This window comes from Prionailurus bengalensis, chromosome B1, assembly GCF_016509475.1.
Source record: "Prionailurus bengalensis isolate Pbe53 chromosome B1, Fcat_Pben_1.1_paternal_pri, whole genome shotgun sequence".
In the NCBI taxonomy this organism is placed as follows: Eukaryota; Metazoa; Chordata; class Mammalia; order Carnivora; family Felidae; genus Prionailurus; species Prionailurus bengalensis.
Genome location: NC_057344.1, coordinates 159,220,851 through 159,292,939, shown reverse-complemented (window position 1 = coordinate 159,292,939; position 72,089 = coordinate 159,220,851).

Sequence of the window (72,089 nt, the reverse complement as noted above, 5' to 3'; positions counted from 1 at the left end):
GTCTCATAGCCAAGGAGACAAGTACAAGTTGAACTATTTATTCCCAAAGCCAGTCATTACAGTAAAACTTTATGAATGAGATTCTCCTCTGAGTATCTTTTCTAGTTGGAAAGCACTATGAGAAGACACAGTTCATGCCAATGTATTCCCAATATACTCTGAACATTCCAAGCGATTTATGGATGATGGACTCCTTCACCTATCTTCCTAATGGTTAAGATTATCTGTGGTCTAGAGAAACACTGGAAATAATGGACTATATTATACTATCCCATGAATAAACTTAAAACTCAAGTCTCAGCCAATTTCAAAGGGTTACTATGTGATTGCATCAATATTTTAAGATAACTTACATTTGAATTTTGTTCCTGATAAGAAGTCAAGCAGCAATAAAGAATTAATTTCTGTTTCTCCTATATGTTAGTATTGTTACAAATTTGCGAGCTATTTTTTGGAAGAAGAATGAAACTACATGTAATTTTTATTAAATAATTGATTTTCTTAAATTATATGGCTAAATAAGATATACGCTTATTTTTTTCCATGCCTACACATTACTTAGATGTCCTTGGGAGAAAAGCAGCTAAATTAGGAACAGAAATAAAATCTAAGACAAATTTTCAGTCATCCAGAAAAGAGTAGAATAAAATCCTGAATTATTTTAACTCTTACTGCAAGAACTAATCAACTAGGTTCCAGCGCTTTTTTAAAAATGGATTTTAAAATACAATGTCCTTGTTTTTCCTTTTATTACCATTCCTCATATTTGAGTTAATGCATCATTGGTAGTGTTTTAAACCATAGCATCTACAATTGGTCTTTACTGCATTCTTTATTGCATACTTGAATGGCATTTTTCAAAGCCTAGAGGTTTTTCATATTTCCCAGTGAGATTTATACAATAGAATTTGTAGAGTAAAAAAAAAGGGGGGAATCAAGAAAAAAGAGTTGATGATTCTATTTAATGTAACCTTTGATTGCCACAGACTAACTCAGACCTAAAAAAAAAAAATATCAAGTACTCAACTTAAGTCAATGAAACTTAAAGTCTTTTTTTTTTTTTTTTTTTTTTAATTCTCCATTGAAGTTCCAATTCCACCAGCCTTCACAAGTAGTTGCTTGGGAAGCCAGAATGCCTTCTAATCTCTTTTTCTGTCTCAATATCAAGGGCAACTTATTTAAGGAAATGTGCCTATCATAGATATTAAATGCCCAAAACTGTACTTATTGAATGAAAGGGCAATGTTAAAAAAAAAAAATCTAAGTAGACCTCAGTCTGTAAGATCCCTTTCAGCAATGGGCAAGTGCCCGCTAGTATCCAAGGCAATCAATACACTAGGATTGCTTTTACTAAGTGATACATATTTTACAGGCATCAAGGTATAATGTAAAGCACAAAGGCATTAAAACCAGACAGGCAAAGATTTCTAATCCCATCTCTGTGTGGCTATGAGCAAGTTGCTTGACCTACTGGGTTTTAGTTTCTTCTTATGAAAAAAAGGAGATGTAACCTTGGAAGGTGGCTGGTAGATTAGAAATAATGGATACAGAGCACCGGGTACATAATAGGCCTTCTATAATAGCTATTAGTAAAAATTCTTCAGCCCCAAATAGAAAGAACACTATTCCTTTTTAGGTACTGTTGGAAAGCCTATCTGATTCATGTTCTTTTAGTCTCACAGGGTAACCTTGCTCTTTCAGGCTTACTTTTTTTTTTTTTCTGTGAGAAGTTTCCATCATGTTCTCCTAGGAACTGAAACAGGAGCTGTTTTTCTGTCAAGGCTTGATGCTAAGCTCAGACATCTCTTCCACTGACCTTCTCCATTTTTTCTGAACCAAAGTTTTGTATTTCAGACTGCTCCCAGTCAAGGTGGAAGAGGCTAGAAATACAATGCAGAATAAGATATGATCCCTGAACTTCAGATCTTCTAGTGTGTCGTGCCACTAATTCTCAGGTCTATTTTGGAGTGCCTCCAGCAGAGAGCCCAGAAACCCTAAATGCCCATATATCCTTAATAGACTGATTTACACAATTTGTGATGACCTTAGTTTCATTGCTTATAAGACTATTAAAATAACATTTTAGAATAAAATCTGACTACCATACAATTGACAGTTGAGACTAGAAACAAAATATAGTGCCCTTTTTCTCTCCCAACACTTGCATCCTTAAACTGCTTTTGCAAATGAATAACAAACCATTTATTATAGAAATGTTTACTGGGAGGCTGCTGGAATGCTAGGCATACAGAGTTGACTAAAACAAACACTCCTCATAGAACACATATTTGAATCTTAGCCTTTCATGGAACATGTGTGGTATTTGCTGCTATATGTAGGTCATATAAATCATTTTTTTGGAAGCATTACTTTCTCTGTTCTGCAATTGTTTTCTTTGGAAATCATCAATAATCTGCTAACTGGGCATCATTGCAGGTATTATAACCATTCATCAGAAATTTCAGATCCCTTTCTCAGGGCACAGGTAAGACCCAAAGTCCTATTTAGGCTAGAATAACCACCTTAGGTTAGAATTGTATCCAAGACATTTATTATTCTTTTATTTTTGAGCTAGAAAGCTGGACTGAAACACGTTTCAACAAAAGGAGAGTGTGGACTTTTATTTTGATCCTGGGAACAAGATATCAAAGATATCAGTTTCTTTTCTTTTCTGCCTGAAGCAATTTACTTGTTTCATTTAATAGTTAACCCCTCCAGAAAAAAAAAAAAATGAAACATAACATAACAAACTTTTCAAGGTAAATCTGTAAGTTGTTTTCTCAGAGAGTTAATGATTTGGTCAGCTGAAGCTTGATCCACAATAGAGTTAGAGCTACAAAGGTTGTTTCAGGTTTTACATAATGGAAAGAGAGAGCTCAGGAGTAACCCAATGAGTTAAAATCTTGACTTTGCCACCTGGCTGCTATGCAGCATTGGGTAAGTTTCCTATCTGCAGTAAGCTGAAATTTTCACATCTTTAAGATAAAAATTATATTACCTATTATATAGAGAGTTGGGAACAAATGAATGCCATAAGCAAAACACCAAATACTGTGACTAGAACATAGTAAATATTCATTGAGTACTAATGTTCCCATGTTATTATCGCTCATAAATATTTCAATAAAAAGAGAATCAATATTTGAAAAAAAAGTAGTTGAATTATGAATAGTGCATTGGAAATTCAGAAGAGGTAGCATTTTTGCTGAACCTAAAAAATGGGATCTGGAAAGGACTTTCAAGATTTTTCTATTTATGTGAATCTTCCTCCTTCCTAACCTAACAGAGAATGTTGAAGAGATTTTTGTTGAAAACTTGCATTATAAATTTCTCCACTTTTAGATAAAAATAGCTTACAGATTAAAAATGACATCCAAACTCAGAAAACCATCATTTGACTTGCAGTTGCTTGTATGGCCAAAATTGTTTGAGACAAGAAAAATTTAGATACATAAAATTAAGGAACACAGGATTTCCAGAGTTTTGCTTTCTCATGGATAAATACTGTCTCTCATTTGCAATATGTCATAATTTTTTGAAAGCTATATAAGTCTATTTAAATAAAATTAATTTCCCCCTACTGTGTAAGAATAAAGAATAACATGGAGTAAAATAATACTCTAAAGAGAAAATAATATAGAGTTTTACCCTTAAAAAACAGAATGCCTTGAGACTTACTTGTTCTCATTTTACACTCTGTAAAATCATCTTCAAAATATCCAGCTCAGCCTCTGTAATGAGAACAAATGATAAAATGTAATAGATTATGTCTGGATAAAAGCACACACACGCATTTAGTGTTCTTTAACACTAATTCCTCTCTGTTGAAGAAGAGGACTTTAATGAGAGTTGCTATGAACAGTGACCAGGAGGCCAAACAGAAGGACTGTACTTACCACCTTCCTCTTTATTCCTACTTTATTAAGCCTTGATATTGGTCAAGTAAGACAAGTTTTGCTTGTTCCCTAATATTGTACTTCCTTCATCTTCACTGAGTGTTTCAAATCATTTATAAACTCAGAAGATGAGATGAAATATAATGCCTGGAGGGAGTAGAGAAAAAAACTGTTTTGCTAATATAATCTTGTTATCTTTTCTCATCTGGTAGGAAACTAAGTGTTGCCTTTACCTTTGGGCAACAGGGAGCTGTACTAAGCCTCTGGAGTTTAAAATATTGTGTTGGGTTTCTATCTGAGAAAATACTAACAACTGTAAACGCTAAAGCCGGGGGGCTGAAAGTGTTTCATTGAAAATCTTATGGAAGAATAGGCCTGTGGTCAGAAGAATTTCACTTCTCTTGATTGAAATTCAGCCTAAAAACCCAAGGAATTCAGGAGTGTGAAAGCCATATGTTTATCCACACCAGCATGCTAACAGAAGTACCAAAGAAACTTTACCTTATAAAAACTTCATGATTGATATTACCCTAGTTTTGTTGCTGTGAAATTTGAGGATTACAATTTTTGGTAAATTAACAAGACTACACAGCTGATAAGTCATGAAAAAGATTCTTTTTTTGTTTGTTGGTCTCAAGTTTTAATTTACTATTCAAGTTCGTTAACATAAAGTGTAATATTGGTTTCAGGAATAGAATTTAGTGATTCATTACTTTCATATAACACCCAGTGCTCATAGCAAGTGCCCTCCTTAATACTCATCACCCATTTACCCTGTCCCTCACCCACCTCCCCTGCAGCAACCCTCCATTGGTTCTCTATAGTTAAGAGTCTCTTATGGTTTGCCTACCTCTTTTTTTTCTCTTTTTCACTTACCTTATGCTCATTTGTTTCTTGAAGTCCACATTTGAGTGAAATCATACAGTATTTGTCTTTCTTTGACTTATTTTGCTTAGCATACTACACTCTAGCTTCATCCAAATCATTACAAATGGCAAGATTCAATTCTTTTTGATGGTTGAGTGCGTGTGTGTGTGTATGTGTGTGTGTGTATAACATATATATATGTATACACACACACATAACATATTCATAATATTTATTCTTCATCCATTCATCCGTCAATGGACATTTGGGCTCTTTCTATAATTCAGCTATTGATGATAATGCTGCTATAAACATCAGGGTGCATGTGTCCCTTCAGACCAGTGTTTTTGTATCCTTTGGATAAATACCTAGTAATGCAATTGCTGAATTGCAGGGTAGGTCTATTTTTACCTTTTGAAGAACATCTATATTGCTTTCCACAGTGGCTGCACCAGTTTGCATTCTCACCAACAGTGTAAGAAGTTTTCTCTTTCTCCACATTCTCGGCAACATCTGTTGTTTCCTGTGTTGTTAATTTTAGCCATTCTGAAATGTGTGAGATGGTATCTCATTGTGGTTTTGATTTGTATTTCCCTGATGCTGAGTGGTGTTGAGCATCTTTTCATGTCTGTTAGCCATCTGGGTGTCTTCTTTGAAAAATGTGTATTCATGTCTTCTGCCCATTTCTTAAGTGGATTATTTTTTTTTTTTTGGATGTTGAGTTTCATAAGTTCTTTATAGATTTTGGTTATTAACCCTTTATCAGATATGTCATTTGCAAATATCTTCTCCCATTCTGTAGGCTGTCTTCTAGTTTTCTTGTTTCTTTCCTTGTTCAGAAGCTTTTTTATCTTGAAGTTCTGGTCATTCATTTTTGCTTTGATTCCTTTGCTTCTGGAGACATATCTAGTAAGAAGTTGCTACTGCCAATGTCAAAGAAGTTGCTGCCTGTGTTATTCTCTAGGATTTTGAGGGTTTCAGGTCTCCCATTTAGGTCTTTCATTAATTTTGAATTTATTTTTGTGTGTGGTTAAAGAAAGTGGTCCAGTTTCATTTTTCTGCATACTGCTGTCCAGTTTTTCCAATACCATTTGTGGAAGACACTGTTTTTTTTTCCACTGGATAATCTCTCCTGCTTTGTTGAAGATTAGTTGACCATACAGATGTGGGTTCTACTCTGTTCCATTGATCTATGTGTCTGTTTTTGTGTTATTGCTATACTGTCTCAATGACTACAGCTTTGTGTATACCTTGAAGTCCAGAATTGTGATGTCTCCAGTTTGCTTTTCTTCTTCAAGATTGCTTGGGATATTCAAGGTCTTTTGTGGTTCCATACAGAGTTTAGAATTGTTTGTTCTAGCTCTATGAAAAATTCTGGTGGTATTTTGATAGGGATTTCATAAAAACTGTAGATTGATGGGGCACCTGGGTGGTCAGTTGGGTGACTGACTCTTGATTTCAGCTCAGGTCATTATCTCAGTTTGTGAGATGGAGCTCCACATTGAGCTCTGCATTGACAGTACAAAGCCTGCTTGGCATTGTTTCTCTACCTCTCTCTCTCTCTGCCCCTCCTCTGTTCATTCTCTCTCTCAAAACAAATAAATAAACATTAAAATATATATATAGATTTCTTTGGGTAGTATGGACATTTTAACAATGTTTTTTCTTCTAATCCATAAGCATGGAATATCTTTCTATTTCTTTGTGTTATCTTCAAATTCCTTCATAAGTGTTCTATTGTTTTCAGAATATATATCTTTTACTTCTTTGGTTAGGTTTATTCCTAGTTATCTTATACAACTGTATCATGGTACAACTGTAAATGGGATCCATTCTGGAATTTCTGTTTCTGCTTCATCACTATTAGTGAATAGAAATGCAGCAGATTTCTGTACATTGATTTTATATCCTGTGACTTTGCTGAATTTGTGTATCAGTTCTTGAATTTTTTTTTGGTGGAGTTTTTCAGGTTTTCTACATTCAGTATCATGTTGTCTGTGAAGAGTTTGACTTCTTCCTTGACAATTTTTATGCCTTTTATTTCTTTTTGTTGTCTGATTGCTGAGGCTAGAACTTCTAGAACTATGTTAAATGACAATGGTGAGAGTGGACATCCCTGTTTTATTCCTGACTGTAGAAGAAAAACTCTCAGTTTTTCTCAATTTAGGATGATATTTGCTGTAGGTGTTTCATATATGGCCTTTATGATGTCGAGGTATGTTCCCTCCATCCCTACTCTGTTGAGAGTTTTTATCAAAATACTTTATTTTGTCAAATGCTTTTTCTGCATCTATTGAGAGCATCATATGGATTTATCCTTTCATTTATTAATGTGGTGTATCACGATTGATTTGCAAATATTGAACCACCCTTGCTTACAACCCAGGAATAAATTCCACTTGATCCTGGTGAATCATTCTTTTAATGTGCTGTTGGATTAAATTTTCTATTATCTTGTTGAGAATTTTTGCATCCATGTTCATCAGTGGTATTGGCCTGCAGTTCTCCTTTTTAGTGAGGTCTTTGATTTTGGAATCAAGGTAATGCTGATCTCACAGAATGAATTTGGAAGTTTCCTTCCATTTCTATTTTTTGGAATGGTTTGAGAAGAATAGGTATTAACTTGTCTTTAAATGTTTGGTAAAATTCCCCTGGGAACCATCTGGCCCTGGACTTTTGTTTGTTGGGAGATTTTTGATTACTGATTCAATCTCTTTGCTGGTTATGGATCTGTTCAAATTTTCTATTTCTTCCTGTTTCAGTTTTGGTACTTTGTATGTTTCTAGGCACTTATCCATGTCTTCCAGATTGCTCAGTTTATTGGTGTATAATTTTTCATAATATTCTCTTATAAATGTTTGTATTTCTGTGGTGTTGGTTGTGATATCTACTCTTTCATTCATGATTTTATTTATTTGCATACTTTTTCTTTTCTTTTTGATAAGTCTGGCTAGGAGTTTATCAATTTTATTAATTATTTCAAAGAACCATCTCTTAGTTTTGTTGACCTATCTTACTGTGTTTTTTTTTGTTTGTTTCTCTATCATTTATATTTGTTCTAATCTTTATGATTTCCCTTCTGTTGGCCTTAGGTTTTATTTGCTGTTCCTTTTCTAGCTCCTCTAGGTTAGGTTGTGTAATTGAGGCTTTTCTTCTTCCTGTGGTAGACCTTTATTGCTATATACTTTCCACTTAGGACTGCTTTTCCTGCATCCCAAAGATTTTGAACTGTTGTGTTTTCATTCTCATTTGCTTCTATGTATTTTTTAAATTTCTTCCTTGATTTTCTGGTTAACCCATTCATTCTTTAGTAAGATATTGTTTAACTTCCATGTATTTGTGGTCTTTCCAAATTTTTTCTTGTGGTTGACTTCAAGTTTCACGGCATTATGATCTGAAAATATACATGATATGTACTCAATCTTTTAGTACTTGTTAAAGCTCATTTGTTACCCAGTATGTAATCTATTCTGGAAAATGTTCCGTGCACACTCAAGAAGAATGTGTATTCTGCTGCGTTAGGGTGAAATGTTCTGAATATATCTCTTTAGTTCATCCAGTTCAGTGTGTCATTCAAAGCCATTGTTTTTTGTTGATTTTCTGCTTAGATGATCTGTCCATTGCTGGAAGTGGAGTGTTACTGTCCCCTACTATTATTACATTATTACTAATGAGTTTCCTTATGTTTATTATTTATTGTTTTGTATATTTAGGTGTTTCCAGTTGGGGGAATCAATATTTTCAATTGTTAGATTTTCTTGTTGGATAGATCTCTTCACTATGATATAGTGCTCATTTCATTTCTTGTTACAGTCTTTGGTTTAAAATCTAGTTCGTCTGATTTAAGTATGGCTAGTCCAGCTTTCTTTTGATGACCACTAGCATGATAAATCGTTCTCCATCCTTTTACTTTCAATCTGAATGTGTCTTTACATCTAAAATTAGTCTCTTATAGACAGTAAATAGATGGGTCTTGTTTTGTTTTGTTAATCCATTCTGATACCCTATGCCTTTTGATTGGATCATTTAGCCCATATGCTTTCAGAATGATTATTGATAGGAATTTAGTGCATTTTATTACCTATAAAATCGATTTTTTCTGGAGATTTTCTCTACTCCTTTCTATATTGCTTATGGTCTTTCTTTTCCACTGAAAGAGTCCCCTTTAGTATTTCTTGCAGGTCTACAGGAATCTGGGTGGGTCAGTCAGTTAGTCATCCGACTTTGGCTCAGGTCATGATCTCATGGCATGAGTTTGAGCCCCACATCAGGCTCTGTGCTGACAGTCAAGAGCCTGGAGACTGCTTTGGATTCTGTGTCTTCCTCTCTCTCTGCCCCTCCTCAGTTTTCACTCTGTCTCTCTTTCTGTCTCTCAAAAATAAATAAACATTAAAAAAAGTTTTTAAAAATTCTTGCAGGTCTTTAGTGGTCACAAACTCTTTTATTTTTGTTTGTCCCTGAAACTCATTATCTATTCTATTCTGAATGACAGTATTGCTGGATAAAGTATTCTTGGCTGCATATTTTTCCCATTCAGCACTTTGAATGTATCATGCCACCCCCTTCTGGCCTGCCAGTCAAATTTCTGTGGAGAGATCTGCTGTAGGTTAGGATTTTTGTTTCCCTTGCTGCTTTTAAGATTCTTTTCTTATGTCTGTGTTTTACAAATTTTACTATCCTATATCTTGGTGTTGGCCTGCTTTTATTAATTTTAATGAGAGTTCTCTATGCCTCCTGGATATCAATGTCTGTTTCCTTCCCCAGATCAGTGAAGTTTTCAGCTATAATTTGCTCACATAAACCTTCTGCCCCTTTCCCTCTCTTCTTCTTCTGGGACTCCTATGTTACAAATGTTATTTTGCTATATGGAGTTGCTGAGTTCCCCAAGCGTACATTTGTGATCCAATATTTTTCTTTCCCTCTGCTTTTTAGATTAATTATTTTCCATATCTTTATCTTCTATATCACTTAATCATTCCTCTAATTCTTTTATCCTTTTGTTCATTACATACAGTTGGTTTTGAATCTTGGTTATAGAATTATTTATTTCATCCTCACTGGTTTTAAAGTCTTTTATCTTTGTGGTAAGGGACTGCCTGGTGTCTAGTATACTTTTCTCAAGCTCAGCTAGTATCCTTATGATTGTTGTTTTAAATTCTAGATTAGGCATATTACTTATATATGTTTTGATCAGATCCTTGGCCATGGCCTCCTCCTGTTCTTTCTTTTGGGATGAATTTCTCTGTCTTGGCATTTTTATCTAAGTATCTATCTTCTTCTCTGTGTTAGGAAAGCCTGTTATGCTTCTTGCTCCTGAGAGTAATGGCTATATTAAGAAAAGATAGTATACTGTTCAGGGCCTCGTGCTTCAGGAAGTGTTTCTGGTGTATGCTGTGTGTACTCTGTTGTTGTATTTTGGCTGCTCTTTACATCACGTCAGTCTCTGCAGAGTTTGAGGCTTGATCCTGTTTCCCCTAGAGCTGAAGCTGCAACACTCTACAGTCAGTAGACTTGGTGGGTGTGGGGGTTTGTGCTGGTCTTACAGGGAGGGCGCACTGCTGCTCTGACTCTCAGGCACATTTGCCCTAATTAAAAAACCACCTTCAGAGTGTAGGAGGGTGGGGTTTGGTGTAGGGAGCTCAAGCCTCTACTGTGTGCATTGTGCTGCTCACTGAAGTCTGTCTGTGCTGATGGGGGTGGGGTGGATGGCATCTGCCTGCTCTCGTCCCCAGTGAGGGGAGTTCACACCTGCCACTGTTCAGGAAGCCTGAACAAAAAAAGTGAACTATCTTCCCTTGTGTATCCCAGGCATCCCTCAGATCCCTGGCTTCACCTTTTGTGTGTCCAAGCCATCTGCCCGCCTGATAGCACAGTGCTCCTCTGTTTTATTTTGGATGCACTGACTGGGTATCAAAACTCCAAATTTTAGGGACCCAACATGGCACAGACTCATGCTGATCCTCGAGGGGAGGGGGTCTTGCCCCACTGTGGTTTGTGCTGTTTTGTCCTGGAAGGGCAGTTGTGTGAACGTGCAGGGGCTTGGAGTTCATGGTAAAGCACAGCAAACAGCCTGTGTCCAGGTTAGCTGCAGTAGCAGGTGCTTCTGCTCCTGTGCTAATAAACAGGGTAGCTCAATGGTGCCTTCTGGATCTTTATTCCCTTGTGAGACAGTGCCACCTCTCCCAAATGCCCTCCAAGAGGGAGAACTGTGTCTCCCAGTGTGACCAAGGGGATCCTCAGACCATGTAGTCTGCTCCTAGGCCTCTGCCTTCCTTCTCCATTGGAGCACCACTACGCCCCTGGGCTCCACCCTAGTGATGGCACAGACCTCTAAAACTTCAGACTTTGAGTTTCACTGCTGCTTGTAAAACCTTACAGTTATCAACCCCTCTTGTTTTCCAAGTCAATGGTTTTGGGGAAGTGTTGCTCGTGTGCAATGCCCTGTGTGCTGCTTTCTGTCTCTCTCTCCCTCCCTGACATCTCTCTGTGATCGTGGTCCCTTTCCCTCCACAGCACCCCCAATTCTTTTCTCCTCCAAATCACATCTCTGCACCTCCTATCTTCCATCACGTGGCCTCTTTTCTCCCTCTACTTGTGCAGTTTTTTTCTCAGTCTTCAGATCGATTCACTAGTGTTCTGAATGATGTGATATTTAAATTTTTTTATTACATTTCTTTATTTTTGAGAGGCAGAGAGAGACAGAGTGTGAATGGGGAGGGGCAGAGAGAGAGGGAGACACAGAATCCGAAGCAGGTTCCAGGCTCCCAGCTGTCAGCACAGAGCCTGACACGGGGCTCGAACTCATGAACCACCATGAGATCATGACCTGAGCCAAAGTCGGATGCTTAACCGACTGAGCCACCCAGGCACCCTGTGAATGATGTGATATTTAGCTAGCTGTGTTTGAGGAATGAGGCAAGCATAGGGTCTCCTTACTACTCTACCATCTTAACTCCTTCTCTCCCCCAAGATTCTCTTTGATCAAACTTTACTCAGGCCCCTATGAGCGCTCTTCTGTAGGCCTGGACCATGGCCCCTGTCCTGCTGGGCCTGAATAGCCCAGTGTTTTAGCAAGAAACCTGCTAAGCCTGAATAGCCCAGTGTTTTAGCAAGAATCCTGCTAAGCCAATTAAAGACACTCCCTCACCCTTGATAACTGGTTAAATTCTTCATCCTTTGGCTTTGATGTAATTATTGTTGGTCTGACTTCAGACAAATCCTAAATCATTTTAGTGAGAATTCCCCGTATGCTTGATTTCTCCCCTTGTTAATTTTCCATCCACAAACCACCCCCTCCAACCTGCTCCTTGGCTATGTTTCCTTTTCTTTGTTATAGCTGGAGTTGAGCTTCATTTCTTATCCCTATTGCCATAGTACTGAAACCTATCACAGTGGTCTAGAATAGTCTTTGTTACCATTTTAACAAGTGTCAGAATAACTTTTTCTTTAATAGTAGTAAAACCAAGAATGGAATCAAATCTGCTAAACTCAGAATCTTTGTTCTTTTTTTTTTAAATTATTATATCTCAACACTTGATACTTATATTCACTAATATCAAATTTGTTTTGTTATGCATACATATTTAAAATATTCTTTTTAAAAGCAGCAGATAGTTGGGTTGCCTGGGTGGCTCAGTCGGTTGAGCGTCTGACTTAGGCTCAGGTCATGATCTCGTGGCTCGTGATTTCAAGCCCTGTATCGGGCTCTGTGCTGACAGCTTGGAGCCTGGAGCCTGCTTCGGATTCTGTGTCTCCCTCTCTCTCTGCCCCTCCCCACTTGTGCTCTGTCTCTCTCTGTCTCAAAGGTAAATAAACATTAAAAAAAACTTTTAAAAAATAACAAAAAAAAATAAAAGCAACAGATAGATAATTCTATATTTTTGGTTAGCAAAGACCAAGAGACCTAAATTTTTTTCAAAATTACTTTTTCATGTTGCAAAAGTATAATATAGTCTATTTCCTTTTATAAACATCTCTTCAGGCCTTTTGGTCTGTGGGCTCAGTATCTTCTCTAAAGCATGCAATGAATTTACCTTTATTCAAATATTCTTAGTATTAACACAAGGAGAATTAGCAAATTATTTGTTAATTGACTTAATTTTTATAACTTTTTCTACTTTCTCTATAATTATATTAGCTAATATGTTGCATAGAGTTGTATGCAATATATTTGTTTAAAGGAATTATTATATGAAAGTAGGCTTCCAAAGAATAAGGGTTTTTATTTAATTAATGCCTACATTCATTCATATGTAGTAATATTTGTAATTATTATTACTGATGTGAAAAAATTCAACAAAATTCTTACTAGAAAAAATTTTTTGAGGTAGCTTTGATGTCACCATTTCATCACAAGTATAAACAGTCAAATAGAGATGATGACCAAAATCTGTGGTCCTTTATTTTGGTTATTTTTATTTAAAAAAATTTTTAATGTTTATTTATTTTTGAGGGAGGGGAGGGGCAGAGAGAAAGGGAGCCAGAAGATCTGAAGAAGGTTCTGAACTGACTGTAGAGAACCTGATGTGGGCCCCAACTCACCAACCATGAGATCATGACCCAAGCCAAAGTTTGACTCTTAACTGACTGAGCCACCCAGGCACCCTTATTTTGGTTATTGTTAAAATAGGGTTTGTCACTTTGATCACTTTTGTTCTTTTCATTAGACAAGAGTATGTTTCTTTTCCTGAATGGTTGACACTTTTCTTATATTTCATTAATAACTTTCATTTTCCTGATGTTATTGCTACAAAATAGCTTTCTGCTTTCCTTAAAGTGATCATATGCTTTCTGTGGCTATAAAAGATCATGCCTAAATTCTGTTCTTTGCTATGTCACACAAACAATAGGTTTTTAAAGTTTTCCTTAATAATAATATTTTATTTTTTATCTAATTTAAGAAAAAAATTCAGATAAGCAAATCTTTGTTCAATCACAAATATTTTATTTATACTAATTTTATAAGGTAAAATATAAGGAAAAATTATTTCATAATTTTTGAATGAAATAATTACTAGTGACGTAAGCAATAATTGGTGATGCTATCATTTCACAACCACTATATGTGATAACTATTATATACGCCCAAATTTGAATTAAGAGTTAGTTTACTTCTCTGAATTCCGTAATCAGTAAGTAATAAACCTTGGGCTTGAAACCGGGTCTTTTAACCATAAATTCAAAGCATTTTATACATTATCTTCTCAAATGTATGCTATGAGAATAAATATTTATTGTTGATGTTTAATAAGAGTTGTTTGTATCTATGAATCTGTTTCTCTGCACTTTAGGATTGTTCTCATTATTCCTTGAAGAATATTGAAAAGAAAGCTTGGGTGTTTGAGTAATAAATGCTAAAGATATCTAGTTTTTATTTAAGGAGACCTACTTTGTTATAGAAAAATAACATTATTTTAAGGTACATTTATGCAGCATCAACCAAAGCATGTCCAAGATCAGAAATCTTCGGCTTGTGTGTATACTTTAACAAGTATGCCATTTGCTTTAATTATTTTTTAATATTTACTCTCTTTTGTTTAATAATGTCATATATGTATAGTACAGATTTAAAATCATCTTCAAAAACACTACATCTATAATATATGTCTTTGGCCTGCTCAAAACTCATTCAGCCCACCCTTGTTTATCAATAGCTCCTAATCCATACCTCCTGCTGCTCCTTGTTCCAATAAGCCCAAACAACACTAGCATCTGTCTGTAGCAAATATGCTCAGAATTCTCTAGCACATGCTGATGAAAACCAAACAAGAAGTGAATAGAATGTGGATTTAAAAGTGCTTTGAAATTCTTTTGGGCTTGCTACTTTATTCTTATTAGGCCCCTGCCTGACTCCCATCAAGCTCAACTCAATTTCATTTAAGCCTTTGGCATACAGACTGCATTTGTCATCACAGCTGATAAAGGCAGAATTTATATGATTATACTGATTTTTGCAAGTTTTCTACTGAATTCAATTTGAAGTCACTTCTAATATACAATATGCAAAGGAATATGGCCTCCAAATACAAATTTACAGCACTTGGTAGTATCCATCTTGAGTGAGAATGAGCTATACTCCATCAGATAAGATTCGATATTAGTATTACAAAAATTCATAAGGTATTTACCACAGACTGGGTCAGAATTCTGTTTAGCATTGAATTTGGGGCTGAAATCTCCATTTCAGCCTAGCGGCAGTCTTACCTGTGTTTAATGATTTTATTACATTTCAGTACAAACAGCCTCAATTTTTAAAGGTTAATCTTCCTGAAAATATTCAAAGCAGATTTCATCAGAAAATATCTCTTCCTATTCACAGTTGTATGGAGAGCAAATATCCACACAGTGCTTTTCAAATAAATGAAGAAGAAGCCTTCTTCCAAGAGTGTACCATTCAGATAAGAGTGACGTGTAATGAGATCTAATGAGTGATCAGTCAGGTGGTTTCTCTCTTAGTTTCTCCTTTTATTATTAGTTCAGAGTAGCATGACAAACAGGGTGGTAGAAAAATATGTGAGATGCTGCATTATGAGTGAAAGGTATATGTAAGTGACGGATCACTAAATTCTACTGAAACGAATACTAAATTATGTGCTCACTAACATAAATTTAAATAAAATATTGGAAGAGGAAAAAAAAGAAACAGTATAGAAAATAGAAGGAAATATTCAATGTTTAATATAGAAAAGGAAAACCATCTTGAAAGAAACAAGAAAATATTTACACTTTCATGAATGGGCACTCCTGGTTTACATCTAATGAGACTTTTTACATCTTTAATTTTTGTACCTTTCTGTTTTCTTTTTATTTATTTTTGGGACAGAGAGAGACAGAGCATGAACGGGGGAGGGGCAGAGAGAGAGGGAGACACAGAATCGGAAACAGGCTCCAGGCTCCGAGCCATCAGCCCAGAGCCTGACGCGGGGCTCGAACCCACGGACCGCGAGATCGTGACCTGGCTGAAGTCGGACGCTTAACCGACTGCGCCACCCAGGCGCCCTACCTTTCTGTTTTGGAGATGGCAGAAATATTACCTCTCCAACAACAATTTGAACTAATTCTATAATATTCAAGGGCATTAAAATCTAATTGTCTGGCAAATGAAAAAAAATGCAAAAGTGATAAAACTAATCGTTGATTGTTATAATGAATGAGGCTTGGATTTGAAGCAATCATATTGCTTAAGACTACCAAACACTGAGAAATACTGTTGAGAATCCTTTGTCATTCTTCTTTCAGTTTCACTTTGATTTGTATCCCTAAAAACATCTAAAAAATTATTGGAGCATGATGTTAAATAGTGAATGCTAGAGATAATGGTATCAGAATTTCATGCATAAGCATAGGATTTGCTTTTTTCTCCCCCTTCTCTTCTTCCCTCCCTCCCTTCTTCCCTCCCTCCATTTGTCCTTCCTTCCTTCTTTCCTATTCAGTTCTTAAGAAATACAAATAAAATGAATATAGACTCTCAGTTTAGAATGATTTCATGAAAATAAGTTGCATTCTGAAATAACATATAATTTATCAAATTTTTATTATCCATTTTACATAACAATATAAATATTATTTATATACGTATTTTTTCAAAAATACCATATTTTAGAGGAAATCTCTATGGTTATATCTATGTAGACATTTGCAGATAAGTCATGGGAAAACTACGAACCAAATAAGGTTTTCTTTATAGAAGCCATATTTTTCATTTTGTCCCCTGGTCCATTTTCTGTTCTCCTATTGTTACCATTTCAGGCCTAACCTCTCTTGTCTCATAGAGATGGTTATTGCTCTGATCTGTTCTTCACCTTAGGCTGAACTTTGGCTGCAATATATCACATTCCTTTAGATCTCTGCTTCTAGGTGACACGTAAGCAACTTGTGCATAGCTAATATGTCCTTATTAAGACAGAAAAAGAGATCACTAAAACATTCACCAAAAATCATCTGGAAATTTCCCCATCCATTTGGCAAGAGACTGTCTTTAGCATCCAGCAGAGATGGCCATGTAGTCTCTTCCTAAAGGTATCCGAATGAAAAGTCTCTATTACTTGCATCCCCTGATTTTCCATTATTTAGTAGACTGACAATCAAGATTTTCTTCTTGGGCTCACCTGAATCCTTTACTGCCTTTATTTAATTCCACTGCATCAATCCATTCGTCTGAAGAGAATCCATTAAATAGCACTTCCATAAAGACTGAAAAAGAAAGTCTTTATTTTTAAAATACACAAAATTATATCAATTCCCATAGAAGAAAGAATTTGGGTCATAGGCACAGAAATGAATACCGTCAATTGGAAGAGTCCCATATATTAGAAAAAAAAAAGCTAAAATAGACTTTAGTATACATATGTCTTTTCTTACACAAAGCCAGACAATTGCAAGTTTGAGCAGCTTATTATATAGTCATTGCTGCCTCTTCAATAACTCATTTTGATATTTTGTAATTTGCCAAAATGTGCCTTTGTGATCCCACAGGCTCTTAACTACTTTGTAATGAGTGTGTATGAACAGATGGAAAATGTTTTCAATTTCAGAGAAAACCACTAATGGATGTCACCAGCTATTAGGAAAGCTCAGGTGGCTCCATTTTCCAAGGAAAGGTATTGTCATAAAACTCTTCATTTTTTAATGAAATGTTTGCTCATTTATACCTAGATGGTAATTTAAGACTTCACAAGTCTAAACAGATTAGAACTATAGTTGGAAATTATTCAGTGCTAAATAGCCTGGAAATCTAATCTCAAGAATCTCACCTGAAAACAGTAGTAATGTAACTACTCTAACAGGTCATTTTATTAGAACAACATGAATTACTATAAAAACAATTTCCTCAAAAGAAGTGGTGGAAAGAATTTAACTAAAAAACCAAATGCATGCTTGAGCCTTGGTAACAATCTCTCTTTTAAAGTGAAGAGGAGTACGCCTTCTATTTTCAGTTTGCATCCCAAGCAAATACATCTTCTCAAAGAAATATACATAAAAGGAATGATTATAACAGAGGTTGTTTCTAAAGTATAGTCCATTTCACGTTCAAATTATATTTACTAGTTCAAAATGCAGAGCCATTAGCTGTTAACTATCCCCTCAAAATTCAGAACAGCTTCTTCTTTCACGAGGCTTTTAGTCTAATATCCTGTGGAAGAAATAGGCTGAGTTCTGGCATAATTAGTTTATTTTGGTCCATTGTTACCCTCTTTTTAACTTGGTAAAACTTTGGTCAAAAAATAAATGCAATACCATCTGTGCAATGATTGATCTAGCATGTGTTTATTTATTTAGAGCTCCACCAACAAGAATTATTTATATGCAGGTTAGGAAGGAATGGAGCTAGCAATTACTTTCTAGCAAAGCAAATTCCTATAATTTTAAGGAGACTTTTATGGTTCTATTTCTCCCTTACTTAGATATGAAATTTTCAACATATATTTTAGATTATCTGTTTCCTCTTTCATGGAAAAAAAAGGTGGTAAGTCACCATCCAGAGTGCTGACACTATACTTTTAGCGTCATAAACATCATATAAATGTAATTACATCAAAACAAAAATTACTGACAATAATATATATTTTTAAATAAAAGTGCTTCCATACAGAAAAAAGTAAGTTTAAAAATCTCTGGGTCTAAGGGATATGTCAAACGTACATTGGAATTTCTTATATATTTTATTTCACCATGGAGACAAATCACCTGACAGTCAACTTCTGAGGCCACAGTGCAGAGTAGTAGCAAGGTAGAAATGTTGTGGTAGCCATGTGCATGAGAATATTTGCTGTCTTTGAAAATGTAACTACTCTAAGGATATCATCTGTTTGGTTTGCAATGACCTTTATGCATAGATTCATATATTTAGTGGAATTTTCTAAAGACAAACAGCATGTACCAATAGCATGTACCTCATTAGTTTCTTCTTTGTTATAGATGATAGGAAGTTCCCATCTGTGGTTGCATTCTTTTTTCTTTTTTTAAGTTTATTTATTTATCTTGAGAGAGAGAGAAAGAGAGAGAGAGAGAGGCAGAGAGAGGAAAGAGAAGGAATCTCAAACAGGCTCCACATTGCCAGCATGCAGTCCAATGTGGGGCTTGAACACATGAACCGTATGTCCAATGGTTAACCAACTGAGTCACCCAAACACTCCTGTAGTTTCATTCTTTAGCCAGGGATTATTGATACAATTTTCTTATCTTCATTACCAACTTTTATAACTGGCTTTGATTTTAATTATTCCACTCAAATAGATTTTGGTCACAATAATTTTTTAAATTTCAAATCAAATCACCTTTCAATCATTTGCTTATATAGGTGTGTCTATAAGTATGAATGAATTGTTTATAATAAGATGGCCTTATTATTCTCATAGTATTTTTAAACCCACTTTAAAATAGAATGTAGAATCCCATTGTAGTATGGCTCAACAATGAAGGTATATAATTAATTCATGAGTTAAATCATTGTTCCTTAAAGTAGCCATCTACATTATAGTCAGCCATAGAATTTTTGGCCTATATGCAGGGATGTATAAATTTCTGACTTTAAATATTAACATTATTAAGGCATGTAGTTTTTATGGTTCTGTTCTTTTTACTTAAATGCATGCGTGCACACACACACATATTTGTATAACTATCTTTATCACAGGTGAGATGAATGGAAGATTAAATATTGTAGAAGAAAAGATTAGTAAACTTGCAAAGATAATTATAGAACCTATCCAAAATGAAATAGAGAGAAAATCGAGAGAGAAAATCTGTGGAATAACTTCAAGTTGCTGTACGTATGTGTAACTGGGGTCCCTGAAAGAGGGAGGAGGGCAGAAAATATTTGAAGCAATAATGCCTGTTTTTCCCAATTTTATGAAGATTAAAAAATCCATACTTAAGAATCAAAATAAATCCAAAACAAAGAAATATGAAGAAAACTATCTTAAGTCTTAGCATAGTCGTATTGTTCTGAAGCATTATAAGAAGGGGAGGAAAGATTATAGGGATTATTAGCAGATTTTTCATAAAAACAATGCAAGAGAAGACAATAGAGCAGTATTCCTCAACTCTGGTTTCATTATTATTCTCACCCAGAAGTCTTTTTAAATACTTTTTTTTTCCTAATCACTCCTGACTGATCAAATCTCAACACCACAGATATACTGTATGTCTGTTTAATATATACAGATATACATACAGGTATCTGTTCAGCACTGTATATAGTGTGGCTCTTTTGAAGAGCACAAGCCACTGTCATGATTTTTCCCTCTCCTCCACCATCAACTGTCATTTTCTTGAGAGTGACGTTGCCCGTGCTGAGGATACATACAGAAAGTAACATCTTGAAATTAATGAGAGAAACTCAACAAAATTACCTTTCAAAAAAACAAAGGATGATATACTTTTTTCAGATACAAAAGTGTGGAAAGACTTACTTGCCAATAAAGCTGTGCTTGCAGAAATATTAAAGGGATGGTGGGGGAAAAGTAATTCCAAATCAAAATCTGGATCTACATAAAAGAATGAACCACAGAAGAAATGACAACTGCATCTGAAAATGGAAAGACTATTTACCTTATTACTTAATAACTCTTTAAAAGATAATTGAGTAAAGAAAACAAATACTGTTTTGTGGGGTTTATAGTAGTGGAAATCAATAGCAAATAAGCATTAAAATTCTCAAAATAATGGCCATTAGTAACTGGTTTGAAGAAAATAAACTGATGTGATGGTTTAATAATTGACCACAATGAGTGGTATCATTCCAACAAAAGGAATCCAACTTTTGTTGGAATGATAAAGTTTTCTCTGGGGATCCGAGAGAGTCAACCATAGGGAAATTCTAAGGTCGGAATGATCAAGGCAAAAGAAATATCTAGTACAAAGACTCTAAAAAAGAAACTACAGAAAGAGATAATAGTGTAGTGAGTTGTGGTATAATGATAAAAGACAAGGTTCAAATTGTAAGCAGAAACCTCTGAGTCCTTGCAGCTCAGAAATGGCATTTTGGATTTCATTCTTAAGAGTAGCAGACAGCCAAAAAGAGGATTCTAACCAGATAAGTTACATGGTCTGATTTACATTATTAAAAGGTGACTAAAAACTTAATGGATTAGATTCTTAAAACATGAGATATATTGAAATATGTCAAAGTTTCTCTTGCATATTGTCATAGCTTCTTAAGGATTTTAGTCTAGAAAGAGGGAAAAACATGAGTAAATATTATATTTCACTCTTAGGAGAACAGTGCTAACGAGTTCTGAACTCTCCCTTGGCAGAACATGAAGATTTTCTAGAAGTAATAATTGGGCTAAAATCAGAATAATGTTTAGGTGTCAACTCTGTAGAAAAAAAATACAGATTGTGAGAAGAATTCAAAACAGAGTAACCGTATTCAGTAAGTCTCTAGGGTTGAAAGGACTTTATCTTGGAAAGACTGGAAAAAGAGAAATGAGGAAAAACATGGGGGTTAGACTGTAAGGGAATAATATTTTGACACATGTCTTGACTGAGTTTGATATACTCAATGATATCATAATAACATAGTTTACATCTAAGTTCATGCATTTGGCCATCTAAAAAGCGTATTATCTTATTTCCCATTAATTAGCACACATGTTAATCACTTAAGAATGTGACCATTAATATTTCATTACTATAACTCCAGTACTAGTATATAGCTTTCATACCAGACTTTATACCAGAGCCTTATCAAAGCTAATACTTCTTATTCTCCCTAAACAGCCTGATGTTTATATATAGCTTATTACATAACGCAAAGACACAATGTTATCAGTTATCTATTAGATATAGCACAGATAACCTAATATACTTACTTGTGTTTTTTCCCTGGTCTTAATTTTTTAATTAAAATTAGCATAATATTATACCATATAATTTCTTGTTTTCTATCAGTCTATACTCCCCTACTCTTATAACCCTCCCCCCAAAAGCAGAACCTGCAGTTTATTTTTATAGATTTCTAACAATTCTTCACAGAATTTTGGTGAAAAATTAAGATCACTTAAAGCTCGTTTGAAAAGATTTTATTAATTCTGTATTATTACTACAGAGCAAGGCGCAATTTCAAAATATTAATCCGTAATATCTCCCTGTGTTTTCTTGACTGATTTGACCCTTTCCCCCCTCAGAGAAAGGTTAATGTAGCTAAGAGAATTCCATGGTCAAATATTGCCTTAGTTTTTCCAAGGTTTGGTACTTAGAGGGAAATACAAAGAACTCACATCTTGGAAAATAAAAATAAGGAGAAAATCTACAGTATAAAAACCAGGGTGTGCTATCCTCAGACTAGATCAGAATGGAAGACAAAAATTGTCAAAACAGAAATGGAGAGTTTAGATGAGGTAGAGCAGTTTTGAAAAAGGGTTTGAGGGGCGTCTGGGTGGATCAGTTGGTTAAGCATCTGGCTTTTGCTCAGGTCATGATCTCATGATTTGTGAGTTCAAGCCCCACGTCAGGCTCTCTGCTGTCAGCACAGAACCTGGAGCCTGCCTCAGATTCTGTGTCTCCCTCTCTATCTGTGCTCAAGTCTCCCCAACTTGTGCTCTGTCTCTCAAAAATAAATAAAAATTAAAAAAAGACAAAAAGAAAAAGTGTTTGAGCCTCAACTGGAATGAGCCACAAATGGAATGGAACAGTAGGAAACCAGTGAGGACTGTGTAATCTAATTGGAAAAAAAAAAGTTGAACACTTCTGTTTCTTAATAGACCTTAGAAAAGTAGCGAAGCCCCAATCTAGGAATATAGGTATGATAGGTCTAGAACTGAGTTTACTCGGTTCTCACTTGCATCCATATAGCATGAATGAAGCCAAATAAACTAAAGAGTGGCATTGACTTAGATGTCATGTGACATCCACAGAGGTACTCTCATGTTCTGTTGTGGTGTGGAAGCAGGTGAAGTGAATGCCAGCAAGGAATGCTGCTAAAAATAAAGGAACTATTCACATTTTAACATGATATGGAGTGGAGACCCTGGAATGGACAAAGGAAGGATGATCAGATGGGATGACAAGTCTTTAGTGGTTGTCAACTGAGATTGAAGGCATAGAAAGACCAGATATTAACTACGAAATTCTTGCCATTATGCAATATATTAGAAATTATGCACAATCCCAGGGATAGGGGAGGGAATTGAAATTAGCTTTGGTTAAATATTTTCCTCTCCACTCTCTCAGTAGGGGACTTAAAAGGAAAATTATACAGAATTATAAAAAAATAAAATACATTTCTTGAATATTTATGTTTGTGGTGTGAGACTTGCACCTGCTATGAATATACTCTCTTTTCCCTCAGAGAAACATTCCACATGTTTTTGGAACAATGAAGTATAAGGCATGTCTAGGTTTGCTTTTTCTTGTATACCTAAAAAAGTCAACAAAACTCAGACATTTTTCTTAACACATTTTTTCCAGATGATACTTTTTGGTTACTAAATGTATTACTTAAATTTCAAAATCAAACCCCTAAGTATCTCCTTCTTTGTGGAAAAAAATAAACTATCCTAAAATTATGGTTATAGTGAGATCTTTTTCACTTATATTCAGTTCATGGAATATAACTATATTAAGGGCTCCTAACTTAGGTCCTCATGCCATTAGGTTATATGATATGAATCCACTTCCTATCTCTTTAGTTAAATTAGCAGTTCTAACCAGATATTCTATTGGAATTTATAGAGTAGTCATGAAAATAGCACTTAATCAGAAACTTAATATAACTAAATGTTAGGTGGTAATATACTTTTAGAATTCATTTCTAGGTTTTTATCAATCAGTTTATATCAAATTACATACATTTGCTTGGGCTATTGCACTTGATCTATCTCTGAAATCGCAGTCTAAAAAATGTCTTTTTTGATTATATCTTATTTTCCAATTTACTTATTGAAGTACCTCTACTGCAATAATTCTTTGATTTCATCAAGATTTCTAATCCATGGATTATGCCACTTTATCACTATTAATCAGGCCTCTCTGGGGTTCATTTTTCCTTGTCTAACCTACAATTCATACTCCATCATTATCATTATTTCTTTGAAAAGCCTACCAAATCTCTTTTATTTCGCATTAATAGAACTCACCTGAAGATATGAAAGTGATTTAAATACCAATATCCATTTATTTTCTCCAGATTTGTACTTTAGCAAATAACTGCTCAGCTGACCTGAATTAATTCATGTTACACATTTTAAACAGGTCCTCAAAACTACTGAACTCTAATAATGCTTTCTTGTTGGGCTCATATTATGCTGCACGATATACTTTCTTCTGTCTCTTAATCCTAACCTTCTTCACCTTTAATCTGAACTAAAGATTTATCTTTTAACTCACTGACAAGTTAGAAGTCATCAGAAGCCGGTTTCCTCCACATTCTGCCACCAAATCTACAAATTTATCCCACACCCCGTTTCTCTTCTAGACTACAATTTTGAGTGCTACTCTTCTTTTCAAAAACAGTCTTCCCTGCATTTCTGTGGATCTAATCCATTTTCAAGAGGTTCAGTCTTTTAGTCATACCTTTTATTTCTTCCCTGCAGAATTTTTCCTCTCCATTTGATAAGCCCTGCAATCATAGAGCATATTCTGATAACTTCTATTTGTTCTGTGAACTGTGCTTTCATTTCAGTTATAGCCACATTTATCTGACCCCATTTATTTGCTTATTCTTGTTTTTAAATTTTTAATTCCAGTATAGTTAACATACAGTGTTATGTTAGTTTCAGGTATGCAATACAGTGATTCAACAGTTCCATACAGCACTCAGTGCTCATCACAAGTGCACTCTTTTCTGTTTATTTTGGATGATCCCCTACCTTCCCGTTTATTAACAGACTTTATAAATGGTTTATTTTCACAAAGTTCCCATGTCTTCATTTCCTGATTTTATCTCTTTTCCTTGAAGGTTAACTCTACCCCCAACATTCCATCAAATCTTCTCTTGTTAAGGTTATCAATGACATTTTTACTGCAGGACTCAGTGAATGCCTTTTTCCTTCTTGAAGTACTCTCCTTTCTTGGCTTCCACAAAACCCTTCTCTTTTGCATTTTCTTCTATTGCTTATCCAATTTTCTTTTTCTGGCTCATCCTCCTAAACCGAATCTTTAGTTGTTGAAATCCTTAAGATTTGGTGTTGGGTCTTTTAAATATTTCTTTCTCATTACTTCTCAGTAATCTCATGAATTTCAAAGAATTCCAGTGTCCTGTCCATGCTGATGGCTCAAAAGTTTTATTTTCTTTGTACTGTTTCTTTCTAATTGCATATCTCATAGACAACTACCCTTTAGACAACATCTCTAGTTCTTGATATCTTTTTTTTAACCTCCCTCTACTTTTTTCTTGTTCATTTCAGTAAATTACCACTACCACCCTCCTGAAGCTAGGAATTCAGGGGGAATCCCTTCTTATTAAGCAGTAATTTAAATAACTATATAATTTATATATAACCATATTTGTAATAATCTGTTTATGTTAACAATGTCTCCCTGCCTCTGTCCTTTCAACAACAAGTCGTATTGATTTTACCTCTGAAATGTATTGATTACATCTTTGCATTGTATACTGGTGATATTTTAGAAATCTGCCAATTTTTAGATTCCTTTACTACATGATTTATCTTGCGTTGCTGTTAACCATTATCTGAATCACTGCAGTTACCTCCTGTCAATTTGCTTCAATTTCTTCTCTATGTGGCAATAAAAGTGATTATATATATATATATATATATATATATATATATATATATTATTTTTTGGGAGAGCTCAAGTGAGGGAGGGCCAGAGAGAGGGGGACAGAGGATCCAAAGCAGACTCTGTGCTGACATCGGTGGGCCCAATGTGGGGCTTGGATTCATGAACCACGAGATCATGACCTGAGCTGAAGTCAGACGCTCATTTGACTGAGTCACCCAGGTGCTCCAAAAATGATCTTTTTAAAATGTAAGTTGGATCATCTTGTTTCATTGCTTACTAGTTTGAATTGTTTTCCAAAGTTCTTAGAATAAAATTGAGCGTTCTTACTATAGTCTGCTGAATCGCTGAAATCTCTTCCAAGTTAGATCTCTATCTCCTTTCCTGATCCCATTGATCTTTTCTCGTTGCTGGAATACGTAAAATTATTTTCATATTGATGGAAATGTACTTGTTGGATCCCTGTCTTTAGTATAAATGCACCCAGAGCTTCCTCTTCATTTGATTGTCTGAATTTCATTTTTGTCTCCTCTTACTTGACCTCTATTCAAGAGTCTCCCTGACTACTCCATCTAAAATAGGCTTTTGCACAGTGATCTCTAACCTTTCTGGTTTATTTCTTAGTTCTTATTTATCCTGAAAGCATTTTCTTCCTCTTTTATTTGTTTGTCTGTCTGCTCAACTAGAGCATATATTCTATGGATTTGGGTAATCTTTCTTCTGTTTTATCATTTTTTCTCCAATATTTTTATTGATGTCTGTTATACTATAGATGTTCCATAAATATATGTATTGGCTGAATGGATTTTCATCAAAGGTAATTAAGATAAATAGCTATTATTATATCTCATGGATATAGAGCTGGGCCAGACATTTTAAAGTGTTTGTCTTATGTCTTGTAACCACCTCGCTCAGGTAGTAGGATGACTAGATTCCTAAGGATCTTTCAGTCTTCCTACTTGTAGTAAGTTTTGCTAATTTACCTTTGCTTTCCAAATAATACTACTGAAATTATGGCCTAATCACAAATTTTAGATCCTATTTGCAATTTTGATATACTTTCTTCCACTTGGGAGTGGGATGGTATTATTAAGAAAACACCTTAAATAGGTGCTTTATTTTCACTAATAACTGATTCAAAATTTTATCATGGTCAGTCTCTGGTTCTTTATTATAACACAAATTATCCAAATTAAACCAATCTAGTGGTTTAAATTAACACTCATTTTGTTATTATTCTTTATATTTTGTGGGTCCAGAATTTGGGCAAGGACACACAGAAAGGCTTGCCTCTTCTCCACAGTATACAAGGTGTCAGTGGCAATAGCTCAAACAATTGGGGACTGGAACAGCTGGGAAATCTCTTTTTTATGTAGTCTCAAGGCCTCTTTTGGTTTCTCCATGTGGTCTTCTCTCATCGTGTCCAACTTTAGGGAAGTTGGGCTTTTTACCCGGCTGCTCAGAATTCTCAGAGCAAGTGGTCTGAGAGAAGAAGAAAACACAAGTCTCATGGCCAGGGCTTAGAAGCAGGCACATTATCTCTTCCACTGTATGCTGTTTGTCAGAGTGGCCACAGAGACTGCCAAGATTCAAGAGGAGGACGCATAGGTGAATGCCAGCAAGTTGAAGTCATCTTTAATCAGCTAAAATAAGGAGCTGAGTTTTAATTTTAAATGGAAAGACATTAAAAGATAAACAAGAGAAGAACAAGTCTGTCTTACTATTTATGTTATTGAAAAGTCACACGGACATTTCTGTCAATATGTAATTGACAATTTATCTCTTTGCAAAGTTGAAGCATATAATGTATTTGCCTCATATTCTTTATTGAATGTCCATTCATTTCAGTTTTGGTGTTTCAAAATGTTGTCAATTACTGGTATGTACCCATATGTTTTTGAGTAATTTAATCTTAAATAATGATTTGGCTGATACAATAGAACTCCTCTAAGTATTTTAAATGTTTTGTTTTATGTAATCCTCATAACAAACTTATAATCCCCTTATATAATTTAGAAGAATATTTAATGGGGGTTAATGAAATTGCACATTAGGTTAAAAAAGTGTGCCTGTAGTGAAGTCAGAAGGACATCTCTTTAATTTTTCCTGACATTTATACTGACAACTTTGAATTGAGTCCTAATCCTGATTCTGTGAGTATAGAAGCTATTAACTTTTAGACAAATGTTAGATTAGCAGATCTTTAAATTTCCTATTGGCTATAAAACTTCATAAGGACTTACATTCTTAAAAGAAATAAAATGTCTTTTGAAGATCAGGAGAAAATAATATTGGGGATAGTTAAGTCAAGTTATTTAAATAGATGGCAAATTAGAAAGTAGGACTTATGTTGGAAGCTAAAATTCATTTCTACTTATACCTGGCAATGACTAGTCATGTCTCTGGAATCTGCTGTCTATCTCTTGATCCATCTTCTTTTTTTTTTTTTTTTCAACGTTTATTTATTTTTGGGACAGAGAGAGACAGAGCATGAACGGGCGAGGGGCAGAGAGAGAGGGAGACACAGATTCAGAAACAGGCTCCAGGATCTGAGCCATCTGCCCAGAGCCCGACGCGGGGCTCGAACTCACGGACCGCGAGATCGGGACCTGGCTGAAGTCGGACGCTTAACCGACTGCGCCACCCAGGCGCCCCAACTCTTGATCCATCTTCTGAGCCATATTTCCTTTTTCATGAAAGTTGGTATGTGTTTGCAATGGAATAGTTTCCTCAGTCTACTTCCTGCAAGTAGAATTTTGGATGTCTAAAGGACGATTTCATTTTGTACTGCTTCTGCTTCTTTCAGTTCAAGCTGGCATCTTGCTGAATATGGGAATCTTTTCAAACTTTGTAGATCTCCCAGGAATCTTATTTGTGTCCACACCATTTGAGCAAAAAGTGCCAATAGATTTTTTTTTTGAATAAGCCTTACATTTATCTTAAGGAACAAAGCCTTATAATGCATAGATGTCCTATTTTTATTATGTTTTTAATTGAGAGGATCTGTGAATTAGAGGGAAATGATGGAAATATATAAGAAGTATATTTGGAGTTGCATGAAAAGATAAGGGTGATACTGAAGCAAAAGTAAAACCTGAGATGGTCCTGCCCAAGAATTATCCAAAATTGATGAAATGAACTACTGTAGGAGTCTTTAGTCTGACTGAACTTTACTTTCAGACACCTCTTTTGTTCTTTCTAAGGTCTTAACAGAGGATTTTGTAGTTATACTAATAGCTTCATGTTTTAGACCATGCAACTGGATAAATTATACATTGCTTAATAACAAATTATTCAAAAATTTTGCTACTTAAAACAAGCATTTTTTATCTTACAGAGTTTCTGAAAATTAGAAACCTAGGAGTGGCTCAGGCTATCTCATGAGGTTACAGGTAAACTCTTAATAGGGTAGCAGTTAGCTGAAAGAGCTGAAAGTTCCACATCTATGTTCACAACCGTGGAAGTTGGCAGAAGCTTCAGTTTCTTGCTTTGTAGGCATCTTCGTGCAGCTGGCTTCATGACCCAGAATGAGTGACCAAGGGAAAAAAAAAAAAAACAAGATGCCACACTGCCTCTTATGACCTAGTCTTAGAGTCAGAAACATTAATTCTGCTCCATTCTATTAGTTGGAGGGGAGCCACTAAATCCAGCCAACACTCAGCACAGGGGCATGGATATCAGGAGTTGGGGATCACTGGGGTCATCTTGGAGGCAGAGTACCACAATGCATTTCATCAATTTTGGATAATTCTTGGGCAATACCATCTTAAGTTTTATTTTTGTTCCATTATTACCCTTATCTTTTCATGCAACTCCAAACACACTTATTATATCTTTCCATCATTTCCCTTTTCTCAGTTTTCACCTTTTTTTTTTTTTTGCTTTGTGCTTCAATCTCTATTAAGCCTACTGATATGTATTCTAAGTTTTAAATGTTTTCCTCCGCTGTGTCTAACCAGATGTTAAACCCATCTATTGAATTTTAGTTTCAACTATTGCCTTTTTTATTTTAGGATTTATCTTTGGCTACTTTATTTATTCCTGTTTATTTTGTGTGTGAAATTCTTAATTCTTAAATTTTCATTTAAAAAACACACTGATCCTTGGGTTTTAAAAGTAAATATCTGTTATTTTCTACTTGTCCATTTCTCTTGATTTGTGATATTTTTATTTTGTCTGCTTATATGATATATAAGTTTTACTTTACATGCTGTGCATTGTGTATGAAAAAGAATACAGACTTTGCATGAGGGTATCTTCCTCCAGAAAATATTTATTTCTCTTCTAGTAGATAGAATATGGGCATATCACCTGCCCAGATAGTGCTGGTAAATTTTGTTTGCCTTTTTTCCTAGAGTATAGCACTTCTAAGGCTGAGCTGAACAGTTGGGTTGTTTACTTGGCCCCCACATTCTTGAAAGCCCCTAAACTTCAATTTTCATCTCCCCAGTATGGTAAAGTTGCGAACACATTTGGATAGCTTTTAGAAGCTATCACTGTGATTTTCACAAATATTAGCCCAGACTTGAGCATTTTGGGAGTAAACAAATAAAAATAAACTGCTTTCAAAGTATTGCAATCATTCTCTGGTTTCCTTTTCTCTGAATCTTGACCCATAGAGTTAAAACTTGTTTGTTAAACTTCAATGCCGTTTTTTTGTCTCCCCAGCCCGATGAGATTGCCGCAAGTTCTAGTTCACTGCTATATGTTTTTGCTCTTTGCCCCTGAACAGCAAATAATCAAATGTCAAGCCTGGGAATGAGTGGAAAGTTAGCATTAATGTCACTCTATTTCTTTTCCTTCAGAATGTTTGTCTCAAATACTGCCCACTGTGTTTAAAACATGATGCCTTCACAACACTGTTTTTATTAACCAGATTTTATAGTTGTTAAGTTAGGGGGAGATTTAGCATATCAGTTATTTCATCTTTGCCACAAGTCACTTCAATTTCTTCTAACAAATATGCATATTTAATATACAGATACGTAGTTTAAATTTTTTCCTAACCGATAATCAATTCTTAAAAATGTTGAGTGCAGAAACCCAGATATGGCTATGGTTCCATAGAATATACTGGGAGCCAGAGAATAGATACAGTAGTTGGAGACAGCATCACGATACAATCTGGATGAGGGCAGAAGAAATTCTTTTCTGGTGGTAGACATTATTTCCTCTGATACTTACACTATCAAGTTGACTTCTAGCCAACCTGCTGAAGCAGTATAATAAGGCCATGAAATAGCATATTAAATTCTATTTTCTTAAAGAATATTTTACTTGGAACTACCAAAACCCAGAGGAAGAAATATATTTCATTGGGATTAATGGGTAATGTCTATTGAATGCAAAAAGTTAAAACTACATTATATCTACAGTTGTAAACACTCTAGCCAAGAGAGGATGTGATTATATTTATAGATTCTTGCTTTGAACTGCATATAACTTTCTCAAATGTCTCTTTGGGCAATGAAACTTTCTGTGATTTCCTAAAAATAATTTTATTTTTGGGTCTGACTTTTTTTAAGTAGAAAAGTTTATACAATTTTATATTTCTAATATAACTGAAAAGTAACATGATAATATAATAGTGCTTAAAGAAGTAAAGGTAAAATGCATTATAAAATGGCAATTGTCCTTTAAGAAAATATTATAACATTAAACATTTTTTATACTCAAGATCTGATTTTCTACTGCATTAATTATAATCCCAACTCATTTTTAAAAATTAATTATTAAATTTAGAATTTGTTAGCACACTAAACAGAAGCTGTAGTCACTTTCCACAAAACTCTGACAAAAATCGAAATATATTGGGGTGCCTGGGTGCCTCAGTCAGTTAAGGCATCTTACTCTTGATTTCATCTCAGGTGATGATCTCATGGTTTGTGAGTTTGAGCCTCACATAGGGCTCTGCATTGACAGTGCGGAGCCTGCTTGAGATGCTCTCTCTCTCCCTCTCTCTGCCCCTCCCCCATCTGCACACATGAGTTCATATGTTTTCTCTCACTCTCTCTCTCTCTCTCTCTCTCAAAATAAATAAACTTAAAAAATATATAAATATATCAACATGTCCTACAAAACCATTACACCCTGAGTTGCCATCATGCAATTTTATAAATTATCAACTTTTTTGGCCTCATCTTTTACCTCTTCATATTGCTTACTTCTCCCTAGCCACTAGAATAATCCTGCTTACACACATACAAGTAGAAAAAGATACGATGTAACTTGTAAAACAATATGTTATAGAATTGATCATGTAAGAAAGATTTCATGTTTCTATTGATTGTTTTCCCATAACTTCCTTGAGAAACAAACTGATACTTTGATCCCATCTTTAGAGATGTTTATAATCTCTGGATTGAGAATCAAAATATTTGGATTTTGGTGGTGAAACATAGCTAGTAATTAGGTATATGTTCCCTGGAAGGTAAGAGACATGGGTTAAATTTCCAGGTTTGACTTTTATGACTTCAGTGCTTTTGGGTAAGTTGCTTCTAGTAATTCAGTTTCTCGTTTATATAATCAAAACTATGATAATTATACTTCATGGAATGGGAAAAGCTGTGTACTTGGGGCCTGAAACAGAATGGCTGAATGATAAAATTTAGCTATCATTTTTACTATTAGTTCTTGTTTCATGAGATACAGGCTAGGAATGACCATTTAAGTCTCAGAAGCTCACTTTTCTCATCCTTAAAGAATAGCATTAACAAAATTTCCAAATATTTTTTTTCCCCCTTTGGTGGTAGAGAAGAGGTATTAGTTGCTCTCACCATTTAGAGTCTCCCATGTTACGACTTCTCTTTCACAACATAAGTAAACAATCTCAACTCTTTTAACCTGCAGGGCTAACATTTTTCATTTTATTCTCAATCAGAGACTGTCCTCATGAAGAGAACAGGAGCTGACTCTGCTGTTATTAATGAAAACTGTCAAACACACAGCTCCCAGATTACTATGTCTTTTCCTTGCCATGTGGATGGGCCAAGGTTAGTGGGAACAGGCTAGTCTTTAATTGGTCTTATTTGATGATAGTGCACCTGGAGTCACCAAAGTTGATATCTCTTCTGAATTCTCGCCACATTCTCTGTCCTTAGGTCAGACTACATTTATAATTACACTAATTAGGAGGTTTTCAAGTACAGTTAATGAAAAAAATATACCTAAAACTAGTTTTTTTTAATGTTTATTCATTTTTGAAAGACAGAGAGAGACAGAGCACAAGCAGAGGTGGGGCAGAGAGAGAGGGAGACACAGAATACGAAGAAAGCTCCAGTCTCTGAGCTGTCAGCACAGAGCCCAATGCAGGGCTTGAACTCACAAATCATGAGATCATGACCTGAACAGAAGTCAGACACTTAACCGACTCAGCCACCCGGGTGCTCTTAAAACGAGTTTAAGAAAGGATTTTATTGGCTTACTTATATTAAAAGTTCACAAGTAAGTGACACTGGATCCAGTTATTCATATAGTTTCCTCTAGGAATTCATATCTCTGTCTCTCACTGTGTGTTTATTCAAAAAAAATTAATGTTTGTTTATTTTTGAGAGAGAGAGAGAGTGTGTGAGCAGGGGAGGGCAGAGAGAGAGGGGGACACAGAATCCAAAGCAGGTTCCAGGCTCTGAGCTGTCAGCACAGGGCCCGATGCGGGGTTTGAACTCGTGAACTGCAAGATCATGACCTGAGCCGAAGTCGGACACTTAACTGACTGAGCCACCCAGGCACCCCCTCACTGTGCTTTTAATGGTTTTAGTTTACACACCAGAGTTCCATATTGTCCTATCAGGATAGCAATATCACTAGAACATATTCAGACCATACATTTTTACACTTTGCAATCCAGGATAAAATAGAATGTATCTTTTACTATTTCTTCAGATCTTGAAGAATCCCTGTTTCCATCGACTTGAATCAATTTTCATTGGTAAAGGAGGTTTGTTTCAGGCAATCAATCCCACTCAAGCCATGTAGCTAAGAAAGGGAAGATCAAAAAGTGTTGATGAAAGAAAGAGAATTGGAATTGAAAAGGCAATCAACAAATGTCTCCCACCCTCTTTTAAGATACACATTTTCATGTTGTGAGAGCCTTTCTGATAAATACCACCAAGAAAACACCTGCAGTAAGACAAAGTTAGGTTTATTACATTTCTGCAGCAAGGAAAAACATTCTCCTTGAGGATCAATGGATCAAATAAATAAAAGGGAATGGGAAGGGACTTTCAATAAGGCTTGTTCTTACCTAATGACTATTTCTAAGGAGCAACTTGGAAAAGCATGAAACAGCTCTGTTTATCACAGTAGTCTTACTCAGGAGGCAGGAAAAACAGAGCAGGGCAGAGGAAATCATTGGTAAAGAAGTATTAACTGTTCAAATTATGTGGCTTTGTTCATGTCTACTTGGAATCACTCTTTTCATTCCTGTTAGAAATGCTATGTAGCCTGATTACCAACAGCACTAAGGGGAAGACTTGGGGTTCTGTTTCTTTCACAACAAAGTTAACATAAACGAGGAATGTCATGGAAAAAAAAATGAGCCCTCTAAATTGCTCTGACCGGAAGAACTGAGGCTAGAAATGAGGCTACTTCAGTGTGTCAAAGTTACCCAAATTGTTCAGATCTTTTAAGCAAAGGCAGAATGTTCCATTGTCCTTGGTTTTATTTCAAGCAGCAATGTTTCTCACAGCTGAATATTTTAATCAACAAGATTTCTCAGTACTGTGTCTTTGAAGTCAATTAATGAAAGAAATCTTTACACATTCAAAATAAATAACTGCCACACTTCTTTAAAAAATTGTTTTAATGTTTATTTTTGAGAGAGAGAAAGAGTGTGCGTGGGAGAGGGGCAGAGAGCGGGAGACACAGAATCAGAAGCAGGCTCCAGGCTCTGACCTGTCAGCACAGAGCAAGACGCTGGGCTGGAACCCACAGACTGTGAGATCATGACCTGAGCCAAAGTTGGGACGCTTAACCAACTGAGCCACCCAGGCATCTCTGCTACACTTCTTTTTAAGAAAGATTTTTTTTTTTAGTGAAATTTCCTGTTCATAGCAAAATTTAGGGAAGGTGCAGAGATTTCCCATGTACTTTCTTTTTTTTTTAATATATGAAATTTATTGTCAAATTGGTTTCCACACAACACCCAGTGCTCATCCCAAAAGATGCCCTCTTCAATGCCCATCACCTACCCTCCCCTCCCTCCCACCCCCCATCAACCCTCAGTTTGTTCTCAGTTTTTAAGAGTCTCTTATTCTTTGGCTCTCTCCCACTCTAACCTCTTTTTTTTTCCTTCCCTCCCCCATGGGTTTCTGTTAAGTTTCCCAGGATCCACATAAGAGTGAAATCATATCCCGTGTACTTTCTGTTCACACAGCACACCCACAGCTTCCTTCCATATCAACCTCCCCCCCCCCCAGTAGAGTGGTATAGTTGCCACAATTGACTTACCTACATGGACACATTGTAATCATTCCAAGTCTATAGCTGGCATTAAAGTTTGCTTTTAGTGTTGTGTATTACATGTGTTTGGATGAATGTATAATAATATGTACCTGCCATTATAGTATCATACAGAATAGCTTAAATGTCCTAAATACCTCTGTGCTCTGCCTATTCATCCCTACCTCTACTCTTAACCCCTGGCAATTGTTGTTCTTTTCTGTCATCATAGTTTTACCTTTTATATAATGTCATATAGTTGGAATTACAAAGCATACAGCTTTTAGATTTGTTTCTTTTGCTTAGTAACATGCATGCAAAGTTTCTCCCTGACTTGATAACTCATTTATTTCTAGCACTGAATAGTATTCTGTAGTCTTGATGTACCACAGTTTATTTATCCATTCACCCACTGAAGGATATCTTGGTCGTTTCTAACTTTTAGCAATTATGAATAAAGCTTCTGTAAACATTCACGTGCAGGTGTTTGTGTGGACATAAATTTTCAACACCTTGGGTCAACACCAAGGAGCTCAATTGCTGGGTCATATGCTAAGAGTATGCCTGAGTTCACAAGAAACCACCAAACGGTCTTCCCAAGTAGTTGTGCCACTTTGCATTCCCACTAGCAATAAATGAGAGTTATAGTGGCTCCATGTCCTGACAAGATTTAATGTTGTCAGTGTTTCATATGTTGGTCATTCGAATCCATGTGTAATGATATTTTGTTGTTGTTTTAGTTTTATTTCCTTGATTAGGAATGATGTGGAGTATTTTTTCATATGCTTATTTTCCATCTTTATATTTTATTTTGTGAATCATCTGTTAAGATCTTAGGCCCATTTTCTGATTGGATTGTTTGTTTCTTATTGTTGAATTTCAAGAGTTCTTTGTACATTTCAGATAACAGTCCTTTATCTGATGTGTCTTTTGCAAATATTTCTCCCAGGCTGTGGCTTGTCTTCTCATTCTATTGATATTATCTTTTGGAGAGCAAAAGTTTTTAGTTTTAATGAAATCCAGCTTATCATTTCATGCATTGTATCCTTTTTGTTATATCTAAAAAGTCATCACCATATACAAGCTCATGTAGGTTTTTTCTGTTGTTGTATTTTAGGAGTTTTTAAATTTTCTTTTTTTAACGCTTATTTATTTTTGAGAGACAGAGAACAAGCTGGGGAGGGATAGGAAGAGAGGGAGACACATAATCTGAAGCAGGCTCCAAGCTCTGAGCTGTCAGCACAGAGCCCGACCCGGGGCTCGAACTCACGAACCATGATATCATAACTTGAGCCGAAGTCAGATGTTTAACTGACTGAGCCACCCAGGTGCCCCATGTTTTAGTTTTTAGTGAAGTAATGCTTGTCTTACAAAATGAGTTAAGAATTGTCCCTCCTGCTTCTATTCTCTGAAAGACATTATACAAAATTGGTATAATTTCTTTCTTAAATGCTTGGTAGAATTCACCAGCGACCCTACCAAGCCTGGTGTTTCTGTTTTGGGAAGTTATTAATTATTGATTCAGTTTCTTCACTGGATACAGGCCTGTTCAGTTTACCTATTTTCAGCAGCTTGTGTCTTTGAAGGGATTGGTCGATATCATCTAGATTATCAAATTCGTTTGCATAGAGTTGCTCATGTAACTGCTTCATTGTTAACCTAGGATTTTATTTTAATTTTTTAATCTGACAAAAAAGTACCAAAATTTATTACTAAATGAGTGTGATTATTTCTATAATAGCAAGATAAAAGATGCTCAGTGCAGAAAATGGCCAATCAAATAAACAATGACATTCTCTAACTTATTGTTGAGTATAGATCCTGTAAGATACTCATGAAAGCTTTTGAGTTAACTTTGGAAACATCTGCAGTGAGAAAGTCATTTCCTAGTTTTTGTTCTGTTTGTTTTATTTTTATTTGTTTGGCCGCAGACATTTACATCTAAAAATTAACTTTAGGGAATGTTTAATCTGTCCCAATAGTTTTTCAGATAAGAAAACAGAAATGCATACTGGTAAGATAACTTGCTCATTTGGCAAGTTAATTAGTGCCAGAGCTAGGAGTAGGGCAGATATATTGCGCCATTCTTACCACTGTGCATTGTTATCAACTCAGTTGCAGCAGTTAAGAAAGGTGTATGCAGAAGGGTGTTGCTACTAATTGTAAGAACTCATTTGCACAGAAGTTCCTTTCCTTAAATAATTCATCATCTTCTTTCATGAATCTGCTATCTGGACAGTGTAATTATTGGTAAAATCATTTCAACTGCCATTGGAAAACTCACTGTCCTTATGATTTTAGTAGGAAAGTATTAGCTATAGCTTTTGCCATCTAATCATTCTTAAACCTCTCTGTTAGTATAGACTAGAATGTGGGAGCTTATCCAATTTGGGGCCTTGAACATTTTATAGTGTTTGAATTTTAGGGAATACGCCTTGGGAAATGAGGGAAGTTGAGAAGTCAATTTTATTGTAGAGGGTTGAGTTCTCTTTATATGAGTAATATATATAAATTAAACAGCTACATACATAATAGGATTATTTTCATTTCTTTGAAACATATTTTAGCAATATTACTATTGAATTATAAAGCACTGCATTTTGAGTAAGTCACATTAGTTGTCACAGTGACAATTCAGAATTGAATAAAAATTTGATCCTTAGCATCTGACACTCTGCCTAGAATTATTCTTGATCTTGCGTATTATGGTTGATTCTCCTGCCTGAGATTGTCATTTTTTAAAAGTGATTGGTGAAAATTTCTGTCTTTCTTTGATAGGTAACATGAAGTTTTTAGAGAAGAAGTTTTGTTTTCTAAAATAAATTGTCTTAGTTCCATAGAATTGGCTTTTCCATTTTTGTTTGCCCTCCTCTCTTTTAAAAACAAAATAAAATTTATCTTGATTTCAGAAAATCTATGATATGATAAAAATTAATGCAATCTTTTTTATTCACAGATGTGAGACTTTAATATCAAGCATGCATAATAAAATATATTAACTTATATTTAGAAAATTAATATGTATTACTTATTTTAGCCTGGTTGTACTTAATGATGACAAATACTATGTTTAGAACCCTTGCCTTTCCTCCTAATCACACTAAGTGTACTACTGATATTTTGTGAAGAACCTTAGGAATTCATTCAAGAATACTGTATTTGATAATTATGCATATCCCTTAAAATGCATTCTCCTTGTTCAAGGAATTGAAGGCTGGCCTGACACAGAGCAGAAGTAGGACACAGTGGGACCACTCTATTCACATGAAAACAACAATGTGGCAATCTCCTGTAAAAGTGTTTTGCCTTAACTGGCATTTATAGTCTGACCCTTAAACCAGACAAACATGAGATAGAATGTTCTATTAAAGAGCAGATGATTGGAAAAAGAAAAAAAATGTCCTTGCCATCAAGAAGGACAAGTTAGAGGACTACCTTCTTAACTAGGATGATTTGGGAAATAAAATCTCATTATGGAAAGAAGGGAGAAGGAGGGTATTTGCCTTGCCTGTTGGAACCGACTCCTCACACAGTTCTTTTCAACTGATCTACTTTCATTTCTTCAAAAGACACTTTTGAGCACCAATTTGTGTCAGGCACTATTCTAGACTCCAGATATATATAATAGCAATAATCAGAGTAAATCAAGTTCTCGACTTTAGGGAGCTTACTTTCTAGTGGGGGGAGGCAGAAATACACAAATAAGGAAATAAATAAATAAATAAGTAACATTCCAAATAAAATAGCAAATGGAAGTTGGGGACATTCATTCAACATATATTTATTTTACATCTATTGTGTGCAAATGTAATCTCACCTCTTAGTAATACAAAGAGGACAGAAGTGTTCCACCTTGGGAATTCACAGTGGGAAGCACAGATAAGTAAAAAGGGAAGATAAAAAAAAAAAAAAAAGAAAACTAAAAAAAAAAAACCACAAAAAACCAACAAAGAAACACCAAAACCCCCCAAAAACTTGGTAGAAGAGCAAAAATACAATGTAGAAACTTACCACATACTTCCTGCACATTCTTTCCCAGTGTTTAGTGATTGGGAAGGTGGTAGTCAGGTAAACCTGTTAACGGAACTTGTAAATGGAAGAACTATGAGTATTCTATCGATCAGCATGGTCCAATAGAAATAGAACATAAGCCACAAATGAACGCCACATACATAGTTTTAAATTTTGTAGTTACCTGATTAAAAAAATGAAATTAATTTTAAAAATACATTTTCTTTAACTCAGTATATTCAAACTATAATTTCAGCATTTAATTACTATAAAATTATTATTGAGATTTATTCATTCTGTCTTCTATACTAAGTCTTCAAATCATTTTGTATTTTCACCTGAGTACAAGTCATTCTGGACTAGTAATATTACAATTACCACTGCTCAGTAGCTCAAGGCTACCATATTATACAGCACATCTAGAGAACATTTCCTCTCAGTTTCCTCACTCTTCCTCTCCTCTGAGATTTTTATTTTGGAAATAAAGACACAGAGAGATTTTAGCAAAGTTAGAGTATGGATTTTCTAGCTTGTTTTTATTACTGCAGCTGGCAGTTTGAGGGGTTTTTCTGCTTACTATGTTAAATATTTGGTTAATATTTCCAATAAGTTACAAGGTAGTAGACATTTTTATGTGGAGAAGAACACAGCTATATTCAAATAAAGCAAGTTGAATTTCTGAGAGTACTTTCTCCCTGCTAAATTACTATAAAATTGTTATTTTAAGGGTCAACAAAAGCTTGCTTCCATTTATTTATTTATTTATTTATTTATTTATTTATTTTGATCCTATAACAATGAGAATATGAAGGTCAAGCTCAAGTGTTTCAAGATTTTATGAAATTGTAAAGCACAATGTAACAGACAAGAAACTGTATTTCTCCTGGTTCCTCATTGAATTACATAGTGACTAAGAACTGCCAGCTTGCTGACTATCTATATTTTTTAAGTCCAAAAGGCAAAAGGTGAGTATTCACCATTGACCCACTTGTCAAAAACAGTGAACAATTTTTCTAGATGCTGACAGTATATATGATTTTTTTTTGCATGCTTTGTGCTTACAGCCTTCTCTCAGGTGTTTTCTCTCTGTGCCTTTTCCAAACATTCGTCCGGGTGATGACTGAATTTACAAACTCGATAACCTATAATAAGATTTAATTTAGTCAATGCTTGACTGTCTGAGAGCCTGTAATCGCAAAAGTTAGATTTTAGGTGTCATAGGACAGTATAAATAAAACCCAACACTTAAAAAAAAGTCTAGTTTGATATTTTATTAATGGGTTATTAGGCATTCTGACCCTCAACCATCAAATATGAAAAGACTAATTATCTGTGTGCAGTGTTATTCTTAAAGGGTTCAAATTAGAAAGTTATTCTTCTATATACATAATTTTACTAGAAAATGGAAAAAAAATAAAGGTAATTACATTCTTCAGTACAGTAATTTATGGTTTGCTTCTATTTTTAACTCTAACTGAATATTTAGTTGATAGTAAAATAAAGAAATTTTTATGCTATTATAGTGTACTCTCGCCTTTGTTTCAGGTCTACTAATACTTAAACAGTGATCTTTTCTAGGCTGCAACTTTCTCATTAATAAAATTTGAGGACACTGCTATGTTCACCCAATAAACAAGCTGAAAATGTAGCCATCAAATATGATAACAGAATGCATCATGAAATCTTTAACTTTTCTTTTCACTAATTTATGGATGGGTGGGTATTCAAACCTCTCGAAAGATTTTAGCATTCCTGAATATATTTACTTCTATTTGTATCGTGTTCATACAGGTTATTCAAGATAATAACTTTACAAAAAAAATTTGTCCGGTTACTCTAGAATTCTTCATCTATTGGCATAAAATACAAAATGTTAAAGATTTTGTTAAACACAATTTTAGTTTTTTATTTCTTTATTTTTCTTTATTTTATTTTATTTTATTTATTTTTTAAATTTTTTTTTATTTTTTAAAATTTATATCCAAATTAGCATATAGTGAAACAATGATTTCAGGAGTAGATTCCTTAATGCCCCTTACCCATTTAGCCCACCCCCTCTCCCACAACCCCTCCAGCAACCCTTGGTTTGTTCTCCATATTTATGAGTCTCTTCTGTTTTGCCTCCCTCCCTGTTTTTATATTATTTTTGTTTCCCTTCCCTATGTTCATCTGTTTTGTCTCTTAAAGACCTCATATGAATTAAGTCATATGATTTTCGTCTTTCTCTGACTAATTTCCCTTAGCATAATACCCTCCAGTTCCATCCACATAGTTGCAAATGGCAAGATTTCTTTCTTTTTGATTGCTGAGTAATACTCCATTGTGTATTTTCTTTATCCATTCATCTATTGATGGACATTTGGGCTCTTTCCATACTTTGACTATTGTTGATAGTGCTGCTATAAACATGGGGGTGCAACACAATTTTATTTTTTAGTCACTATTTTAAATTTAGGGGTGACCAACAGGGTTTATTAGCTAGATATTTTTAAGACCAATTATCAAGTTGCTTCAACATGTCTATGAATGTCATTTTATTTTTTTCATGAGACTAAGGATTTTTAAGTTAAATCTTCATTGGTATTAGAATCTATAGGTATTTACAATGTCAGTATTTGTTCCTCTCTGTTTTATTTGTTATAGCATTCTATAAAAACTATGTGCAAACTTAAAATTTTATTAGACATTTTAGTAGCTACTCCTTACAAAAGTTTTATAAGGTAAGAAAAACACTGCTTACAAAGGAAACAATAGGATAAAGTGTCAACTCTAGAAATCCCAAATGATCTATTCAAAATTTAGGGGCTATTCCAATGGACCACGTTGATCCATCAGAAATCCAGTGTGCCACTTACTTAGCTATAAAGAAAGATTCAAGCATTTGAAATGGATTTTCTTTTTTTTTTAATTTTTTATTTATTTTTGAGGCAGAGAGACAGAGCATGAGTGGGGAGGGGCAGAGAGAGAAGGAGAAACAGAATCCGAAGCAGGCTCCAGGCTCTGAGCTGTCAGCACAGAGCCTGACACAGGGCTTGAACTCACAAACTGTGAGATCATGACCTGAGCTGAAACCAAGAGTCAGGCGCTTAACTGACCGAGCCACCCAGGCACCCTGAAATGAGAATATTTTAAAGGAAAGATAAACCAAGGTATAGAGTATAAACCAAATTATTTAAAAGAGTACTTGTTCAACAATGTTTTCAAGTTTTTTATTTTGAGATGCATGCAGATTCATAGAAAGTTGCAACAAACAAACAAACAAAAAACAAACAGCAAAGTACAGGGAGATTATATGGATGCTTCACACAGTTTTGCCAGTGGCAACATCTTGAATAACCATAGTACGACATCAGAATGGGAGATCAACATTGGCGTACGTTCCACAGAACTTATTATATAAACTCATTTGTGTATTTGAGAGTGTTGGGGGTGATATGTAGTGCTATGCATTTTTACCACATGTATAGATTCATGTAACTAACCACCTTACTCTAGATACAGAACTGTTTTAACAACAGAAGGTCCATCTGGCTAACCCTTTATCACTATGCCCAAACTCCTCCCCACCTCCATTCCTAACCTCTGGAAATCACCAATCTATTGTCTGTCTATAATTTTCTATAATTTTGCTATTCAGCAATGTTAAATAAACGGCATGCAATACATAACCTTTTGAGTAGGTTTCTTCCCCCAGTCAGCATAATGTCCTTGAGATCCATCCAAGTTCTTTTTTTAAAAAAAAAATTTTAACACTTATTTATTTTTGAGAGACAGAGCAAGACAGAGCATGAGTTGGGGAGGGACAGAGAGGAGGGCACACAGAATCCAAAGCAGGCTCCAGGCTCTGAGCTGTCAGCACAGGCTCAATGTGGTGCTCGAACTCACAGACCATGAGGTAATGATCTGAGCTGAAGTTGGATGCTCAACTGTCTGAGCCACCCAGGTGCCCCTATCCAAGTTCTTATATGTACTCCACATTCTTTCTCCTCTTTTTCTAAGACTCTAATGATATGAATGCTAAACAGATAGTTGTGTATTGGCTTACAAGTCTTTGAAGATTTTTTAATATTAATTTTTATTTTTTAGTCTATATTTTCTCATTTGTTCAGATTGTTCAGATTAGGTATATCTATTGATATGTCTTCAAGTTCACGGATTCTTTTCTCTGTCATCTCCATTCGATATTGAGCCCATCTATTGATATGTTGTTTTTCTTTCTTTCAAGTTACTGTATTTTCACATCTATGATTTCTTTTTGGTTCTTTAAATATTCTCAGTTCCTTTGCCAATATTTTCTATTTTTTTACTTGTTTCAAGAGTGTTCATAATTGTTCACTGAAACATTTTTATGTTGGCTACTTTGAAATCCTTGTCAGATAACCAGCATCTCAGTAACTTCAGTATTAACATTTTTTGATTACAAGTTCTTATTCTAGTTGTAGTGTCCTGGTTATTGGTTTAAAGAGTAAATTATTTTTTATTGTACTGTAGATATTTGGGTATAATTTTCTAAGACTCTGGATCCTATATAATCTATTTTAGCGGTTGCACTGTTTAGGGTACATTGGTATTAGGTGAGTGTAAATTCAGCTCCTACTGGTTCCTGCTGACACATAGAGTGGGGTGGATGGAGATCAGCGGGATGAGTAGCCCTGCCTCACACAGCCTCATTCAGTGTTGTTGTTGTTGCTAGATGGGAGTTGGGACTCGACTCCTAACTAGATCATGCTTGCACCAGAAGAGGGTAAGTGAAGCACTGACTAGCCCATCTCTTATCACCTTGCCAAGTCCTATTGCTGCCAAGTGTGGTTGGCCGTTCAGCTCCCTGTTGGACTGCCATGAAAAGACCCTGGCAGGTGAATTAGAACACCATCTGTTTCTGCTGGGTGGAGGAATGAAGACCAATTGTCTGTATAGGTACACTGGCATTTCTTCAACAGCAGAATTAGAGCATTGCTTCTTTATGCCAAGGGGGGGATGGGAGATCAATATCTGTGGTAGGCAAATTCTAAAATTGTCTCCCAGGATTTTCCTCCCTAATACTGATAATGATAAGCATAGAAACTTCTTGCCCGTGATTATATTATGCTACATAACAAAACGGATTTTGCAGATGTAATTAAGGTTGCTAATCAGTTGACACTGAATTAATCAAAGGGGACATTATCCAGGTGGGCCCAATCTAGTTATGTTAACCTTTTAAAAGCAGAGCTCTTTCTCTAGCTAGTAGCAGAATTGAAGCCAGAGATATTCAAACAAACAAACAAACAAACAAACAAACACACAAAGCTTTCTGGACATCTTTGCCAGTTTTAAAGATAGAAAGCCATGTACAAGGACCACAGAGCAGCTTCTAGGAGCTAAAAGCAACACTTAACTAGCAGCCAGCAATAATTAAAAGTAGGATGAGAGTGGTTGATTATATGAATAGGAGGCTCAGAGATTTTTCTGAGACAAGCTTATTAAGCCTTCTGATTTTGCTCCTTGAGTGGCATCCCTAGGCCACTACCAAGCCAACTGACAGACAACATCTTGCAATACCTAAGGATGTCCTAGGTTATTAAATCATTACTAGAATTTAGATTCAAGTAATCCAAAGTTCCTGAGTTATTCTAATTATTAGTGGGATTAAAAAAATAATCACAATTTATTTGCTCTAATTAAATTTTTGATAATAGAATGTGAATGAGAAGAATAATACATAAGAATAATCTGTAGAGAAGGATCTGGTTTTATGTTGGGTGTAGAGAATTAGGCTTTGAAGTTTGTTGAGTCACTGAATCTATATATTTTTATTTGAATTGTCACTTGGAAGCTTTTTTATTGTACAGATTTTTAAGATATGAGCCTTTATTATTAAGACTCAATAATGGAGTGGAAGGGCAAATGCAAAAGAAAGCTTTACCGGATTTTCCTACATCCCTATCTTTGATGGTGAGAGCAGTGAACAATAGTATTAAGAGCACATGGATTTGGAAAAGGAGAGCGTCATCCTGCTAAAGGATTCTTGAAGTGTCACTGAACAGTTGATTTCATGGAAATGCAAGTCCTGTCCACAGGAACAGTTAGGATTTCAGAGCTGCTTATCCAAAGTTTTAAAATCTATTATGGTACAAAAATGAAATACAGACTTTAGAGGAAGAAGCAATAATTTCCTGAATGTTAAAGGGAAACACTTAATGGCTGCATAAAACTAGAAGTAAACTTTGTTTACAAATGCAGCAATATTGTTCTCAAATTCAGTATTGAAATCAATCAAGACTGAAAAGCTAAAGTGTCATTTACGAGCTATTCCCTCATGGTTTCTTTTTACTCAAATCACATTGGAGCCTGAGTGGTGTTCTGTGATAGAAGGTAACATTTGCTGAATGTACTGAGTGACATTTGCAATATGCCCTTATTGAAATCCCAAATCGTATTTATAAAGAAAGGTTCAATCAAAAACCATTTTCAACCATTTACTGATACAAACTATATAATCTTCATTACTTTCCCTGTTTCCTATTATATAGCTTCTTCCAAACTGACTATCATGAAAGGAAGAAAATAATAATTTTTACATAGCAAGAACACAAGATTTCAAGGTGATTTGTACATTGGTGAATATGTATTGTTGGATAGGTTTGCTGTAAACATTCCTGAAATGAATTCAAGACCATGTTTGGATATCAGATGAAAAGGATATGTAAGAATAGAGATTCTACATTTATGTTACCAATGAAGCTTTATTTCCTTTATAGATATATTACAAATAAAAAGGTAAATGTAAAAAAAAGACTGAAAACATGTTTCCTGAGCACTTACAAAATTTATTATAAATCTATCATTCCCTTTTCAATATTAGATGTTTGTGTCTTGTCACTATGACTATTTATACACAAGTGAAGCTTTTCAAAGTGCAGGAAGATAAAAGGTGGGGAACTGGAAGTATGTATTGAATATGATGACGTACAACTATATACTTTTCAAAATAGGCTCAATTTTCTTTTACATGAAATGGCTGACATTTTGCTATAACTACAAAGTTAAAAAGAATTGCATAATCATGATATATTTAAAACTATTTAAAATGAATATGTTGGGGGTACTGGGGTGACTCAGTTGGTTAAACATCCGAGTTTGGCTCAGGTCATGGTCTCGTGGTTTGTGGGTTTGAGACCTGCATTGGGCTCTGTGTAGACAGTTCAAAGCCTGGAGCCTACTTTCGATTCTGTCTCCTTCTCTCTCTCCCCTTCCGTGCTCATGGTCTGTCTCTGTCTCTTAAAAATAAATAAACATTAAAAAAAACTTTTTTAAATAAAGATTTTGAATACAAAATATATACATTTAATATATAATATACCACTTAAATCAGTGGAAATTAAATTAATGTTGTATTCAACACTTATTACTAGCTGGTTAGCCATTTGGAAAATAAAATGAAGCTGGATTTCTCAGTGTCTATACCAAAAATAATTTGGGCTGAATCAAAATTTTAAAGAAAAATGGCAATGACTAAAACATTATGGATGAATATTCAGATTGTGGAAACAAATACAAAAATTCCAAAATACATGGTGTCTTATATGGAAATAAAATCATCACAAAAATCCTAGAAGATAAATTAAAAATTTAGCATGGTGAATAAAAGAGTTAATGTGCAAAATTTTTATTATGAAAGGAACATCAATAAATCAATCCTTAGAAAGGAACATTCCAAAGAAAATGACACCAAATAAATAAAATGAATTATAAAACAAATTATTGTTTCACTAATAAAAAATTTTAAATAGACCTTAGAAAGTACATGTGCATTTGTCTACTTACCTATCTATATTTCTCTATATCAGTGTATATGTTCATATTCCATCAGCGGTCTTTTTATAAAAAAGCCTTTTTACTTCATGCCAACAATAATGTTAATTATCTGTGCCTATCTTATATTGTTGGCAGGGAGAAAAAAGCCTCTTTCATATGTTGCTGGTAAAATGTGAACTGAGTTGCTACCTCATTTTGAAACACCATTTATTAGTTGCTAAACATTAAGTGTTCTTTGACACACTTTCATGTTTAGAAATTGATATCACAAACATAGTCACATCAATGGGGGAAATATAGACATTTATTTAGAAGGGTTTTAGTTTATTGAATATTTTGTGCTCTTTCTCCTTCAGTAGATTAGTAAATGAAATATGACCCACCCCTATGACTATATCTGTTTGTGGCAACAACAAAAAAATTGGAAAAATGGATGTTTAGACTTTAGTGTGAAGCAAACAAAAAAGTTGCAAAATATTAAGTGTAATATTATTGTGCATTTAATGAAATATATAATAACAATATAATTTATTGTCAAACAAACATATAAAACATTGAAATGAGTCAATCACACTTTGTTATTCATTTCATAAATATTTTGAGAACCTACTCAGTGTCAGTCATGAGTCTCTTTTTTTATTGTGTTATTATGCAATCATCTGATTTTTAATTGCTATGTAACAGCTGGTATGGAACTAGCCTATACACATATATCTATTTAGTGAAAAAAACCAGTAAAATGAACACCCATCAAATCACACCCTAACTTAACTGGAATTTTGCCGATAGCATTGCATGATCTTCTGTGCTTCTCCAAATTATCATCCAGAGCCTCCTTTTATTTGTATTATTACCCCAGAGTTTGTGTTTCTCATTCTTTTCTTCTTAATTTTAATATTTATTGAAGTGTCACATTCATATAGAAAACAATAGAGAATAAGTGATCAGTTTGCTGAATTTTCACAAAAGAAAAACAAAAGAAAGCAAAACATTAAAAAATAACATCTAGATGGAAAAATAGAACTTTATTATTACTTAAGAAATTCCTTGGGGTACCTGGGTCACTCAATCAGTTAAGCATCTAACTTCAACTCAGGTCCTGATCTAAAGGTTCATGAGTTTGAGCCCCATATTGGGCTTTCTGCTGGTAGGACAGAACTCGCTTCAAATCCCTTCCCCTCTACTCACTCTCTCTCTTTATCAAAAATAAACATTAAAAAAATAAAATCTTAAAAAAAAAGAAATTCCTCATTCCCCCTTTAAGTTAAAGATTTCTTTGAAATCTTAACCACTAGCATATATTCTTATGTACTGTATTACTCTTGCTCGAATTTGAATTTTATATAAACAGATAATTTTTTATATAGTGTTTTGTTTTTTTTGTTCAATATTATGTTCCAAGATTTATCTATGTTGTTCAATAAGGCAATAATTCATTTATTCCCATTGTTTGATGGTATTCCATGATACGAATATATAGCAATTTGCATACATATTATACTTTAGCTATTACATACAGTTGGTATTAACATTTGTATATAAATGTATACATATATGCACATATATGCATTTTTCAGTATATAACTGGAATAGAATTACTGGGTCAAAAATATAATTTGTTCCAATTTTTCCAGATAGCATCAAAGTGGTTACACCAATTTACACTTCTGCCATCATTGTGATAACTCCAGATAATTCACATTATTCACCAATACTTGATATTATTATTATTGCAGTAGTTTAGATTAATAAAATTAGATTATTAGATTAGATTAATAGTTACACTATTTCCCCCACCTCAGTGAGTAGACTGTAACTCCATTAGAGTTACAATGGCCAACAGGTCATTAGATTCTAGGCCTGGCTATGTGAATTGCTTTGGTCAATGAAATGTTAGCTTAACAATGTGAGTAAAGTGGTTCAGTTGCTCTATTGTGCTTCAGTAATTCCCATGAGAAATATATACCGAAATTAATCATGTGAATCCCGAGAGAAGGATGAAAGATATGTGGAGCAGAGCAGAGTTATCCAATGGAACCTATCATAGACTAACTAACTTCTAGCTGCCCTGAAACCTGGTGAGCTAATGCTTACTGTTGTATGATGCTGACATTATGTGGTTACTTCTTACATAGTATTATTATGACCATAGTTAACTGTTATCATGACCATTCTTTTGGATGAGAAGTGGTATCATATTCTGTATGTGTGCTTATGTGTTCTCTGGTTTGCATTGCCTTGGTAACTAATAAGGTTGAACACATTCTCTTATGCTTATTAGTCATTTAGAAATCCTGTTTTATGAAGTGCCCATTCAAGTATTTTCCTCATTTTTCTACTGAGTTATCTACATTTTGTAGGTCAGTTTTACATATTATCCGTGTATACATCTATACATGGTTAATATGCATGTACACTATATATTATGTAACATATTACATATGAGAACTTTATGTATATATCACATATGTGTGTATATGGTAGAGATGATAGATATATTCATATTATAGAAATGAATCATTTGTCATGTGTTTGTATTTCATATATTTTTCCCACCCTATGGATTACTTTTTCACTTACTTATTGCTATTTTTGATAGACATCTGTTAGTTATAATGCAGTCTAATTATTGTTTTTTTCACTTACAGTTAGTACTTATTACATCTTGTTTTTAAAATATTTTTATATCTTATGAGAATGAAGATAGCATTATAGTAAACGTTTTATTGTTTAGTATATTTAAATTTATTTCTTTTGAGAGAAAGATAAAGCGTGAGCAGGGAAAGGGCAGAGAGAGAGGGAGAGAAGGAGAGAGAGAGAATCCCATGCTGCCCGCATGGAGCCTGACATGGGGCATAAACTAAGAAACCCTGAGTTCGTGACCACCAAGAGTCAGATGCTTAAACAACTGAGCCACCTAGGTGTCTCCGTTTAGTGTATATAAATGGAAATCGGTGATTCATGTAGAACATTTATTATGTATGCTATTGAGTTAGAGTGACAAGTTCCATTTTTTTTTTCCACATGGATTTTCACTTTGAATAGCTCCTGCTTTTTTTCTGTATTGGGACCCTACACTTTGGTCACCTTTCTTCCATGTCACTCTTTTTTTTTTTTAACCTTTATTTATTTTTGAGAGACAGAGAGAGACAAAGCACAAGCAGGAGAGGGGCAGAGAGAGGGAGACACAGAATCTGGAGCAGGCTCCAGGCTCTGAGCTGTGAGCACAGAGCCCAATGCAGGGCTCAAACCATGAACCATGAGATCATGACCTGAGCCAAAGTCAGACACTTAACCGACTGAGCCACCCAGGTGCCCCTCTTCCATGTCACTCTTAACAAAAATCAGTTTATATAGAGCTACAGATGTGGTATGGCTGCATTAAATCACTTTAGCCTTTTCTGCTTATTACAACTAAATCTCTGAATGAAATACAAAAAGTAACTACTTGTGACCTTAGAATTTTGTTTTTTGTGGTAAAAGTAAACAAATAAAATCAGGTTGTAGAAAAAGTTTTTAAAAAATTGGATTAATTGAGTGCATTAGGAGAATGAAGGTGAAATAAAAATGGATTTTGAAATGAATTATAAAGTAAGAGCACTGGTCTGTTACCAGCAAACTTACTCTATAAGACATGTTCGAGAAAGTTCTTCAAGCTGAAGGAAAAGATCAGAGAAAATCTTGGATTTTTAGGAGGGAAGAAAGATCAGAAATGATAAATATATAGTTAAATATAATAGACTATTTTTGTTTTAATTTCTTTAAAATAAAGATATATGTTGACAGCAAAAAATACAACATTGTCTCATGGAGCTTTCAATATATGTAGATGTAATATATTTAAGAACTATAAGATCAAGCTTAGTGGGGGTTAAAAAAAGGCATATGGTGCAAGCTTCCTACATTTTATTGAAGTAGTGCAACATTAACCTTAGTAGACTGAATATTTGAATATGTATATTTTAATTTCTAGAGTAACAAAAATTATACAAAGAGATACAGGCACAAAAGTCATTAGATACATTAAATGTAAGGATCAAATTATCCAAAAGAAGGAACAGATGGTAAAACAGAAAAATAAAAATTAGAGGGGACACACAGAAAACAGAAATAAAATATGAGATCTATATTCAACCGTATCAATAATTACATTAAATGTTATTGGTCTAAGCACTCTAAAAAATAAAGATCAACAAATATTGATTAAAATGTAAAACATTTAAAACCATTAAAGTATAAAATAAATCCCTATATAGTCTAATTAAGAATAAAAGGAACACATTTCATATAGATAGGGCTATCATGTAGATGCTGCAGAAATTAAAATGTAATGAGAGAATACTATGAAAAACTTCATGCCAATAAATTTGACATAACAACTTAGATGAATGGATAGACTTCTTGAAAAATACAACTTACCAAAAATTCACACACCCACCGCAAACCTGAATAGATCTATATCTATATTGAAGAAATTAAATTTGTTATAAAAATATGTCCAAAAATAAAATTCAAGACCCAGATGGTTTTAGAGGTGAATTTCATTAAACATTTAAGAAAGAAATAACACAAATTTCACACAAATATTTTAAGAAAATAGGAGGGATGACTGTTTTTTTTTAAATTTTTTTGTAATGATTATTCATTTATGAAAGAGAAAGAGACAGAGTGTGAGTGAGGGAGGGGCAGAGAGAGAGGGAGACACAGAATCTGAAGCAGGCTCCAGGCTCTGAGCTGTCAGCACAGAGCCTGGTGGGGGACTCAAACTCACAGACTAAGAGATCATGACCTGAGTTGAAGTCAGATGCCTAACTAACTGAGCCACCCAGATGCCCCATGACTAACTGTTTTTATGAGGTCATTATGAGCCTGATATCAAAATATGACAAGTTTAGAGTATGTTTTCACACTTAGCATGTGTCTGGCTCCTTTAATAAATAACCAGGTTCAAGCTCACTTTTCTGCTTCACTTCATTGTTGTCAGCTAGGAAACAACTCCTGGTGTTTTCTGTCTTTTCCCTAAGCCCTTTTGTGTTCAACTACCAAGTCCAGTTTTAGTACCATGAAAATGACTGGCTTTACACATTCTGTTCAGTCTTCCACAGAAAATGCTCTTACTGATATTCCTGAACAAAGCAAAATAATTCTGTGCTCTCTTCCACATGACAGCACTTAAAAATATTGGAAGGAAACTGTTTTATGCTTTTCATGTAGTATTACTTGATCTGTTTCAGTGGCCCATCTAAGCCTGGTTTAGCTTAAGTTGCTACAGGTTTTACATGGATAAACTTAAACATTATCTATATAAAAATTCCTCAAACCTCAAACCCTGGCTGTGTTACTCATTACTTCTACCAAGTTGTAGTTCTCTGCAAGCCTTAGATTATCTATTGCAATTATTTATTCAATCTTATTCTACCACAATGCTCTCGGTACAGATATATTGGTTAAATCCTCTTTTCAATTCCAGCACAAGGGATTAAAATTTAAACTTATAGGCAATCAGTAAATTAAATTTGAATGAGGAAATGAGTAAAAGAGGCATGAGTTCTGTAGCATTATCTTCAAGTTGAATAGTCATTAGCTCTTCAATATCTTATTATATTAAGTCTATTATCTATCTGATTATACACCTGAGTGCACACTCATTGGTCCATGCTTTGCTTAAAATGTACCAAGCAGAATGGGACAAAAGTGTTTTGATTTTAGAGTATAATTTCCAATTAGGAAGTACTGAAAATTTTTGTTTGGGGAATAAGTAGTATCAGCATAACCTAGACTTCAGTAAAATATAGTGCCTGTAATGGTTAATTTTATGTGCCAACTTGACTGGGCTAAGGGATGTCAAGATAGCTAGTAAAACATTATCTCTGGGTATGTCTGTGAGGATGTTTCCAGAATGGATTAGCATATGAAACTGCAGGCTGAATAAAGAAGATTCCCTTACCAATGCAGGTGGATGCTGTCCAATCCATTAAGGGTCTGAATAGAAAAGGCAGAGAAGGAGGAAATTTTATCTTACTTGAGATGGCACATCTATCTTCTCCAGACCCAGATATTGGAAGGATTCTGGTTCTCTGCCTCCAGACTCTGACCAAGACTCTTACTACTGCTCCTGCCACCTTGCCTTCTTTGCCCTTTAAACTCAGACTGGGATTTAAACATTATCAGCTCCCCTGGTTCCCACGACTTCAGACTTGGACTGAATCACATCACCCACCTTCCAGGTTCTCCTACTCCCAGACAGCAGATGTGGGACTTAGCCTCCATAATTCCAGGAACCCATTTTTATAACAAATTAATAAATAGGATACAGATATCCTGTTGGTTTTGCTTCTCTCAAGAACCCTGTCTAATACAGTACTCAAATTTTAACTCTTCCAAAAGTAATCTAATTCTTTCTCATATAATACTGTAGGCTTGGGAAGATACCCTGTGAATGTTCATTTGGCGCACAAAGTAATAGCTGCTCTGTGATCCTATGTACATAGCATGCAAACTCACCCTCAAGATTATTGCCAGAAAGGAAAAACATTACAAGTGGCACAAGTATAGGGGCTTTTTATTACCCAGTTCTCAAAATTGTATGTGCTTTCTGTTCACAGACCTCTGGTTAGAACTCACTCACCTGGCCTAAACTAATTGCAAAGCAAAATAAAAAAAAATGTAACTTAGCTTTGTGTCTTGAAAGAAGAAATAGATTTTAATTAGCAATCTCATATATACCGTAGAGACAATCTTTTGTCAGAAAGATTGTAGAAAGGTATACTTAAGGGCGTGAGATAATGACATGACTATTGAAGCCAACAACATTCTATCATTGAGAGAGTACTATGGGAAAAAGTATTGTTCTAAGTGTGTGTGTGTGTGTGTGTGTGTGTGTGTGTGTGTGTGTGTATGTGTGTGTACACATATAGATATTTATTTAAAAGTCATAATAACACTATGATACGTGATTGCCTCAATTTTACTAAGAAAAATTGTAAGCCCAGGATTTTCCCTTGTTATGTATTGACATGAGACAGATCTAGGACTGAGCATAGATCATTTTCTCTAGTAGCTGAACTTTGAACCATCATGATATCAGCTACCCTTGGCGATACTGACAGCAGGAGAAATAAAAGAAATAAGACAGATTTCAAAATAAGATAGGCTCAGGCAATGGAATGAATGCAGGAGGTAAGGAATAGAAATGTATAAAGATTCCATTATCCAATGCCTAAGTATATTTTGAAGTCCCAGGGAGATCATGTCACTCCACAGATATTAGAATTATAATTGCAACTCTACATTTGTAGAAAACTATTCATGACTTGATGAAACTACTTCACCATCCATATCTGAAAAATAATATCATTTCTTCAGTGACACTTAATATGTGCCATCTTCATGGTGTATTTTTGTATTCATACAACATCCCTTTCTAGCTGTGCTTATTAAAAAAAATAAAGGAAATGTTACCAGATATTCAATAAGTGTTTGTTGATAACGTTCATCTAACTGTTAAGATTCTGTGTTTGTAGAAGAGCCAAATATGTGAAAACAACTGCTCAGCTTTTTAAAATTGGAGGGGAAGCTCACTATATCAAAATTTTTATCTTAGAAATTTTATGGTTTTGTACTGTTATGTATATTGATTTTAATAGTTACACAATTCTGTTCTTCAATTCGTGTCTTTAATCTTTATACTTTTCATTTTTTATGTGATATAAGCTGGGGATTTTATCTTTTTTTTCACACAAATAGGCAATTTTTCCAACATCACTTATTGAGTCACAGGTAACCGTTATCAGCAATGCCTCCTCTGTTCTATACTATACTTTCATATATAAGTGATTCTGTGTTGAGATGGTCTATGGTCAATAATGCCTATAGATATTTGGAAAAGAGAATCCTCAGAGAGAGTACTTCTTCCAATTTTTGTGGTGGTGTTCTTTACGGTCCACTATTTTTCATATAATTTTTAAGATCAGCTTTGTCAGTTCATGAAAAAACCTTTTTGGGATTTAAATAAAATTACATAGAATTTATATACTTTACATTTATTTAGGTCTTCTTATAGGTCTATTGATATAGCTTTTATACTTTCCTCTGAAAAGCTCTTCTGTATTTTATTGAAATTCCATGTCAGACCTCTTAAAATTTCATTTGCCTTTTTGTTTGCTGGTGTACATGATGCATATTAAAAATAACAAATCTTTCTAATTGGGATGTTTGTGACTTAATGACTGTTGGATATAGACATTGTATAATCTCACATATTACAAATATTCTCTAAAAAGAATCTTAAAATTATTGTGAGGATAATTCTGGGCACCAAGGGAAAAAAAATCTCTTTTGTGTTTTCCTTTCCAAACAAAATTGATTATCATTTTTTAACTTCATCAGCTACATATCTGCATCGTATTTCTCAACAGGAGAGAAATTGCCTACTTTATTTTTTTTTTATTTTTTATTTTTTTCATTATACCTTAATTTTTATTTTTTATGAAATTTATTGACAAATTGGTTTCCATACAACACCCAGTGCTCATCCTAAAAGGTGCCCTCCTCAATACCCATCACCCACCCTCTCCTCCCTCCCACCCCCTATCAACCCTCAGTTTGTTCTCAGTTTTTAACAGTCTCTTATGCTTTGAAATTGCCTACTTTATAGATTTTAAGCACATTTCACCAACTCTTTGATATTTTTTAATCAAGTTATGAAAGCCCCCTTCTATTAATAAGTTACTAAGGCATTTTAATGAAATGCTATTATTTGTATTGTGCATTATAATTATATTTTCAACCTTAATATGTTATTATATTTAATAGCACTGATATTTATTTTAATTATAAACTATGCTTGTATTTCTTAGATTGAACCTAATCATATATAATTATTTTATAAACTTTATTATAATTAGTTTGCTCATATTTTGTGTACAATATGTTCATTTATGGTCACTTATGAAACTAGGTAATAATTTCACCTCATCACACAATTCATTACTGGTTCTGGCATCAAAGATGTACTTCCCCTATATAATGAAATGAGGGACATTCTATTTTTTTCTATTATCTCAATGTTTATATGAGATTGGTAATATCTGTTACTTAGGAGTTTGATAACATTTGCTAATAAATATATCCAGGTCTGATTCTTTATTTTGAGGAAGGATTTTAAATATTGAATTGATTATTTAATACCTGTAAAAATTTTTGAATTAGGTTTTGAAAGTTATTTTTTTAATAAAGCTGTACATTTTGTGGTCAAATTTATAGCATATACTTGTTCACAGTCTCTTGTAATGATGGTTTTTTTAAGTCATCTAGTATTTTTCATACCATTTCTGTATTCCCTAATCTATCTTTATAGAAGTGTGCCACTTTTATTAGATTTTTCAAGGAAACATATTTCTAGTTTATATTTACTATTTCATTAATCTTTTCTTTTCCCTTGCTTTATTTCTGGATTGTCTAGTTTCTAGTTTTCTCTTCTTTTCCTCTAGCTTCTTAAGTGAACAGCGACTTCATTTTTAAAAAATTGTCCATGTTTCAAAAGATGCATTTATGCTATAATATTCTAAGTATTTTTTGTTATATTCTGTAGTTTTGAAATGTACTCATATTTTTTCTAAATAATATGCAACTTTGTGATCACTTTTTTACTCACCAGGTATTTATAAGGATGAGTTTTTTGAGAGGTTCTTTAATTTCAAGATATATATGTTTGAATTCTCATCAACAAATAGAATGTGTTGGATTCTTTATTAAAATATGCATGAGTAAGTTATTAATTTAAAAAGTTTTGGAACATTCACGAGAAAATGCTGAAATGAGCTTTTTTCTGAAATTGCTATCAGAAATGATTTTGTTTTTTTATCTCCCTTGTTTCTTATCTTCATTTTCATATTTTATCCCCTTTTTAACCCTTAATTCTGCTTTGTATGTAGTCAGTATTATCATTCTCCTACTAAATATTTTTCATTATCTGTCATGGAAACTAAACAATGAATCTTTAATTTCAACAATATCCATTGTATTCCCAGGATTTCTATTTGTCTCTATTTCTCTTTTACCTTTTTTAAAAAATATAGTTGACTTTTATATTTGTGTGGTTTTGTTTCCTTCCCTTATGTCTTTAATCCCTATAGGTGTATTTTTTGCCAGAACAAATGAACTCCTTGGGTTGTTTTCCTGAGTGCTTAAATTTAGCATATTTAATTTTCATGGATCTTTATTGTTGGAAATCCTGTGGGGCCTTGAATAGGATACTTTGTTTGTTTGTTTGTTTCTTTTTACTAAATTTACCAAGATATCATGGGGCCAATTTGATGGTCTAAGATCATTAGCTAAAGTTCAACAAAAAACATTTCAATAATTAAAGGTTAAACTCAATACAAAAATGATGAGCAATTCGGCACCTTTGGCATTACACTATTCTAGCCCAGTATTTTAGTAGCTGTTATGGAGTAGGAGAAAGAGCAGAAGAAAAGATGAAACGAGGAAGTTAGAAAAATAATCTGATAGGGCAAAGCAGGGACAGAAAGAGATTCATGTCTAGAAAACCTTGTTAGTTTTTTCTTTTTTTTAATTTTTTTTAACGTTTATTTTATTTTTGAGACAGGGAGAGACAGCATGAATGGGGGAGGGTCAGAGAGAGAGGGAGACACAGAATCTGAAACAGGCTCCAGGCTCCGAGCTGTCAGCACAGAGCCCGATGCGGGGCTCGAACTCACGGACCGCGAGATCATGACCTGAGTCGAAGTCGGATGCTTAACCGACTGAGCCACCCAGATGCCCCGAAAACCTTGTTAGTTAAACATGAAATCACTTCCCACTATCATCACATTGAAGAGAATTTTATGTTCTGTCTTTCAAATAGATAGATGAAGGCCCTAGGGGGCTTAGGTTGAAAATCACATTTCCACAATGTATTGACCTTCAAGTGACAAATTCTCTGGGGTGACAATTATGACCATTAAATTCAGTCTTCAACTTTAAATCAAATAATGACTTATTTTCTTTTCCTCTTGTTTCTTCCTTTCTCAATAGGCCTGTCTTTTGTGTTTTCCTCACCACTTTACCACTCTTCTACTACCTTCTTTCTTTTATAAATCATTCTCCTTCCAGCATATTTTTCTGTCATCTTTCTCTTTCTTTCATCTTGGTCAATTACTTCATGCAATTTTCAGGGAGTTCTGCATCTCAGCTTCAGAAATTTCCCAAGCTTTTTTTCCACCTGCTAGGTTTCTTGTCCCTACCCTCATAAGAATATGTAAGTTCTGGCTGCCATGACACAGCCCATCACAAAGTGATATCTCAGAGAACATTTATTCTAACTAAAGAATAATCTAAATAGTCTTCTAAATGTTTATAATTTCCATTTTGAAGCCCACCCATTTTATTAACAGTTACCTGCTTTACCTGTAAACATGATTCTATCCTTAGTTCAGGTGAAGGGAAGGAATAGAGTAGAAAGAAGAGGTCATTTCACATACATATACATTTGATTTCATATATATATATATATATATATATATATTTGTATATATATGTACATATATATATATTCGTTAGTATATTTCCTAGGCTTTTCTGGGGGGTGGGTGGCAAATTAGGTGCTTTGAATATAAAATTTTATTTCTATTTTGATAGTAAACTTTTTATCTTATAAGGCCTTACTAAAATTCTTTATATTCTTACTTTGACTTTGTCCAGTGTCTCTTCTCCAATATTAAATACACAAGAGACCATCATACACATTTAGGTTTACCAGTGGGTAGAGATGATGATGATGGATGCAAAACAATAAATCAGAAGACTGTCAAGCATCACAGCTCTGTATCTCTTTCATCAGCCATGGCATATTGGTCCGTATTTCAAATACTTAGTTTCTTAGATTTCATTAGAGCTCCTCAAAATGCCTTTGGCTGTCTTTTTTTTTCCTTTGGCTGTCTTTTTAATCAGCACCCTTGTGAGAAACAAAGTTTGAAACTCTACTACCTATAGTCTACATTTGTTTCCTGAAACTATGTGGATTCTGCTGATTCTATACATGGAAAGAACTAGGAATAAAATCAATACTGACATTTTCTGAAAACTATGTGGAATGTCTGGCAAGTCATGTAATTCATTTTACAAAGTGAAAAACCAGACATTTTGATAAGTAAAATGATTACCTCCCAATCCTCTCTGATATCAAACCTGTTAGTTGCTAGCCTTCATCTTAAGGAAGGAACCACAGCTAGCTGTTCGTATAAACCTCTCTTAATGAGGAATGGCTAGGACTACTGACAAATGATCATTATCCTTCCTTCTTTGGAAAAAAAAAACCGACATGATGAAGTGCTCTAATCGATTCCAGCCTCTCTTTTGTTGTCAAAAAATCTATTAACCTATGGGAAACTGTGGCCTTAAAGGCCAAAGATTCGGCATTGCTGATTGAAGAAGATCCATAATTTTTGTTTGACAGTTTTGCCCAAATTAAGGGAATAAGAAAAACGGCTGTATTTACTTTTTTCCATTTCACCAGTAGCATGTTTTTTCTTCCATTCTATCCGATTACTCTGACTGAAAGTGTTTTTCAGATAGCTCCAAGTGCTCTGCCTGGACCTTTCCTATATCTGAGATACTTCTAGAACTTTACAGTTGTGATATGGCTCAAGCTAGCACTTCCATCTCCTTGGCAGTGTCTCAGCTATTTGACTATAAGATTTCCTCCAGACTCCTTGATGGTATCAATCTTTGAGAGTCAACCAACCTTACTTTTCCAAAGGAAAAATCAATGTGTACATCAGAATTAATAATAGCATAGATCCGGGGTTCTACATTAGAATGCTGTCAGTATCAGAATACTAAGTGAACTCAATATGACTGACAACTTTTGAGGAAAGTTCTCTTTTAAAATTCTTATGATACTATCAAATAATCAAAGCGTTAAAGCCCCCTTTAATCTAATCAATCATAATAGATATGTTTGTGAGTGCAGACTATAAATATGCACATTTTTATAATTGCATAGAATTTATCATGGATTTTAATTTTATTTAAAAAAATTTTTAATGTCTATTTATTTTTGAGAGAGAGAGAGACAGAGACAGAGACAGAGAGCGTGAGCTGGGGAATCATGAGATCATGACCTGAGCCAAAGACAGACACTCACCTGACTAAGCCACCTAGGTGCCCCTAAACATATATTTTCTGAAAGTAAGTTTTAATAAAAAATTAAGATGGCATGAATACACTGAATATTTTTTAATATAAAAGAAGAATAATTGTAGGGCCAGAAGGTAGAATAGACAATTATGGAAAACAGAGACCTGAGTTAATATAAACTGATAGAGAATATTCCCTAAGCTTTGTTTTTGCCCTTTTCTGCATTTTCTAGCATACCCTTCCTATCCTGACACTAGAGAAGCATATGAAAGTAACCATGTATCTTAAACTATTCACTAAGGGAGATACTTCTGATTTTCCACAGAAGGAAGAATACCAAGGCAAGGAAGGTCCTTATCCATGGCTGTATTCAGATTGTTAGGGCTCATCTCTCAGCTTTATGGTATATATTCCCTTTCTCATGGGAAAGACTGCCACCATTTTAACACTAAAAGCCATGAGGGACCTGGGTAGCTCAGTTAGTTAAACTTCTGACTTCAGCACAGGTCATGATCTCACAGTTCATGAGTTTGAGCCCCGTGTCGGGCTCTGTGCTGACAGCTCAGAGACTGGAGCCTGCTTCAAATTCTGTGTCTCCCCCCTCTCTCTTCCCTTCCCCTGCTCACAATCTGTCTGTCTGTCTCTCTCTCAAAAATAAACATAATTTTTAAAAAAATAAAATATATGTTTATAACCAGGTAAGATGTTCAAAATGTTAACAACATATAGAAGATAGTACTTCTGTCCAATCAGAAGTAACAGCTGTCATGGTACTAGAACAGAGTGGTGGGTAGTCTCTACTGTGTCAGGCATTAACCCTGGGAGAGTATATATCAAGAGATAGGGTAACTTCCCAGCACCTTTGAAATCACATCAGAGGTAAGATGTTTTTTCTGGGGTCAGCTATTAAACAATGTGTAATTACAAGGATTTCATTGGCTGATATGTCTCTGAACCCTTTCTGGATGTCTTATTATTGATATTTAGGGAGTTTAGATTTATGTGGCTTAATTTACACTGATCCTGGGGTTATAAGCTAAGGAACCACCAAGTACAAAATCAATGAATTTCAAATTTCTTTATCTCAGTGATTTCTGTGATGCTGTTGGTCATCATAGTCTTGGTAAAACTAAAAAGTCAAATATTTTATTGTAGTAAGTTATCTCAAGATATATTTATTCATTATAGCAAGAAATTGTTTAGAAATATTTTATTTACCTTATAAACATGTTTTTTATCACTTGTGAAAATAAATGCAAAAATTCTGAATAAGATATTAGCCCTATAGTTCAGCCATGTATCAGGAATAAGACACTGTGTCCAAATAGGTTTAATTTTAAGGACAAAGGGTGGTTTTAATAGATGTATAGAAGCATACATTATCAATTACATCAACACATTAGGGGGGAAAACATAAGATAAACATAAAATGCAGAACAGAGATTTGATAACATTTATCTATCTTCCTAAATAAAACACTAAACAAACATAATAGAAGGAGACTATATAGAATTACTTGAAATCTTAAACACTTCAATTAAAATAGAAAATAACGAGGAATGCCAGTTATCACCTGCACTTGTTTAATATTGTCTTAGGGATTCTAACAGATGTGTTGGACAAGAAAACTAAATAAGCTGAATAAACATTGGAAGAGGCAAATTTAGCTCCTTTGCTATGATTGAATTCCTTATGATTGAATTCTTAGAAAACCTGAGAGGTTCCAGTAACAAAGCTGCCAGGAAAAAAAAAAGTTGATAATTTGTTTGTATATAATTTTAACATGTAAACTCAATTATTATTTATGCCAGCAATATGCTCCCAGTAATAGAAATTGGAAAAAAGACACAACTTACAATACCACATAGATTCTGAAACTTAGAAATGTGTTTTAAGAAGAAATGTATAGAGATATAATTAAATATTTTTAATGTAGAAATTATACTAAAAATTGTAATGAATATATAAAAGAGGCCTAAACATATGGCAAGACATATGTCCTTGGATATGAATCCAGTATCTTAAAGATATGAATTCTCTAATTACTTTTAGGTTTTCAAGACAATTTCCTTATTCCCCTGGATAAACTAACTTCCACATTCATACGTCAAAGTAATACCTGATAATATCTATATCTAGGGGCGCCTGAGTGGCTCAGTTGGTTAAGCAACTGCCTTTTGATTTCAGCTCAGGTCATGATCTCACAGTTCTTGGGATTGAGCCTCATGTCAGGCTTTGTACTGACCTCGCAGGGCCTGCTTGGGATTCTCTCTCTCCCTCTCTCTCTGCCCCTCCCTCAGGTCGTGCATACTTTCTTTCTCACAAAATAAACAAATAAACATTAAAAAAAAACATCTGATAGTATATAAAAAGAAATTTCAGCAAGAAGAGAGTACTAAATTGTCAATATCATATAATCTATTAATATAACCATAATAACATCCATGTGGCACTAGCATTGGAATAGATGAATAGCACAGAACTACACAATATGATATGCAGAGATAGGTCTCAGCATACAAGACTGTATTCTATGAAAAGTGGTATTTCATTTTGGTAGGAAACAGATGCATTATTTGTTAAATATTCTGGCCCAAATGACAATACATCTGGAAGAAAATAAAGTTTTATAGTACAGAAGAAAGATTTTTTAGATGATAAACACATGTAGGTAAAAAAACAAATGTATAATTGTAGAAAAATCTAAATCAATACCTGTACAGTTTGGAGGCATGGAAAATATTACTTACCAAAAGTAGAACCCTACAAACCATTAAAAAAAAAACGGTATAAGCATGCCTGTTTGGAGAAATTATATATCCACACATTCTTCAATACAAAAAATATTCAAATGGTAAAAGTCTAGATTTTTAGTCTACACAAAGAGCTCTCAGCTCTTACAAATTGACAAGCAAAAGGCAAGCAACTCAATACATAAATGGGACAAGAGTTTGAATAAAAAATTGTAAGATCATACTCAAATGGCTAACAGACATGTGAAAAAATACTTCCAATCACTAATGATAAGATAAATACCAATGTCGGTAACATGAAGTCATTTTATATGCATCACACTGGAAAACATTAAAGAGAGGCTAACAATTTTTGCCAACTGGCAGGGTGGGAAAAATGGTATTCTCACTTGCTGAGTGTTGAAAAATGTGAAATTACAAATACTTTGAAAAAAATATCTGAAAAGTATATTAAAATTTAAATTACCTAACATTGTCACAAACCTAATTACAGAAATCTGTTCAAGAACTAGAACATAAATATAAAAAAGTTTACTGAAGCATTTTTTTTCAACGTTTATTTATTTTTAAGACAGAGAGAGACAGAGCATGAATGGGGGAGGGGCAGAGAGAGAGGGAGACACAGAATCTGAAACAGGCTTCAGGCTCTGAGCCATCAGCCCAGAGCCCGATGCGGGGCTCGAACTCACAGACCGCGAGATCGTGACCTGGCTGAAGTCGGACGCTTAACCGACTGCGCCACCCAGGCGCCCCGACTGAAGCATTTTTGTAGAGCCACTATATAAGCCTATTATTCCCTGTGATGGTTTATCAAATGATGCCATATCCAACTATGAGGTAATATGCAGCCATTAAAAAGAATTAGTTTAAGCTCTAACAGTTTACTTTCAAGCTATTTTAAAAGGTTAGCTGAGAAAGAAATCTAAGATGCAGAAAAGTGTGTCAAACTTGTATTTTTTGGCAAAATGATAATGAACATTCTCATATATATATGTATATATATATATATATATACATATATATGTAGATTTAAATAGAAGCACAGAAAGACATGGAAATATATATATATATATATATATATATATATATATTTATTCCATTACTAATTTGGTTTAGATAGAGGAGAAGAGAGAGGAGAGAGATGATTTTCAAAGCAACTCTGTTAAATTAGCCCATACTTGTATAAAATGTAGTGCATAAATAAACTTAAATTAAATTTATAAACAATTGAAAATATTTTTTTCAAAAAAAGAATAACTTTAAAGAAGATACCCTCGACTGCTAGTGAACCATTCCAAACATAAAGCCTAGGGTCGCCTAGGTGGCTCAGTTGGTTAAGCGACTGACCCTTGATTTTGGTGCAGGTCATGACCTCACTGTGGGATCGAACACCATGTTGAGCTCTGTGCTGACAGCGCAGAGCCTGCTTGGGATTCTCTCTCTCCCCTCTCTGTCTGCCCCTCCCCTGCTTGTGCTCCCTCTTTCAAAATAAATATATAAACATTAAAAAGATTTTAAAAAAATAGCCTATTATTTTTACTTTAAAATATGAATCAAGCTTATTTAAACGTGGTGAAGAGGTTTCATTCCATGATGCTAAAAAATGTAACAATCAATTTATTCCTTAACTTTGTATATAACACATATGTCATGTGAATTGCTTCAAAGATGATCAGTAGAAGACTAAGTAGGGAAATGGTTATGTGGCTGTCATTTGTAGTTTGCCTAGATGATGTCACATTCGTTTATGCTTCAATAACTATTATCTTTCCATCTACTTCAGAAGTCTCATTTCACATGTGACAGACTGACAAATTGAGAGTGTACTTCTATTTTCTTTATGAATATTCATTCTTTTAGAGTGATTTAAAATGTATTATTATCAGAAAACTTGGAAGAATATTATATAAGACATTTATTAGTATTTGTTTCCTGTGTGATAATAAATGTTTCACCTTAGGAAAAAGCTAGAAAGAACACTTTAATTTTTTTTTTTATTAAAACCTTATATTTTTAGAGCAGTTTTGGGTCCACAGCAAAAACGAGGGGAAGGCACAGAGATTTTCTCATATATGCCTAACCCCACACATGCACTGCCTCCTCATTAGAAACATTCCCAATCAGAGTGGTATGTTTGTTACAACAGATGAGCTGTGTGCATTGGCACATCAGAATCACCCAAAGTCAGTAGTTTACAGTATGGCACACTCCTGCTATTGAAATTCTGTGGATTTGGACATGTATTTGTATATATGTATAATGACATGTATTTACATTATGGAATCATCACTACCTTAAGATCCTCTGTGCTTTCCCTACTCATCCATCTCATGCTCCAGACTCCTAGCAACCACTGATCTTTTTACCGTCTCCATAGTTTTGTCTTGCTCAGAATATTATATAGCTAAAACCATACAGTCTACAGTCTTTTTAGATTGGTTTCTTTCACTTAGTGATATTCATTTAAGATTCCTCCCCATCTTTTCACAGCTCGATAGCTGTTTTTGATTTTTCTTTTTTTAGCACTGAATAATATCCCAGAGTCTGGATTTACTAGTTTATTTATCCATTCATCTACTTTATCTGGGTTCCTTCCAAATTTGGCAGTTATGAATAAAGCTCTCCATGTGCAGCTTTTATGTGGACACAAGTTTTTGTTTGTTTTTGTTAGAGGTTTTATTTATTTGTGAAGTTTTTTTTAATATAATTTATTGTCAGGTTGATTTCCATACAACACCCAGTGCTCATCCAAACAAGTACGCTACTCCCTGCCCATCACCCACTTTCCCCTCTCCCCCCTCCAACTACCCTTAGTTTGTTCTCAGTCCTTACGAGTCTCTTATGGTTTGCCTCCCTCCCTCTCTGTAACTTTTTTTCCCCTTCCCCTCCCCCATGGTTTTCTGTTATGTTTCTCAAGATCCACACATGAGATATATCACCTCACACCAGTCAGAGTAGCTAAAATGAACAAATCAGGAGACTATAGATGTTGGTGAGGATGTGGAGAAAGGGGAACCCTCTTGCACTGCTGGTGGGAATGCAAACTGGTGCAGCGGCTCTGGAAAACAGTGTGGAGGTTCCTCAAAAAATTAAAAATAGAACTACCCTATGACCCAGCAATAGCACTGCTAAGAATCTACCCAAAGGATACAGGAGTGCTGATGCAGAGGGGCACATGTACCCCAATGCTTATAGCAGCACTTTCAACAATAGCCAAATTATGGAAAGAGCCTAAATGTCCATCAACTGACAAATGGATAAAGAAGTTGTGGTTTATATATACAATGGAATACTGCTTGGCAATGAGAAAGAATGAAATCTGGCCATTTGCAGCAACGTGGATGGACACAAGTTTTTAACTCATTTGAGTAAATACAAAGGAGCATGATGGCTGAATAGTGCAGTAAGGGTATACTTAGTCTTGTAAGAAACCACCAAACCATTTCCCAAAGTGGATGTACTATTTTGCATACCTACCAGCGATGAACAAAAGTTCCTGTTGCTTCATATGGTCAACAGCATTTAGTACTGTCAGTGTTCCAGATTTTGGCCATTCTAACAGATGTGTTTTAATTTGGGGTATTGTTTTAATTTTCATGTCCCAATAATATAGGATGTAGAACATTTTTTCACATACTTTTTGCCTTCGTATATTTTTTAGTGAGGTGTCTGTTCAGGTCTTTGGCCCATTTTTTATTTGGCTTAATCTTACTGTTTCTTAGTGTTATATTTTAAGAGTTCTTTGTATATTTGGAATCATAATCCTTATCAAAAGAATATTTTTTATGTACTTTATTTCCTTACAACTTGTTCCTTCATCAAGAACTCACTTGACACAGAGGTACAATAACAACCATTATAACCAAGATAAAGTGATGGACTGAGGGACATCCACCTGAAAGAATAGTAAAAATACTAGCATGTTATAGGAATAATGAAGATTATAAAATTGAGATTATCCTCTGAAATTGTCAGATTTCATTGTCTTATAATTTAGGTCCAGTTGAAATAATATTTCAATTATGTTCATATAAAGCAGAAATATGGCACATTAGAAACAAAATTAAAGTTACATTGAATTTTATAGTCTTTGTATTATTAGAATGGTTACAGTTGCTAGGAGAAATTCTGAGAAGTGTCTTTTCTAGAAATTTACATTTGCAAAGTCCAGCTCAGAGACATATGGCAATTAAAAATTTAAGTAGGGTAAAAATAATCCCAACTCAAAGTCTTCAGTGTGGAATTTGTAAGGAAAGTACTCCATTATTTTTGAAACTGGTCATTAGTCATTCCAACTATATAATACTATATGACAAATTCTACATTTACAATGAAGACAGACCGGGATTTTGTATGATTATAAAGTAGTGAAAAGTCCACTAGAATCAGGAAATCTATTTCATCTAGTTTTTCATACAAATGAGCCATCGGGCTTTGGGAAAATTACTTAATATTTTTTATATTCTGCCTGTATGTTCCACAGCATTCCAATCCCAGTTTACTTTGGATAGTGCTAGTTTATGCCCCTGTCCTAATAAAACATTAATCATACACCTCTTACTGTCAAAAGTATGTTGTTTTGGATAACATATTATAATTGTAACCTTACTTATGTACAGATACACATTTTTGCATGGTATTTAAGCCTCTTTGAAGTCTATCAATGGAACCCACAGGGAAGTGGTTCCTAATTTTTGTGTGCATACAGATCTCTTGAATGCTTGTTACCTACCATATACAGAATACAGGGGCTGTCTTCTAAACTGTCTTGTTCAGAAGCTTTGCTGTGAGTAACAAAGGTCTTTTTATTTAGGTGGCAATTTTGAATGCTGTTCACTACGATACAGTTCTGGTTTCAGGCCTGTGATATATATATATATGGAGAGAGAGAGAGAAACCTTTTGTGTTTAGGTGGAACATGTGACTAGTTCTGGTCATAAGTTGAAGACGGAGATGGTATTTGTCACTTGTGGGTTGGTATAAAATATATATATATATATATATATATATATATATATATATATATTTTTTTTTTTTGCAAAGTGACAAGTAACATTTGAGGTAGTATCTGAACTGCCAGCCTGATTCCTTGAATGATTACCATCAGCAAAGATTCCTTCCTTGCCAACCTCTGTTGATGATCATGAAGTATGAATCAGAAATAGACCTTTTCCTATTTTAAGTTATGAATTTTTTAAGCCTTCAGCCAGATCTATTCTATCTTGATATATGGATGCTTCAGTCCACACTTTGAGAATATTACATAAAAAGTTTATTGATCCAAAGTTAATACTTTGTATACTGGAAAAATCCCAGTGAATTATGATCCCGATAGGTAAATATTGTATATAATAGAAACAATGATAAAAGAGTTTCAAAAGCTATTTCCAGAATTGTGGATAGAACTAGAGGCGGGAAAATTATAAGGAGTGTTGTAAGAATACCAACTGATCACATATGTCAAATGCTGTGAAGTTGAGTGAAATAAGGATTGAAGGCATGTGTTGGATTTAGTTACATAGTGACCATTTTTGTGCTTGGAAAAGAAAGATTTTGTGAAGAGTGTTGATAAGTCAATGATGAAAAAAGACATTGAGACAACTAGTGTAAATTACTCTTTGAGATATTTCACTTTGAAGGGAAGAAAAATAATACAGTGGTATCTGGAAGAGATGGGTAGTACTGGGAGGAAGAATTTTAACTATATGAGAGATTAGAATAGTGTTTTTTCAATTATCTACATTAAAATAATCCTCTAGGGAAAAAACAAAACAAAACAAACAAAGAAAAAAACAACAACAGATGTCCAGGACCAGCTATTGGCCAATTGATCAGAACCTGTGGGTGTGGAAACACGTAGACCCACATTATGAAAACCACTGAAAAAAATCCTGTTTTAGTCCTACTGGGAAGAACCAAGTGGATTAAAAACATCTCTGAGAGATAGAAAAGATAATCTATAGCAACATTATCTCATGAATTTCAAAGAATATGGGACCAAAGCTAAGATAGAAGGATGAAATTTAAGTAGAAGACATTTGCCCCACATTATAACATCAGAGCAAAAAGAGAATGTTTATAGTGCACAAAGTTCTGTTTATTGGAGAGAAAGTGATAGAGTTTTCATCTGATAGAAACTTGTATTTTTGTCAGTGTAGCAAAGGAAAAGTAATATTCTGAGTACAAAGATATAATAAGGATGTCAGAGGTTTAAGGAGAGCTAACTTGTTGAAGAAACATTGTGATATCTCTAGGAAATATTGAAGTGAGACCATAGATTATTATAAACTTCCCAGATATGTGATTTTTCTCCAGAAATGTCCACCTACCTGATTGTAGTCATGGACAAAGCTTCTGATTGGGTTCACTGTGGATGTGGACTTGCCATTGGGTTGTAATATTTACCATTACAGTGTTTCAGAGAGATCTGGGTATTTTCAAAATAGTGATTGAAATAAGTGTCTTTTTACTTGGAATTAAAGCTGGATACAGAGGATATAAAGGGAGGATGGCATGTTTTCCATCATATACTGGTGGTCTGTGTGAAACCTAAGAACAGGAAAATGAAGAGGGCAGAGACTGTGGCCAGAGAATGACATGTTTACGTTAAAAGTTTTGGAAATGAAATACTTCTGAGTCATGGGGAGTGAAAAGAATATAGAAATAATCATTTGCTGGTATTCTTTGGAAACATTACTTTTATGGACATTGATATGTTAAAATAATGACAGGTCTTAGGTTGGAAAAAATAAATTTAGAAGACTTTATGATTAATGACTAATTATTTAATGACAATTATAGGGAAATTTGGAGACTGCTGCAATGGTAGGACAGGACACTGTCTTTACCATCTGAACTTGAAGTACATAGAATAGAGAGAGATCCATAGATTTTTCTGTTTCAGTTACAATATGGGTTGTAGAATAATGAGGTTCATGGCTTAGTGAAAGCTACAATGAGGACCTGAGTTGATACTGGGAGGAAGAAAATCTGAAGACAAAACTTCATTCGAAAGGTCTGTAACTCTAGGATTTCTACTGATTTGTTAGAGGTGATTTGAGTGTCTTCTGTTTTGGGGAAGTAAGGTAGGTGTTATCAGACAAGCTCTAATAATCTTTTCCAAGTGCTCTGAGGCTTGGAATCCTTTTCACCTCATGTGAGAATATCAGTGCTTTGAAGTTGCTTATGTTAATTCTATAATATAGTAATAATATGGGAAGTAAGATAACTAAAACCTCAAGTAGAAAAGATTTAATAGTGCCTAATAAGATATAGGGTACTTTCCTGAGAGATAAGAGTTCTATTGACATGGCAACAGTATCCCATTAAGTATTTTAAGCTGCTTCAGTTACTGTTCTCTCATTTGTCAGAGGTGAATATAGTAGTAACGGAAATGAATATCATTGGGAGACTTGTTTATAGTCACATAAACCTTCTCAAAGCTGCTAATACTTAGGAAACAAATATGGACAAGATGTACTATATTAAGTCAAGTAACAAGTACAATAGTTTACTGGATAGATTTATTTTCATGACCAACTGTTGCCTTTTCCTTTCTGCAAATGTTCTTGTACACTAAAACGCAAATATTAAAACAAATGAATCTCACCTATTTGAATTGGTATTTTGAACACCATATCTTGAGATCTAGTGATATTTCACCACTGATACAACTGAAACTTTTAAGTGTGACTTTTTAAATATCAATATGCATTTCCATCAGTCATGAAGTAAAAAGAAACTGCATCAGCAATTTGAACAGGGGTAATTTAATGTAGATCATTATTAACTAGCGAAAAAGGGTAATTGAATGCGTTGCAACCTAGGACTCTAGGAATACAGAAAAAGTAAATTCAGGAAGCACCTGGCTGAGAAAAAGTGACAAGGAAGAGACTAAGAACTTAGAGAAACATCTGCTGGCCCCACCTCATTCTATCCCCAAATTGAGATCCTGAACTTGTAGAAGAATGTGTGAAGAATGTATGTCTGCCACAGAAACACATAGTCTACCCAAGGCAGAGAAACATGACAGATGAATAGATGAGGACTGTAGGAGTGAATCATTAGGAGATAGAGAAACTCACAAGGGAGTGTGGGCAGGTCAAAGCTAATTCATAATAATAGTCCATTGGATGACCAAGAAACTTCCTGAAGGGTACAGGTGAACTGGAACTAATACTGCAAGGACCACAAAGATAAGAACCACTGGGCCTCCCACAGGCTTACCTGTGGACGTATCAGACATACCTACAAAGCAAGAACACATCATAGCCAGGGAGACAGGCTTTTTTCTTTTGGGATAGCCTCACGATGATCCTCATCTATCCTGTATGAAAAGGCTTAATATTGCTCTAGTTATCAAGGCAGAAGTGTTTACAGAATTTAGCCCCAGAGTCATCATCACAAAAAGCATTTCAAAAAAGCATGGGTTTAGGACTGAGAGGAAATACAGTGTCACAGCTTTTACGTAGAAAGATCAGAAAATGCATCTTAATTCCGGACTCTCAAAAGCAGAGCTGCAAAAGTAATTGCCATGCACATACAATTATCTGCTTTTAGGTTTCAACATATTCATCCCCGAAGATGATTTTTTGGAGTAAGTGAGCAATATGATCAATGCTTTATGTTAAAATGTCAATTCAAATTTAGACATGACTGAAGAATCTATGATAAACCCTAATACATTAAAATTGCTTTTATATAATACATAAAGATAAATTTTATAAGTGAAGAATTTTATTTTGTAAACCATTTAAAACATTTTATGCCAGTTTTGCAGGTTGATGTATGTGGAGATATGAACAGGAGCAACCCCTGTGTTCTAATATGTGTTCCATCTATGAGCCACATCACATTCACTTACACAACTTAGTGCTTTTGGCTAATTGTCTTCTTTGACAATGTAAATATTTCCAAGTGATTGGTTCACTGTTGCCAGCCACCTCTAGAGTCATACACATATGCAATTTTAAGCAGCCATTACTATTCATAGAAACAAAAAGCACTCCTGTGGATCCCAGAGAAATCTTGAACTTCATTCTTACCAAAATCCAAATGCTGCACTCAAATATTAGTCTAACACCATAAATATTAACTATTCTAAGCTTTATCAGATTTTGATATCTTGAAGTGGAATGAGGTTATCTTGCTCAGTTGCCCATATTTTCCATTTAAGAGAGGGGCAAGTGCGTGTAGCTTATGACTGTTCACTTAAAGCAGGGACACAGCAAAACTCAAGTCATCAGACTATAGAATATAACTCAACATCTTTTTATTCCTGGTGAGACAAAATGAAGACAATGGACAAAAGAAATGGAAGGGCTTAAAAAGGTGCAGAGAGAATCATGAAAGCTCAAGTTGGATCATTGTGATGGACCACCCAGAATTTTAACTAAGATATGCCAAAATTCTGCATCAATTGGATTGTCTCTGCATCAATCCAACTCACTTTTGAAAAAAAAAAAGAAAATCAGCCAACCAATCATCTGATTTTTGTGGCTGT